General features: G+C 49.6%; 1 protein-coding gene and 1 long non-coding RNA gene across 5 annotated transcripts; one reads left to right on the forward strand and one right to left on the reverse strand.

Moving 5' to 3' along the window:
* Positions 1–29,061: 29,061 nt before the first annotated feature.
* Positions 29,062–44,025, reverse strand: KCTD15 (potassium channel tetramerization domain containing 15). Of its 4 annotated transcripts, none has more exons than XM_032613562.1 (7): positions 43,887–44,025; positions 42,152–42,247; positions 40,489–40,581; positions 39,664–39,839; positions 34,649–34,793; positions 31,697–32,002; positions 29,062–30,583 (listed from the first exon to the last, which is right to left on the reverse strand). In XM_032613562.1, exons 3-7 carry the CDS (start codon positions 40,552–40,554, stop codon positions 30,425–30,427), a joined length of 852 nt encoding a protein of 283 aa, XP_032469453.1. In that variant the 5' UTR covers positions 40,555–40,581; positions 42,152–42,247; positions 43,887–44,025; the 3' UTR covers positions 29,062–30,424. The 4 variants fall into 4 exon arrangements, with proteins under 4 accessions (XP_032469453.1, XP_032469454.1, XP_032469455.1 ...); XM_032613563.1 differs by lacking the exon at positions 43,887–44,025 and adding an exon at positions 42,546–42,638; XM_032613565.1 differs by lacking the exon at positions 29,062–30,583 and adding an exon at positions 30,591–31,051.
* Positions 44,026–44,222: 197 nt separating this feature from the next.
* LOC116744180 lies at positions 44,223–51,203 on the forward strand. Its single transcript, XR_004346981.1, has 4 exons — positions 44,223–47,570; positions 48,110–48,340; positions 49,057–49,217; positions 49,654–51,203. It is a non-coding gene; the product is annotated as an uncharacterized LOC116744180 (long non-coding RNA).
* Positions 51,204–64,061: the final 12,858 nt, after the last annotated feature.

Below are 64,061 nucleotides of genomic sequence, written 5' to 3' on the forward strand. Positions count from 1 at the left end.
GGGGTGCCTGTGGGCTGGGTTTTCTCCCTGGAGCCTGTGTGGAGTGGCTGGTTTCCGGTACTGGCACTGATGTTCCATCTGGGGGCCTCCTTGCCTTCACCTCCTATGAGATGAGCTCAAGGATGCGAGTCCTAGGCCTTCACTTTGGATCCATACATCAGCGCAGGGCTGAACCTGTGCCGATCTGGGTCTCTACTCTCTGCCTGCTCACGGCCCTGGGTTCTTGCAAGTGTCTCCCGCTGTGGTAGCCCCCTAGCTTCTTTGTGTGGAGATCATCAGAGGATTGCCGGGAACTGGGCTGAGCTGCCCCCCCCGCAGGGCCACAGGGCTCAAGCCTGCCCTGGACACCAGTCCTTGAGAAATCCAGAATGGCATCCCTAACCTTGCCTGGGAAGGGCACTCGGGGGTTGAGGGGGTCCCACCGTGACTCAGGAGGGTCTCCCAGGCCCTTCTAGCCTGAAGGAAGCTCCTGATAGCCGCCTCCCAGCTGGACCCCTGCCTTGAGATTGAGGGGCGTAGTTAGTAGCCTGGGAGATTCCAAAGCTTTCAATCTAAGACCCCAGGGAGCCCTGCCCTGTGTTTGGCCAACCCTGACGAGATAGCCTGGCCACAGACGTGACCAGGGACTGTTCTACAATCTGGAGACAGTAAATGGAAACCCATTCCAGACTGATGTTCTCAGATACTGTTTTCATTTCCTTTGTTGCTTCTGAAGGAAACGCATTTTAGTATAATTCAAAAACCACATTATCTGCCCAAATCCCATCTTTCCAGCAGCATCCTCTGAGTTGCCGCCCACATGGGTTCTGAGGCCTGCTCCTGCCCCTTGCCAGCCGGAGGGTCTGTGGGCTCACCTCTTGGAAACCACAAGGGTGAGAGGGGTCCCTGAGGGTCCCAGGCGTAAGCTTGTGTGAACACAGCAGTGCTGCCTCAGACGTCAGTTTCTTTTCACGCAGGCATTTAAATGTGTCTTTGCTTGGAAGCCAAGGCCAGACCAAGTAGATGGCGAGTTTTGGGGTAGAGGGAGCAAGTCCAGAGGTGGCCAGCTTGGGGAAGGAGGAGCGGCATTTCTGCGTGGATTTATTCATTCCCTAAGACCCTGACACGGAAGGTCCTAGACCTTGAATCAAAGTCGGACGTTTCGGCTCTGTCCTTCCGTGCTGTGTCTCCAATCCCAATCGGGAATAAGCATCTATGTGAGAGAGGTCCTGTTTCCTAATTTGTGGCGACCGGTTCCTCCAAGTAATATAATTATATTCAAAGTAAGTTATGTGATGGGAGCAGAATTTGAAGAGAGTATTGAAATGAGTGCTTTGGCTTTGTTTCCTGCTGGCTTTCTGCCAGGGAGGGGGCGCTGCGAAATGAGTTTCCGAAACCCTGCCCCACGATGCACAGCCAGATGCTGGGACAGATCTCATGTGGTCTTTTTTTTTTTTAATTGAAATATAGTTGATTTACAATGAGTTAGTTTTACCGTGTACAGCAAAGTGATTCAGTTATTCATATACCATACACACACACACACACACACACACATATATATATTCTTTTTTAGATTCCTTTCCATTATAGGTTATTACAAGATATTGAGTATAGTTCCCTGTGCTATACAGTAGGTCCTTGTTGGTTATCAATTTAATATATAGTATTGTGTATATTTTCATCCAAAACTCCTAATTTATTCCTCCCCCTTCCCCAACTTTCCCCTTTGGTAACCGTAAGTTTGTTTTCCATGTCTGTGAGTCTATTTCTGTTTTGTAAATACTTTCATTTGTATCATGTTTTGAGATTCCACATATATCTCATGTGGTCTTGTGCCACATCGCAGAACCTTGGCCCTGGCTTATCCCTGGTCCATCCTGCAGACAGCATCTCCCCTGCGTGATTGGATAAACTGCCTCGTGTCACCCCTGCTTGCTTCGCTCGAGTTTTAAGAACTTGATCCTGGGAAAGGGAAGAGAAGGAGCTGATTAGGAGTCAAACCCCTCATGCCCGGACCTTGTGCCCATGCTGCGTGATAAGGTGCAGGCCATAGAAGCTTCCTTGCAGGTCTCCTTTCCCAAGATGCTCCTCTCCTGCTCGCCCAGGACACAGGTGGGGTGTGGACTCGCTTCAGGAGGGGCCCTGAAAAGTGCATCCGGGTTAGTCCTGAGGCCAGGACCCTTCTCTGCCACATCCACAGGGCTGAGGCTTTGGGCCTGAGACTCAGGACCTGAAGTTTCCTGTTAGACTCTGTCCTGGGGATGCACATGTGGATTAAATTAGAGCAATATGTTTTTCTAACAGCATCTCGGCTGAAAAGCCAAGCAGATAAATGGAGACAAACCCAGCTTTATGTGAATGAAAAGCGGCTGATGGGGGAGCCACTTCTGCCTGAAGCACCACAGCTGGCAGGGCTGCCCTCCTGGGCTTGCACACCCTCCCACCTCCCCCTCCAGCCCTGACCCTGGAAGCACTCACCGTAGGGCTCCTTCTGCCTCTGAACACCCCTCACCGGGCCTCTGCTCTGGCCAAACCGGCTTGCTGCCCATCTCCAAACCTGCTGTGTGCTGCCCACCCCTTGGCCATGGCCGTCACCCATGCTGTGCTCTCTCCCTCAAGATCATCTGGCACCGTGGTGAAGAGTACACAGTCCACCAGAGTCACTGTGGGCAGGTCGCTTACCTGCTCCGTCTTCAGTTTCCTCACCTGTCAGTGGGGATGATGATGTCTGCCCCGCAGAGCTCAGGGAGGACTGAGGGAATGATTCACATGAAGCCCTTAGCGCAGCACCTGGGACACAGCTAACATTTGTTGATCATCATCATCATCATTATTATTGTTACTACCACCTCTCCAAACACCACCTGGCCTCAGGGCATGGTTCTGTCTCTGCCCCACTGATCAGCTTCCTCCGAGGGATCATTTCCTCCTTATGGAGGTTCCTTCTGCACCTCTGATGGATGGTTTCGTGCTGGCTGAAGGTAGGGAACCCTCAGCGCAGGGGCCTTGTCAGGGTAGCAGCAGAGGTGGAGATGGCAGGTATTTGGGTAACAGTTGTTGGTAGCTTGGTTTGTGATTATGGGTTTCGATGCTGGTTTTAATGAGAAGGAAGAGTGGGCCAAGCTCTCCCACAAAGGCAGCCTGTATCCGTCACTCCTGGGCTCGCTCACAGGTCTTTCTTATGGAGCTGGTCCCGAGGCCCCCGGGGGAAACAGGTGGTAACTTCCTAGCACTTGAACACTAGTCAGGAACTGATCAGTCCCTGGATGACTCAAGAGTTTAGGAGTAGTGTTTCGTATTAGTTGAAGCTGCTCTGTTTTGCAAACACTTTCATGGACTTTCACTAAAGGAGCCCCTTCCTAGTATGACAACAGCATAAGTGGAATCCCTCCTTCTCCCCCGCCAGTGTCCACTGGCTGCTTCCGCACCATAAATCCTTCCTCATCAGACAGCCCCACTCAGCTGACATCCCCTAGTAGCCCGTAATCTTCAAGAGGGAAGGGAAGGGGTTGTTCTCCGATTCGTACACCTGCCCCCAATGCCGAGGCGCTTATACAAGTTACGGGTGAGGCAAGTGCTCCGTAGATCTCGAGTGCCTGTTAGTACTACTTAGGAATGCCAAACCCTCCTCTCCTCTTGGCGCTCGCAGCTCTGTATCTGCACTCCTCTTCCGGACGCACAACTTCTCCGGGAAGGCAGGGACTGCATCCAGCTCCTTACTGGCCTCCTCCCAATTCTGAGAACATGGCAGGTGTTGTATAAATAGTTGCTGTGAATGAATGAGTAGAAGGAGAGAGAGTGTGAGATAATAGAAAATACATACTGGTCTCTGCCTTCGGTTCCTGGCACGGGGCTCCTGAAACCCTGGTAATTTCCTGGGTGGTAAGAGTGTCTTTTTTTCTAGTGAGGTGACTCTGTGGGGCTCCTGGATGACGGCTGGTCCCCAGAAACACCAAGCCATGATTAGAAGCTTGGAGTTTTCGGCCCCATCCGCGATTCTCTTGAAAAGGAAGAAGGGCTGAAAATGGAGTTAATGATAGATCATGCCTACGTGGTGAGGCCTCCACAAAAATCCCAAAAGTACAGGGTTCAGAAACCTTCAGGGTGGTGAATACATTCACGTACCGGGAGGGTGAACCACCCTGACTCCACGGGCACAGAAGCTCCTGTGCTTGGGACCCTCCCAGACCTCGCCCTATGTATCTCTACATCTGGCTGCGCATCTGTATTCTTTATCGTATCCTTTTATAACCTGGTAAATGTAAGTAACTGTTTTCCTGACTTCTGTGAGCTGCTCTAGCAAATTAATCAAACCCAAGGAGAGGGTCGTGGGAGCTTTTGATTTATAGCTGATCCGTCAGAAGCACAGGTGACAACCTGGACTTGTAACTGGCATCTGAAGGTGGGGGGCAGCAGCCTTGTGAGGCTGAGCCCTTAACCTATGGGATCTGACGAGATCTTCAGGGAGATAGTGGCAGAATTGAGTTAAATTGTAGGACATCCAGCTGGTGTTGCAGAATTGCTTGCTGTGGGAACCCTCCCACACACATATGGTGACCAGAAGCGTTAGAAGTGAACTGTTCCATGTGAAAAGTAAAGGAGAGGAAGAAGGAGGAAGGACTGAGTTTTCTTCCTAATACATAGAGAGGGATTGCTAAGAAAATGGCAATGCAGGTTATTGTCACAAGAAGACGGCTGTGAGTGTGAAAGAAAACAAGGGCCTTGTGAGACCCCTCTGGACAATGACCTTCACCGAAGGTGGCCCTGTAGGGAATAAATGCCCTCTCTTACTCTCCTCTCTCATTCCAATCTTGAGCTGGAGAAGCCTGGGGGCTTGACCCCCACTAGAAGCCAGAGGCAAAGAGCCCATTAATGTGGACCCCCTGGGCCAGCCCTGAGGGCGGAGAGGGATCTGGAAGTGCAAAAGGAGCATGCTTGGCTCTCCTGGGAAGCAGGGAAGTGGATCCCATTTCTCAGCACTGTTCTCTGACAGGTACAAAAATGGCCTTCGTCAGCTTTGCCGATTCCATCCAGCTCAGCTTCTGATGCATTTTAAATTCCCCACAGAAGACAGACAAAGATGGACTCAGGTAGGGTCCTGCTCAGAGACAAACCTCTGACATCCCCATCTCCAACCGACTACACCCCAGCCTCAGACAGGGGACCAGGAGTCAGGAGTTTAAAATCACAGCCAGGCTCCATCCCCAAGCTGGTTTGGGATTATCCAGGTCAGAGAGCATGGGAAGGAAAAAAGCAGATTTCTTTTTTCTCTTCGAGTTAAAAGTCTGCAGCATACAAGCTACTCTTATATGCACGTCTTTTTTGGAGACAAAGGGCAGTTGGAAAATTAGGAAGCAGGTTTTTTTTCTTTTCCTTTTCTGATTTGATGCTGGTGTCTTAAGAATCTGAGTTTATATGAAAAACGTGAGAGTGCCAAACCTCAAAGCAAGTCCTCGGAGCCAAAGTGAGTGGAGTGCTAGCGGAGAAGAAAAACGAAGGCGAGGTCGTGATGCGGTATGGCGCAGGAGGCCCCGTGGGCCTGCTCGTCTGGAATTCTGCAGCGCTCGGGTTGTGTGGGATCACAACGCTTCCCAGCGCTTGTTCCTATCTTACTGCCACGGGTGAGATGCGCGGGCAGCAGCATCCCACACATTCAAAAGACCTGTGTTACTGGTGGAGGGCTTGGATTGGGTCTCTGTTGGGAAGTCCGAATCTGGGAGACGCCTTATCACCCAGCAGGTCCCCCTTCTTTCTCCATAAAGTGGGGACCCCCTCTCAGGGTCCCACTAAGCACCTCCCCTTCTGGGTGGTATGTATCTTTCTGTAGCTTGCTTTTACACTCCCTCTCTCCCTCTCTCTCTATAAACATATGTCATGATGATGTGTATAGATCTAGGTTATTCATTTTAATTACTGAATATATTTCATTATATGACTTACTACATTTTATTTATCCACTGCTCAATTAATGGAAATTTAGGATGGCCCCACTTTGGGGCTCATAAGCAATGCTGCACTTAACACATATTAATGTCTCTGTGTGCACCTGGACTTGAGGACTCTGGGGTATGTCGTTAAATGAGGAACTCTCAGGTGATGAATAAGTGCATCTTCAGCTTTTCTAGCTCTTGCCAGATTCATCTCGAAATTGTGTCGTGAAAGTACACTCCCACTGGGAACACATAACTGGTCCCATTTCCCACATCCTTGCCAACAGTTGATGTTATCAGATGATTACATTTTGCCATTCTTATTCCTATTTCCCTATTTAATAGTGAGCTTGAATATCTTTTCACCTGTTTATGGACTATCTCATTTTTCTCACCTATGATTGCCTGATAATATCTCGACATTTTTCTACTAGATTATTCATATTTTTCTTATTTATTTATGACAGTTTGTGAAACACTCTGGATATGATTTTTATTTTATTTTCAGTTATATGGGCTGTAAATATCTCCTCCCAGTCTGTGGACTGTTTTTTTGTTTTGTTTTGTTTTAACATTGCTGATGGTATCTTCCGATGTGCAGAATTTTTGAATTTTAATGTAGTAGAAGTCTCCTTTTCTTTTGTGGTTTATACGTTTTCTATCTTATTCAAAAAATTCTTCTCTAACCTCAGTGACATAAAAATATTTTCCTATATTTTTTTCTTAATTCAAATTGATTGAAGTATAATTTACACACAATAAAATGCATCCATTTTAAGTGTAGAGCCTGACACATTTTGACAAATGTGTACAACCGAGTAACCCCGCCTCCCAAAGAAAATATAGAATGTTCCCTCACACCTGCCCGGACAAGCTGCCTTCCTACCCTCAGGACCCAGGCAGTGACTCATCTGCTTTTTGTCACTATAAATGAGCTTTAACTTTTCTAAATTTCATTTAAATAAAATACACGGCACATAGATAGACTTCTGGCTTCTTTTGTCCAGCATATGGTTTTGAGTTTCATCCATGTTGTCACATACCATTTATTTTTTTATTGCTAAATAGCATTCCATTGTATGGATATAACACAATTTGTTTTTCCCGTTAATCTGTTACACATTTGAGTTATTTCCAGTGGGGCTATTATGAATAAAGCTGCTATGAACATTTGTGTACAGGTGTTGATTATGTATATATATTTTGCTGTTTCTTGGATGAATATCTAGGTATGGAATCTCTGGTTCACACAGTCAGTAGATGTTTAACATTATAAGAACTGCTGAGCTGTTTGCAAAGAAATTGAACTATTTTACACTTCTGAAATGTAAGAGAGTTCTAGTTGCTCCACCAAAACTTGGTATTGTCAGTCTTTTTAATTTTAGCCCATTTTAGTGGGTGTTTAGTGGTATCTTATTGTGGTTTTAATTTATATTTCCCTAATGACTAATAATGTTGAGCATCTGTTCATGTGCTTCTTAGCTTGTGAAATGTCTGTTCAAATCTTTTTCCGATTTTAAAATTGGGCTGTTGGGACTTCCCTGGCAGTCCAGGGGCTAAGACTCTGCCCTTCCACTGCAAGGGGCGTGGGTTTGATCCCTGGTCCGGGCAATAAGATCCCGCATGCTGTGCAGCATGGCAAAAATAAATAAATAAATAAAATAAAATTGGATTGTTTGTTTTAGTGAGTCCTTTGTAGAGACTATGCAAATCCTTCATAAGATATGTGTTAAGAGTATTTTCTCTCCGTTTATGCCTTGAACTTTTAATTTCTTGATAGTGTCTTTCAGAAAGCAGTTTTTCCTTTCATTTTGATAAAGTCCAGTTTATCAAAACTTTCTTTTATGAAAAGAAAATAAGTGTCTTGTCCAACGCATCTTTGCCTACCCCAAGTTCACAAAGATTTTCTCCTATATTTAATACTAGAAATTGTATAATTTTATATTTTACATTTATGTCTATTAATCTATTTCAAGTTAATTTTTGTGTAAGTTGTGAGATAAGAGTTGAGCTGATTTTTTCCGTACAGATGTCCAGTCGTTCTGGCACCATTTGCTCTAAGGACGATCATTTTCCCGATCAAATAACCTTAGCACCTGTGTCAAAAATCAAGTAACCCTTTAAGTGTGGGTCTATTTCTGGACCTCTATTCTGATCTGTATTTCAGAATCTATATCCTCTGATCTATATATGTATCCTGACACCAGTACCACATTGTCTTGATTACTATAGTCTTACCAAAAGTCTTGATATCAGTTAGTATACGTCCTCCAACTTTTCTTTCTTTCAAAATTGTTTTGGATGTTCTAGGCCTTTACATTTCCATATAAATTTTAGAGTAAGCTTGTCAGTTTCAACCCAAACATAAAATCCCACTGACATTTTTGATTGGGATCGCTTTGAAGCTGTGGGTCCACTTGGAAAGAATTGATATTTTAGCAATACTGAGTCTTCAGTCAATGAACATGGACAGTTTCTCCACTTATTTAGGTCTTCTTTAATTTGTATCAACAATGTTTTGTAGTTTTAAGTATAAATGTCTTGAAAATTTATTGTTAAATTTAGTCCTATATAATTTCATGGTTTTAGATGCCATTGTAAATTTTTTAAAATTTCACTTTTCAATTGTTTGTTGTTATTATGCAGAGAGAAAGCTGGGTTTTTTTATATTGAGCTTGAACTCTGAGGCTTTACTAAATTCACTTATAATTTCTAGTAGGCTTTTGGACATTCCTTAAGATTTTTATGTATGATATCATGTCATCTTTGAAGAAAAAAATTTCTTCTTCCTATACAAGCTGTATATTTTTAAAATTTCATTTACTTGCCTTATGGCATTGACTAGGATATTCAGTACAATGTTGAATAGAAGTGGTGAGAGTAGGGCTTCCTTGGTGGCGCAGTGGTTGAGAGTCCGCCGGCCGATGCAGGGGATACGGATTCGTGCCCCGGTCCGGGAAGATCCCACATGCCGCGGAGCGGCTGGGCCCGTGAGCCATGGCCGCTGAGCCTGCGCGTCCGGAGTCTGTGCTCCGCAATGGGAGAGGCCACAGCAATGAGAGGCCGGCGTACCGCAAAAAAAAAAAAAAAAAGTGGTGAGAGTAGAAATCTTGTTATTCCTGATCTCAGGATGAAAACATTCAATCTTTCATGATTAAGTATGATGTTAGGTGTAGCCTCTTCAGAGATGCCCTTTAGTGGGTTGAAGAAGTTCCTTTCAGTCCTTGTTTGCTGAGCTTTTTCTTTTTCATGAATGAATGATGAATTTTGTCAAAAGCTTCTTTTTGCATCTATTCAGATGATCATATGGATTTTTCCCCTTTATTCTGTTAATATAGTGAATTACATTGATTGACTTTGAAATGTTAAACCAACCTTACATTCTTCAGTTAAACCTCATTTGGTCATCTATTGTTGGAATTAATTTGCACATATTTTGTTGAAAACTTACACACTGATGTTAATGAAGTATATCAGCCTGGAGTATTCTTTTCTTGTAATGTCTTTGTTTGGTTTCATTATCAGGTTAATATTGGCTTCATAAAATGAGTTGGGAAGTGGTTCCCTCCTTCTGTATTTTCTGAAAGAATTTATGTATGCTTCTAAATGATTTCTTCCTTAAGTGTTTCACAGTAATTCTCAGTCAAGCCACCTAGGCCCCATAATTTTCTTTGTCAGAGGTTTTCAAAGTTAGTAATTAACCAAAATTTAAAAACAGATGGAAGACTATTTAGACTTTCCATTTCTTACTGAGTCAGTTTTGATACTTTGTATCTTTCAAGGAGCTTTTCCAGTTCATCTGCATTGTCAGATTTATTGACATAAAGTTGTTTATAATATTTCCTTATTATTCTTTCAATGTTTGTAGGATCTTTAATGATGACTCCTCTTTCATACCTGATGTTGGTAATTGTCTTCACTTCTTTTGTGTGATCAGTTGAACTAGCAGTTTTAAAGGTTTCTTTGATGTTTTCAAGGTTTTGATTTCATTGATTTTTCTCTGTTATTTGTCCATTTTCAATTTTATTGATTTCCACTCTTATTTATATTATTTCTTCACTCTACTTTCTTTTGGTTTGATTTGCTCTTCTTTTTCTAGTTTCTTAATATAGTATCATAGATCATTGACTTTAGACTTTGCTTCTTTTCTAAATATATGTGTTGAAAGATCTTAGTTTTCCTCTAAGCACTATTCAACTGCACTCAACTCCACATTAGCTGTGTACCAGTAATTCAGTGTGTTGCATTATTGTTATTCAATCAAGATATTTTCTAATTATCTGTGATTTCTTCTTTACTCATTGATTATTTAAAACTGTATTGCTTAATTTCCAAATATTTGGGTATTTAATAGATATCTTATTGATTTTTAATTTAACATTATGTGGTCAGAAAACTTCTATGATTTCAATCCTTTTAAATTTATTGAGGCTTGTGTTATATAACAGCAAATAGTCTATTTTGGTGACTGATTCATGTGCACTTGAAAGGAATGTGTATTCTTCCATTATTAAGTATAGTGTTCTATAAATGTCAGTTATGGCCAGATGGTTGATAATGTTCAAGTTTTCTATATCCTTATTCCATTTATTTTATCAGTTATTGAGGGAGGAATGTAGAAATCTCCAACTATGGTTGTAATTTTATCAATTTCTCCTTTTAGGTATGTTAGTTTTTGCTTTATGTATTTTGAAACTTTGTTAGTGCAAAAAATTTTAGATTTTTTTATGTCTCCTTGATGAATTGATCTTTTCATCATTATGTAATGTTCTTGTTTATCTCTAATAATACTCTGTCCTGATGTCCACATTGTATGTTACTAATATAGCTACTTCAGGTTTCTTATGAGTATTTAAATGGTATATCTTTTTCTTTCTCTTTTAAAAAAATTTTGACCTATCTGTGTTTTTATATTTAAAGTGTTTCTTAAACAGCATATAATTTCATCTTGCTTTTTTATCCAATCTGACAATCTCTGCCTTATAGTGTTTAGACCATTTATAGTTAAAGTAATTATTGATATGATTAGGTTTAAGTCTACCATCTTGCTGTTTTTCTTATTGTACCATCTGTATCGTTCTTTTGTTCCTCATTCCTGCCTTCTTTTGGATTAAATATTTTTATTATTCCACTTCTATGTTGGCTCATTAGCTATACGTCTTTATTTTCAGTCACGCTCTAGGGTTTATTTTGTGCATCTTTAACTTATTACAGTCTGCCTCCAACTAATGTTATACTACTTCATGTATAATGTAAGAACTATACAGTTTTACATTTTACTGTCTCATGTGCTTTGTACAATTGTTATTATATGGTTTACTTCTATATATGTTATAAACCTCAAATATATCTTTAGTTTTGCTTTAAAAAATCAAGTATCTTTAAAGAATTTTTTTAAGAAGCAAGAAAAGAGAGGGCTTATATTTATCAACCTATATCCTATTTCCACGTGTCTTCCCTCCTTTGTGTTGATTCACATTTCCATTTTGTATTGTATTCCTTCAGCCTGAAGAACGTCCTTTACCATTTCTTGAGGTGAGGGTCTGCTAGTGACATATTCTCTGAAATGCTGAAAAAAAGGTCAACCTGTAATTCTATATCTGGCAAAGGTAACCTGCAAGTTTAAAGCAATATAAAGACATTTTTCAGACAAATATTTTTGAAGATTACCTTTGCTAAATGTAGAATTACAAATTGACATTTTTTTCTTTCAGCACTTAAAGCTGTTATTCCATTTTCTTCTTGATTGCAGTGTTTCTGACAAGAAGTCAGCATGAATTATCTTTGTAATTCCTGTATGTAATGTTGTAATCTGCCTTTAAAAGATATGTATAGTTGCTTCATCACCTGTTTTCAACCATTTAAGTATGATTTCTTTGTGCTTATCCTATGTGGGGTTTCTGAGATTCTTCTGTCTGTGGGTGGACATTTTTCACCAAAATTGGGAGTTTGGGATCATTATTTCTTGAAAAAAATCCCACCCCCACTTCCTTCTTTGTTTACTTTTGTAGTTGTGTTATACTGCTTGATAGTTTTCCACAGACCACTGAGACTGTTCATTTTGTAAAGCCTTTTTTTCTTTCTGCTTCAGTTTATTTCTATTCTATGTCTTCAAATCCAATGTCTTCATGTTTGCTGATTTTTATCTTCTTCAGTGTCTACTCTGATATTAATCCCATCCAGTGAGATTTTCATTTCAAATGTGAATTCTTCATCTCTAGAGGTTCAATCTGGCTCTTCTCTTTATGCATTCCATTAGTCTCATTATGTTCCCTTTAAATCTTTGAATTAAAAAAATTGCTGATTAAATTTTTGATGTTTTTCTGTAAATTCCTCAGGATATTACTCATCCATCAACAACATGTCATTTGCAAATAGAGAATGTTTTATTTCTTCCATCCCGATTTGTATGCTTTTAATTTTTTTTCTAGGTTCTTGAGATGGGAGCATAGTTGATTCATCTGAGACATTTCCTTTTTCTAATGTTAAGCATTTAGTGCTACAAATTTTCCTCTCATCACTTCTTTAGCTGCATCTCACAAATTTTGACATGCTGTGTTTTCATTTTCACTCAGTGATATATATATATATTTTTTTTCCTTTTGTGGTACGCGGGCCTCTCACTGTTGTGACCTCTCCCGTTGCAGAGCACAGGTTCCAGATGCGCAGGCTCAGTGGCCATGGCCCACGGGCCCAGCTGCTCCGCTGCATATGGAATCTTCCCGGACCGAGGCACGAACCCGTGTCCCCTGCATCAGCAGGCGGACTCTAAACCACTGTGCCACCAGGAAAACCCAGTGATATATTTTTTAAATTTCTTTTCAGGATTCTTCTTTGATCTATGGACTATTTAGAAGTAGGCTGTTTCATTTCAAAGTGTTCAGAGATTTTCTTGTTGTCTTTCTGTTATTGATTTCTACTTTGATTCCCTATGGTCAAAGAACACACTCTATATGATTTCAGTTCTTTTAAATTTGCTAAGATTTGTTTTATAACCCAGGATATGGTCTATCTTGGTTAATGTTTCATGGGTACTTGAAAGTACTGTGTTCTGCTGTTATTGGGTGAAATACTCTGTAAATGTCAATTCGATCCTGCTGGTTCATAGTGTTGTTCAGTTCTATGTCTTCCCTAATTTTCTATTTAGTATGTCAATCAGTTGCTGAGAGTGGGCTGTTAAAGTCCCCAATTAGAATTGTGAATTTGCCTATCTCCTTGCAGCTCTATCAGTTTTTCCTTCATATATTTTGAAGCTCTGTTTTTTGGTACACACACATTAAGGATAACTAGATTTTTTGGTGGATCAATCCCATTATCATTAAATAACGTCCCTCTTTGTGCCTAGTCATTTTCTTTGTTCTGAAGTCTACTTTATATGATATTAATATAGTGACTCCTGTTTTTTAAAATTATTTATTTTTATTTTTATTTTTTTGCGATATGTGGGCCTCTCACTGTTGTGGCCTCTCCTGTTGTGGAGCACAGGCTCCGGACATGCAGGCTCAGCGGCCATGGCTCACGGGCCCAGCCGCTCCGTGGCATGTGGGATCTTCCCAGACCAGGGCACGAACCCATGTCCCCTGCATCGGCAGGTGGACTCTCAACCACTGTGCCACCAGGGAAGCCCTAAAATTAATTTTTGCATGATATATTTCTTCCATCCTTTTATTTCTATTGAGATATAATTGACATTTAACATTATATTAGTTTCAGGTGTACAACGTAATGATTCAATATTTATATATATTGCAAAATGATCACCACAGTAAGTCTAGTTAACATTTATCACCACACATATTTACAATTTTTTTCCTGTGATGAGAACTTTCAAGATCTACTCTATTAGCAATTTTCAAATATATAATACAGTATTATTAATTATAGTCACCATACTGTACGTTACATCTCCCAAGACTTATTTTATAACTAGAAGGTTGTACTTTTTGACTACCTTCACCCATTTCCTCCACCCCCCTCTTCCTGCCTCTGACGACCACCAATCTATTCTCTGTATCTATGAATTTGGTGTACTTTTCTTTGTTTATTTCAGTTTTGTTTTGTTTTTTAGATTCCACATATAAGTGAGATGGTATTTGTCTTTCTCTGTCTTATTTCACCTAGCATAGTGCCCTCAAGTTTCATCCATATTGTTGCAAATTTCATTCTTTTTATGGCAGAACAATATTCCATTGTATAAATATACCACATATTCTGTATCCATTCATCCATCAATGAACACTTATGTTGTTTCCATGTCTTGGCTAGTATATGAACATGGCTGCAATGAACATTGGAGCATATTTGAGTTAGTGTTTTCATTTTATGCAGATAAATAACCAGAGGTAGAATTGTTAGATCATATGGTAGTTCTATTTTTAACTTTTTGAGGTGCCTCCATACTGTTTTCCATAGTGGCTGTACCACTTTACATTCTATCAACCGTGCACAATGGTTCCCTTTCTCCATGTCCTCATCAACATTTATTATCTCTTGTCTTTTTGACAATAGTCATTCTAACAGGTATGAGGTGATATCTCATTGTGCTTTTGATCTGCATTTCCCTGATGATTAGTGATATTGAGTAGCTTTTCATGTACCTGTTGGCCATCTGTATGTCTTCTTTGGAAAAATGTCTGTTTAGATCCTCTGCCCATTTTTAACTTAGACTGATTGGTTTTTTACTATTGAGTTGTATGAGTTCTTTATATGTTTTGAATATTAACCCTTTATCAAATATATGACTTGCAAGTATTTTGTCCCATTCTGTAGGTTGACTTTTCATTTTGTTGGTATTTTCTTTTGCTGTGTGGAAGCTTTTTAGTTTGATGTGGTCCCACTTGTTTATTTTTGCTTTTGTTGCCTTTGCTCGTGGTGTCAAACCTAGAAAATCATTGCCAATTAAAAAAAAATAATGTTTGCATGATATATGTTTTCCATCCTTTTATTTTTAACCTCCTATGTTGTTATGTTTGAAGTGAGTTTCTTGTAGGCAGCATATCCTTGAGTTGTGCTGTTTTACACACTCAGTCAATCTCTGTCTTTTAATTTGTGAATTTAGAACATTCATTTTTAAAGTACTTATTGATATGGCAGAATTTAAGTCTGCCATTTTATTATTTGTTTTCTGTTTGTTGCCTCTGATTCTCATTGCTCTGTTTCTCTTTTTCTTGCCTTCCCATGGGCTATTTGAGCATTTTTAGAGTTTCATTTTGAACTCTTCATGATGTTTGTGAGTATATTGCTTTGTATAGCTTTCTTAGTGATTCTCTAGGTATTACCATATACATACATAACATCGCAGTCTATTGGTGTCAGCGTTTGACCACTTCAAGTGAAGGATAGAAATGATACTTCCATTTAGATCCTTTTACCATCCCCACACTTTAAACATAATGGACTTCAGAGTTTCCCCTATATACATCGGGTGGTATTATAACTTTTGCTTCAACCCCAAAATACGATTAAAGAAATTCATGAGGTGAAGGATAGTCTATTGAATTTGCTTCTATTTTTACCCATTCCATCGTTTTTCTTTCTTTCCTGAATGACTCAGTCTTCTACTTTTATCATTTTCTTTCTGTTTGAAGAGCTTCCTCTAAGGATAGATCTGCAAGCAACAAATGCTCTTAGTTTTCCTTTATTTGAGAATGGCTTTATTTTCTTTATTTTCCTGAAAACATAGTTTCACTGGATAGAGGATTTGTAGTTAACGGTTCTCTTCTTCAGCACTTGAAAAATGTTGTGCCACTTCCTTCTGACCTCCATGGTTTCAGATGAGAAATTCATTGTCATTTAAATTGATCTTCCTCTACAGGTAATGTATTGATTCTCTCGACTGTTTTTAAGACTTTTTTTTTCATTGTTCTTAGTTTTCAGAGATTTGATTACGATAATATCTTGGTGTAGATTTCTTTTAGTGTTTCTTCTCATACTTTTCAGTCCCACACTCTTTTCTCCTCTCCTTCTGGGACTCTGATTATATGAATGTTACATCTTTTTTATTGTCTCACAGAATTCTGAAGCTCTGTAATTTTTTTAGTCTGTTTTCTGTCTGTTGTTTAGATTGAGTAAATTCTATTAATCTGTCTTCAGATTCATCACTTCTATCCTCTGTCATCTCCATTCTACTACTGAGTCCATCTAGCAAGTTTTTTTTCTTCCAGCTGCTGTATTTTTTAGTTTTGTAATTTCCATTTGGTTGTCTTTTATTACTGCTATTTTTTGCTAAGCTTTTTAATTTTTAAATTTGTTTCTAGAGAATTTGTGTCTGTTGAAGCATTTTTATGGCACTGCTTTAAAATTGTTGTCAGGTGGTTCTGACATCTGATTCATCCAGTTATGGGAGTCAATTTTCTTTTCTCATTCAAATTGTGGTTCTTTGGAATGATGAGTGATTTTCAGTTGTATCCCAGATACTTTTGTTTTTATGTTATGATACTCTTGACCTATTTAAATCTATTTTAGCATGTAGGTTCTGGTATATATTCATCATATGTAGATATATATGTATACCAGAATCTATATGTATTAGTTCCAGTGGTGGTTTGCCTATCAGAATCCTTTCAATGTGATTCTAGTCTTCTAGCTTCATTCTTCTAGCACTGCTGGGGCTACTGCTCAATCTCCGTTGATGTCATTTGTTGATGTCATTCCTGAGGCCACCTGGTATTGCTGGGACAACTTCTTCAGCTGGAGGGTTGGGGATGGGGGACAGAAGTTGCTGGGCCTTTTTTTTTTTTTTTTTTTTTTTTTTGCGGTACACGGGCCTCTCACTGCTGTGGCCTCTCCCGTTGCAGAGCACAGGCTCCGGATGCGCAGGCCCAGCGGCCACGGCTCACAGGCCCAGCCGCTCCGCAGCATGTGGGATCCTCCCGGACCGGGGCACGAACCCGCATCCCCTGCATCGGCAGGTGGACTCTCAACCACTGCACCACCAGGGAAGCCTGGGGCCTGGATCTTTTTATGCCACTAGCTGATGCTGCCCCTGCAGGTGGACCGGCTCACCAACCTCACCGGCTCAGACTGCCTGCCAGTGCCTCTGTCATGGAGCAGGCATTGGGGATCCCCACTAGGTCTAGTCTCTTTGGGGCTCTTCTTTACTTGTCCTTTGTCCAGAAAGAGTGGACTTTCCTTGTCTTTTTGGTTGTTTTTTGTTTTTTTTTAATGCCCGTTGGTGGTTCTGAATTGTAGGAATCTTTGGTACCTAGTCCTCGGTATATGAGAGATAAAAAAGAAAACTGGAGAAATTCACTACGTTATAGTTCCTCAAGTCCTGAATCCCCTAGCTAGTCCACCTTTACCTTTCTGGCTTTAAGAGTCTTTTAATCATTGTCTATTAAATAATATCCAAGATATTTAGTTAGAATTAGAGGGCAGTGTTTTAACACCTCTTCTTTACTCCATTGGTGGAGGAGGACTTCCTGCCCTAGGTTTGTGGGGATGGTTGAATACACAACTGCTGACACTGGGCAAATGAGATCAACAGCGTTTTAATAGTCACATATAGTCATAGCCTGAGGGAGGACACCACATGCCATGCAGGGTCACATGGGGGTTTCACTTGGGAACAGAGTGAGCAAAGAGGGGCTGTAGGAGGCAGGCTACATAGTATCAAGAGGGTGAGGTGCCCCCTGGTTCCCACAGGAGAATGTGATTAGCTTATTTGAATAGTTCCATGGGCTGGTATGGCACTGAAACCCGATACTCAGGAATAAACTGGAGCTGTGCCTGGTCCCTTTGATAAGGAGGTTGTTTGGCTAGGGGCCCTCATCTGTGGGAGCAGAGTGAGGAGGGAACCTACAGTTATGCCGTTTGAGGGCCTCCTGATTTTACCAGATGTCAAGGCAGCACACAATAGTGAGTCTTACAGCACAGGGAGAAGCAGGGAAAAGTACCATCTTTCTCCAGAACTGGAACTCGTTTTATTTTAAAATTTATGAGAACTTTGTATTCTGATCCAGGTTTGTTTTGATATAGAACTGCGTTTCCCCAGATCTTCTATTAAAATTGTGGGTATATTCCTGGACCATCAGCATGAATGCTGAGCACACGGTATGCAGTTGGGGGGATTTAGAAAGTGCTGTTTAAGTTAGGTTTTTCTTGAAGTATTTTAATTGAAAAGTAATACAACCATATTACAGATAATTTGGGAAGTATGGAAAAGGAAAAGAACCTTCATCATTTTAACCTACAATCATATCAATTATAATTTTAGTATAATTTCTACGGTCTTTTTTCCACCCAAAATTTAAAACTGTAAGTATAGAATGTATATAGTTTGTTCATCTGGTTTTTATGCTTGATGGTTTATCAGAGTTCTTCTATCCCTCTTTCTTTCCTTAACAATTCAGGCCAACATTTATTCGGTGGGGCTGAGCAAGGGAGGAAGCTGTGGAGGTCCAAAGTAGAGCTTGTACCCTGAGGGGTGAGCAGGACATCTGCAGAGGAGGGTAGCTCAGTGCAAGGTTGGGGGGGTGTCTGAACCCACGCCGGATGAGGAGAACATCTGCTCGGTGGTGTGGCCTAGCACATGTGTCAGAGCCCAAGGAGGATGAAGAAGGCATCTGAGGATTTGGGGGGAAGGCAGTGACTGGATACTTTAAGCCTAGGGTAGCCGTGTTTCTCACTGTTGGAAAAGGGAGAACACTAGACTGGAATGTGGGGTGTTTGTTAGACTGGAATTAGAATTATTGGTAAGAACTCATGATTTTCTATATATATACAGAAATATATACATAATATGCATAGAAGCATAAGTATATACGTGTACACACACACTTAACCTTCCCTGGCATTGTCCACTAAGACGGTTTGGGAGAAGTGATACCCCAATAGCAATGAGTACGCATAGCCCTATATCTTGGTTTCTAAATGGTATTCTCCATTAAAAGGAACCAGTGTTCCTTGCAGGAAGGGCTGACTCCAGGACTGGAGCAGGAAAAATACAAGATGACTTTGTTATGCAGGGAAGCAAGGAGGTACTAAAAATGATGAGCATATGTGAAAGGCATATGAAAGCCAGCATAGAGAAGCTCCCACTGGCCAAGTCTGGGGTAAGTGGAACACCAAAATAAATAAGATAACAGATTATGACCCAATGAATAGAATAGAAATGGATGAATAAACCGATAAACAAATAGGTAGAAAATTCCATGAAGAACGGAGTATTACCTAGTTTCAAAGTACTATTAATTACAAAGAGGAAAGGAGTAACTTTAAGGAGGAGAAACCTGGTAGATACCACCTTAATCTAATGATCAAAGTGAACATCGTCAGTAATGGGACAAATAGAAATCACGTGCCACCTGATAGGGTGCAATGAGAAAAACCAGGAATACCCTTCTGGGATATTCTGGCCAAAGATGCATAACCTGAATCTTTATTTTTTAATTAAGGTGAAATTCACATAACATAAGCATCATCTTTTTAAAGTGAATTCAGTGCCATTTAGTACCCTCACAATGTTGTAGGACTACCACCTCTATCTAGTTAAATATGTTCATTACTCCAGAAAAAGCCCCTACTCATTAAGCAGTTACTCCCTGTTACCCACTCCTCCCAGCCCCTGGAAACCAATAATCTGCTTTCTGTCTCTATGGCTTTACCTGTTCTGGATATTTCATATAAATGGAATCTCATACAATATGTGATCTTCTGTGTCTGCCTTCTTTCATCTTACATAATGCTTTTGAAGTTCATCCATGTTGCAGCATATATCAGTATCTCATTCCTTTTCATGGCTGAATAATATTCCACTGTATGGATATACCACCTTTTGTTTATCTGTTCATCCACTGGTGGACGTTTGGGTTGTTTCCACCTATCGGCTATTGTGAATAGTGCTATACAAGTATTTGTTTGGTCATCTGTTTACAATTCTTTTGAATATATAAGTGGAATTGCTGAATCACATATCCTGCTCGTATCACGAGACAATATCGGCAAGCCAAAACTGAGGGACATTCTCTAAAATAACTGGCTTGTAATCACCAAAAACGTTAAGGATATGAAAGTTAGGGAAAGATGGGGGAAATTTCCCAGATGCAGGAACTAAAGAGACAGGACTGCTAAATGCAACACATGATCCTGGACTGGTTGCCTTACTATTAAGGAAGCTACCAGAACAGTTGGTGAAACCGAATGGGTCAGAGGAGTAGACGTTGGTAACGTATCGGTGTACTTTCCTGATGTTGGAGACCGTTTGGTGGTTATATAGGAAAATGTCCCTGTTTGTGAAAAACACGCACCAGTATTTGGGGGTGATGGAGCATTATGCCAACAAGTTACTGTAAAATGGCTCATAAAAAATTCGTTTTGCCTGGTGCTTACAGATTTTCTGTGGGTTTGGGATTGTTTCAAAATGAAACAAAATTAATTGAAAATATTTGATATATTTTCCCTCAAGGGCTCTCCATATTTGTTTCCCATTTCCTCCTCTTCTCTCTTGAATATTCTCCATTTAGAGTCTTGTCTCCTCATTCCCACTTGACAGGGCGAGTGTTAAAGTCCCCGATGAGCTCTGTGCTCCCGAATCCAGTAGTCAAGCCCCAGGCTGCACCTTACTCTTGCCTCATCAGTGGCACCTGGCAGGTGGATATCGTCTTCCTCACTCAGCCTCCTGACCTTCCTCCCACCTTGCTGGCTGCTCCTTCTCGGACATCTCTCTGCTAATCCCTTCTTATCTCTCCTAAATTCTAGATGTTGGGTGCCCAAGGCTCAGTTCCAGGGCCTCTTCCCTCTGCTTTCTACCCTCACTCCCTTGGAGACCTCATCCAGCCTTTACCTACTACCTATCTACAGATGACCCTCTAACTTCTACCTGCAGCCTGGACTCCTCCTGAGTTTCCCACTTGTGTACCTGACCATCTGCCTGCTCACCATCTCCGCTCCTATGCCTAACAGACATCTCAACTCAACATGTCCAAACCTGAGCTCCCAGCCTTCCGTATTTTGCTCTCCCCCCAGTAGTCTTCCTCATCCCAGTAAAAGGCAACTCCATCCTTCCTTTGCTCAAGGGAAAAACCTTGAAATCACCCTAGACACCTTACTGTCTCTCACATCCCATATCTGAACAGACAGCTAATCACAAGGATTCTTCCTTCAAAGCGTATCTAGAATCTAACCATCTCTGACCACCTCCACTCCTTCTACCCTGCTCCTTCACCACTCCTCGGAACTATTACAGTAGCATCTAACTGGTCTCTCTGCCTCTCCCTTTGCCCCCTCAGTCCATGTCACTCCTCTAATGACCGCTCTTCAGTGGATGCGCATCTCACCCTCTTCAAAGCCTAAGTCCTAATAATGGCCCACAGTCTATCTTAGATTGGGATGCTCCAGAGGCTGACGCCGAGACAAGAGCTTGAGTACAAGTGGTTCATTGGGGAGGTGATTCCCAGGAGCAGGGGGAGATAAACAGGGAAGTGAGACAGGAAAGGAAGGAAGCCAATACAAGGTGTGTTAATAAGTGGGTTACCACTGTAAGCACCAGAGCTCCACGCTTCTGGGGACCTCTGGGAGGCTGCCTAGGGCATGCCTCATAATTGTCAAATGCAAGCAGCAAGGTACCTGGGTATTTATTCACCAACTCCACATTGGTTGAGGGCTACTCCCAGGGAACTAACTCCCTGGCCTGCCCTGCTGCACTCCTGTGGCCAGAAGAGGCCCCCAGACAGAGAGCTGCAGGGGCAGTAGGAAGCCAGAGGGTTTGCGTGCCTCCAATGGACAATGCTGAAGGGATATAGGTGGGGCACTGGCAACACTTTCTTCAAAGGCCCTACATGCTCCGACTTCTGTCTTATACCAGGTACCCCTGTGACCTCACCTCCTCTCACTTCTCACTCCTTTACTTACTCCAACCACACAAGCTTCCTTCCTGCTGTTTCTCAAACACGTCATGCATGGTTCTACCACAGGACCTTTGCACTTGCAGCCACCTTGCCCAAAGTGCTCTTCTACCAGGTATCTGCCTGTCTCTCACCTTACCTTCTTTAGGGGCTTTATCTAAATGTTACCAGCCCAGCAAGGCCTTCCTGAGAAAACAGGTGGCACCCTCCAGTTAGGACAATCTGAGGAGAGTTTAATAAAGTACTATTTACAAAGGGTAGACAGGGTATAGGGAAACTGGAAGGGGTGGTAATTTGCCCTGCGGCTAATAAAGGCAGCCATAGCTAGGCCTGAAATGGCAAGGAAAGGATGTGTTCTTGGAGCTGGGTGGGCTGTATGAGAAGACTCCTAATAGGGGGTGAGGCTTTTGGAGGAGGGATGAGGGAGGCTGACCTCAGTTGCCTTCTGCCCTCCGGTCTCCTGAAGGTGTTTCCCATCAGCCATGACCAAAAGGAAGCCAGAGGGTAAGGGAACCCCTTCATGCTGTTCACAGATGTCAGCCCACAAGGAACAAGGCAGAAAAAGAGGGACAAATGATAGATGTCCAGCACACCAGCCAAAATAGCAATACACACATACTGCCTATCCCCTTCTCTGCTTAATTTTTCCCCTTAACTTAGTACCATCTAACCTATGATATATTTTGCTTATTTATTTTATTTGTTGTCCATCTCCCTCTACAGGAGCATAAACTCCACAAGGTTAGGGATTTTTGCCTTCTTCATTCACTACTGTATGCTGGCAGCACCTAAACTAATGCTAGGCATATAGTCGGTGTTCAATGAATAGTTTTTGATTGGATAAGGTGGCTGCCTAGCTGTGGCAGACAGAGTAATGCCCCCAAATATGTCCACATCCTAAACCTAGGAATCTGTAGATATGTTAGGTTATGTGGCAAAGGGGAAGTAAGGTTGCAAATGGAATTAAGGTTAATCAGTTGACCTTGAAACAGTCAGATTACCCTGCATAAGCTGGGTGAGCCCCATGTAATCGTGAGTCCAGAAGAGTCAGAGTCAGAGATATTTAAAGATGCTACACTGCTGGCTTTGAAGATGGAGGAAGAGGCCACAAGCCAAAGAATGTGGGCAGCCTCTAGAAGCTGGAAAAGTCAAGGAAACAGATTCTCCCCTAGAGTCACCAGAAAAGAACGTGGGTTCTGCTGACACCTTGAATTTAGCCTGGTAAACCCATTTCAGACTTCTGATCTCTAGAATTGCATGATGATAAATCTGTGTTGTTTTAAGCCACTCCGTTTGTGGTAATATGTCACAGCAGCAATACGAAACGAATACACTAGCTGTTGTTTTTAAGGGCTGGAGCATGGGTTCTGGAGCCGGTTATCTGGAGAATCTTGCACCTTTCCTTTTCTCTGTAGATAAGACTATTGATTCCTCCTTCATCCCAGCTGTGGTTTAAGGATTTGGTGAGCTCATGCATGACATGCACATGGCTTAGAGCCTGGCCTCCAGTAGCCCTTCTACTTGACCACAGGCCCTACAAGTGCCTGGTAGACTGTGGACAGTACACATGTATGGAAGGGTGAATACATTTCATCAAATGATGTTCCATAATAGACTTCATCTTTCCTTTGCTTTTAGAACACTGGGTTTTCTCCCTATTTTCATTTTTACCCTTGTTAATAAAACTGAGAATCTTGGGACTTCCCTGGTGGTCCAGTGGGTAAGACTCTGCACTCCCAGTGCAGGGGACCCAGGTTCAATCCCTGGTTGGGGACCTAGATCCTGCATTCCACAACTAAGAAGACCGCATGCTGCAACTAAGAAGTCCGCATGCTGCAACTAGAAGATCCCATGTGCCGCAACTAAGACCTGGTGCAGCCAAAATAAATTAATTAATTAAATATTTTTAAAAATTGAGAATCTTTGTGCACAGTTTTTTTGTTTTTGTTTTTTTGAAATTAGTCTTCTACTTCTTCAAAACAAGGGTCCCTGTTGGCTGCAAGGCTGGTGCTCACCACACACAAGCAGATGGCTGCCTTCAGCGCAGGGTAGCTCAGCTCACCGGGCAGCTAAGCACCTCCCAGGACAGTGAGGCCCACGTGGTCAGCCCAGCTGGAGATGGAAGGTGGGAGGAGAGAGAAGGCAGACTAGAGGCTGTGTCTGAAGTCACTCTGATGAATTCCATTCCTGGGCTGGGCTTCCACTGGGCCCCTCCACCAGGGCATAGGAAAGTAGGGGAGGCAAGGGGATGGAGAACCAAGAGAATGATGGTGCTGCAGTCATCTGAGCCAAGGAAGCCTCTCTGTGAGGCAAGAGAAGTGTCAGGGGCCAGTTCAGCAGCTCCGGGCGGTGCCGGCTAGGGTGAGCGCATCCAAACTGCCCTCCCTTCTGGTACTCTTCCATGATCGGCGCTCCTGAGGCTGCACACCCACTACCTGGGCAGGGAGGTGGGGGCTTCCCCAGATGTCTGGGACAGTGAGAGAGGCTGAGCTCTGAGCGAGCAGGGGACAGAGGAAGCAGGGAAGCAAGCTCCAGCCCTCTGCAGTGCCAGACCACTTTCCATTTGTCTATCTCTGTGCTGCTACAGCTGGTGCCCCTATAACCCACAGAACCTAAGTTTGTAACTCGGGAGGAAAGGGTTGTGAAGTGAAGCCAGCAGGAGAACAAAGGAGGCTTTTCTTGAGAGGGAGGCACCTTCAAGTGAGGCCCCCAGGGAAGTGACTCACAGGGCCCCGGGGATGGGCCCACCCATGAGGGCTCTGTGGGACTGAGAATGCAGCCCAGCTGCCTACGGGGTGGGGAAAGGGTTGTCAGTCTCCTGCTTTAGTTGGGTAGACCTCACCCAGTGCGCCCCCTACTGCCCTCCCTCAGGATCTGGTGTGCATCCAGACTGGGGGTTTGGGGGCGGCCCTGTGCTCACTGGGCACTGCCAGGCCGGGCTGTTGCCACTGCTTCGGCTTCTGCCGCCTTGGCTGCAGGCACGGTCCCCTTCACTCCCATTGGCCCAGCAGGGACCTGGGCTCCCCAGGTCTCAGCAGAGCCATACTGCTGCCCTGCCGGAGCGAGGCCATCAGTGCCACCAAAGGTGGCACTGTTATTAGCGTTTGGCTCCGTCCCAGGATCCCTGGATGCCTGTGATGAGAACTTGGAGAGCCCTGGCAGCGCCCCTCGGGCAGTTGCATAACCTCCCCCAGTTATGCTCCTTATACTGTGTGGCAACCGGGCGAGAATTCCAGGACCTTGTACATACTCGTACAAATCTGCCTTCACGCTGTTTGGCTGCAGGGAGAGGCGTGTCTCTGTGGGCCCCGGGAAATGGGGGTGTGTTCGCGTCCAAGAGGGCGTGGCCCGCGTCCGGAGTGGGAGCAGCCGCCTCGCCCAGTTGGTGCAGGCTGTTTGCCCCAAACCGCAGCTTCCGCGGGAGCCCTGGACCGGGTCCAGGACACAGAGGAGGAAGCTCTGGTGACAGTCCAGACATGGGCTTTGAACAGCAGCCTTGGCCCGCACCCCTCGCCCCCCACCACTACCCCGAGCAGCTCAAGCCCGTGGCAGGTGGCGCACCTCCCGCGCCGTCCAGCCAGGGATGTAGGGACCCCTGTTTTCCTAGGGGCAGGGCCGGCATCCTCCCAGGGGCTTGGCTTGGGCGTCCCAGCGCTTCCCTGGCTCCGACCCTACTCTTTTAAGGCTGTATCGCAGTTTGTGATGTCTGTGTGAGGAGGTCCTGGGAGTCAAGGCCTGGATGACCCAGCTGTTGTCATCGTAGAGCCATGACTCAGTCTTGTAAGAGTGCTGTCCAGCTCGGCAGCGAGGCCCAGAGATGGCTGTCAGGATTGGCTGTTCTGTGTAATGGAAACAAAGAGGAGAATCCAAATGCAACTGACCTCCAGCCATCTCCTTTGTATTCCCCCTTGGGAGTGTGCCTGCCTCTGTCCCTGCATCTCTCATTAGAATTTCAGAGAAGCCTTGTTCACTATGGAGGTGCCAGTCATTGAGGCCGGAGAGGTTGCTGGCTCTACTTGCGAGTCAAGGGATTTGCGGGTCATCTATATTCGATGTTACGACAAACTTGAAAACTGTACTATGGAAAGTTCTTTTCCAGATAACTTTACAGGACCTCAAGTAAACAATTCTTGTGGATAAACAGACGTCTTCTCTTAGCCCTGTGGGCTGCCTTGTCCTCCAGGTGCCTGCAGTGGCTGGTACATGCTGGCTGTTAAACAATCAATGGCACAGGTGGCCAGGAAGATAAAGATCTTTGCAGTAAGCAGGACCCTCTTGCTGACCGAGGTCCAAAGCCTCTGCAGCCACGTTAGCCCCCTGTTCAAGTCAAAGTTACATGACCCCAAAATAGCACAAATACTGTCCAAGACATCCTTCCACTGGGGGTAAGAGGGTGAGATTGGAAACACAGGGGGCCTCCTCCCTGTGAATAAACAACTACCTACAGGCAGCAACGCCTGGATACATATCCCAGGATTGGCCCCCACTCTGCCTGAGGCTCTGAGGTTTGAAGAGCTCCCCTCGGGTCAAGCAGGTGTCTTGTTTTTCCAGCTCTGGGGCTTGGGAGAAGAGAGCTGCCATCTGGTGTTCCCAAACAAGATCAACCAGGGGCAGGGGGTGAGGTTGGGGGGCTTCCCAGGGGCTGGGCTCTCCTTCCACTAACAGCTCTCAGAGCCATGCCCCTGGACTTACCGAGCACTTGAGGGCAGGGACTGAGGCAGGGGCTGTGAGATCCTTTTCTGACCCTCAACCCTCCCTGGGGTTGCGTTCCATTTGGGTCACTCTGATTCTTCTGAGAGAATGTCACTGCTAGTCTGGCTCCTGGCAGGAAGCTACCCTTAGCTGCCACCCATACTCTTTTCTTTCTCTTGGTCCACAAAGGGCTACCTCATGAGCCTCAATCTTCAGGTAGGGCAAGGCTTCTCTCTACATGGAGCCGCCTCCTTTGGGTGGCACGGGGGTGAGCAGAAAGACGGTCAGCCATGTCTCATCACATCTGAGCCAAGGCCAGCGTTGTGTGGCTGTCTTTGTGCTAAACACATCTGCCCACCCACCTTAAAGTCAACAGAAGTCGAGACCATCAAACTGTGACATCACAGTTCTTACAACATCCCTCATCAGCCCAGATACCAGGCTCAAGGGCAGCATCTGTGCTCTCTAGCCAAGAGCTGGCCCTCCAGCTCTGTCTAGAACTCCCCATTGGCTTGAACCAAGTGCCCTGCCTCGAAATGAAAATCCTCTGGCAGCCCCTGCATTTGAATGTTCCGTCTTGTCATCCACTTAGGAGGAACTCCAGTCTTGTGGGTGCTGCAGGGCCACTGCAGCTGTCGTCCTGTCTCTGGGGAGTCAGGAGGGTGGACAGGGCCTGATGGGATGGGGCCATCTTGGCAGGTAGCATTCTCCAGAGAACACAGGTCCGCCTCCTGGATGGGAAAAAGGGTCATCTCCAACCCCGTGCTCTAATTAGGCTCTGCTGGACTCAACCAAATTGGTCTTCCCTTGGTCAGGGGCTCAGTGGAGCCATTTCTCACATCCATGCTTCTCTGCCCCTTTGTCAAATGTGTTAGTGGTTTGGTTTACATATACACGGTGTACAAAATGAATATAGCGCAAAAGGGCCCAACCCTCCACGGCAACTCCTCACCTAGATCAGGAAGGTTCAGTATCTGGGACTAGGGCTACTCAAGGTGCTTATTCAGTGGTCAAGCCAAGTCCCAAGTGTGGGGAGCAGTGGCTTAAGAGTCACTCAAGCCAGAGCGCCTTCTTGTGGCTGCCTCGGTAGATTAGAAACGAAGTGCTGGAGCTGGGTGTATAATTCATAAAATATCCTTTATTTATTCTATGGAACACAGTCAAGTGGTAGCTTTAAATTTTAAAAAAAAAAAGCTTTTTAAAAGATATTAGTGTCGTGACCTGACTTTGAGCTCCGTGTCATTAGGACAGTGGCCAAAGCCACCTGCTGTAGCTTTGCAGAGTTCCTGCACGGGCAGAGGTCTGGTGGGGAACAGGGAAGTGTTGGCACAGCTATCTGTCCAGTTGCTTATAATCAAGAATAATTTATGAAGAGCAGAAGTGACACTTATATCGCTGGCAACTGATCAAGAGATTACTTACAATATAGTATATTCATTCCAGGAAGCATAAAAATGTTTGTACTTATTGTTTATAGGGACTACCTTAGAATTTTTGCATCACTTTGGGAACATGGTACTTTCTCTACAAATTTAGAAATTCCCTAAATCATACTTCCTGGTTTGTCTTAATTAGTAAGGAGATAAGAGTAACATTCAGTAAGGTAGTTACTCTTTTTTTTAGCACAATGGTTTAATCAAAATGATAGTTTGCTTGAAAATGTTAGGGAATCTCCACCGATAGTTTGCTTGAAAATGTTAGGGAATCTCCACCGACCGGCAACCATGCTGGTTATCATACTCTAAAAATCCATAAACACACGCGGCACTGAGCTGTTTCCACAAGACTTCCTTTCTAATAAACACAACACTTTCTCCTCCTCTCAGATGTGAACCTCAGATGCCCAAATGCCCGTGTGCCAACTGTAGGCACGTTGCTGCACAAAGGAGAAGGTTGGCAAGTCTGTCCAGCAAATTCGATCGCACAGTGGGATGGCGACTGCTTTGCGGCCTCAGACAGCACATGGCTGTGGCCCGTCCCCCAGGCAGGGAGAGGCTGGTGGCCCTTACTGGCATGGGAAAGGGTCCTGGTCAGTTAGAACATAAGGACTTTGAGGAGAAATACAAAAAGGCTCATTAAAATTGGAGGCCTGCGTAAGTACATTCAAACTCCTCGGAAAGAGACGCCTCGAGGTCCTGTGCAGAGCTAGGGTGACCTGTCCTCATGCGAAGGGCTGCGTGTCCCCTGGCTGGCCTGAGCCACGCATGGACCGCCTGCCACCTTCTCCTACTGCTCTGCGGCGCTCTAAAGAGGACGTCAACCTCAACCAAAACCCAGAGGGAGGGAAAAATCACAAACATTGAAGACTGGGTTCAAAAGCTCCTGGACACTTTGGGTCTGCCTTTCCCCAGCCTGCATCTGGTTAGGGGATGTGAATCAGAATTCCGAATCTGCGCTGCCCAGGGGGGACAGGCACAGCAGTGAGGAAACACCCACATGCAATCAACAACAGCAAGCTCAGGACCCTTGTCCCTGCCCCTCCCCCAGTTACCGCTGCTGGCTCTTCCTCATCTGAACTGAAGGAACCCAGGCAGGAATCCCATCCCCAAACCTCCCTGCACAGCACGGAATGCTGGAATCTGGCTGCCGCTTCTGCACAGGATGGAGCCTCAGTCTTTCGCTTTATAGCATCATTTATGGCATGAACTAGGAACATAATGTGTTTACACAAACACGCGACAATTGTACATCAGCATCTTTACAATATTAAAGGAGTCATATACAAGTCTACAGGCATCGTACAAGGGGCAGTGCTGGCCAGGACGCCCCGCCCACCCAGCAGTTCTCTGCGGTTTCTCCAACCTGGGAAAGAGCCATCTCGGGAGGGGAGGGGAACTGTGTGTGACAAGGCAGGCGGTATCCATCTTTGGGCCTGTCATCTGAGAGGCAGCAGGTCTGTGAGGACCCCTCAGAGGCAGTCCTCGTTGGAATCCGGGGCCAAGAACCCAAGGTATGACTCTGTCCGGGTCTTACTGGCAAGCTAGTGTAACAGTCTAATTAAAATTCAGTGTGCACACGAGTGTGGGAAAATCAGAGTGGGGGACGGCTTCCTGAGCTGGGGACCCAGAGGATGCTGCTGACAGATGGGCCCCTTCACCGTGGGGCCCATTCCTGAGGTAAGGATGTGGTGTGGCCCCGTGGCTGGTCCTGATGGGGAGGTGACTTCTCTGGGAGCCCAGGTGTGCGCACGCACAGACAGGAATCGAAGGCCCTGGGCATTAGTTGGTCAGGTGGCTCTCAAGTGTGGCCTGTGCCCCAGGTGGCTCCAAAGCTATCCATCCCCCACGCCTGTACCACCCTCCTCCCAGCAGCCCCACCCCGTGGGAGCCCAGTTTCAGCCCCTGTGGCACTGCCATCCCTGCATCTGCTCCTAGAGCAGGAACCAGAAGTTTCCAAGCCTTGCTCTGCGGGCACCTGGGCCCGAGTGTCCGGCAGCTCTTCCACCCCCCATGCAGACATGCTGCATGTCCGACTGAGCTGAGCACCAGATAAAGAAGCATTGGTCCTTGTCGGCCTCTCTGACTGGTGCACTTACAGTTACTTCCGTCTTAAATACTGTAGAAAAATAAGCCATCTCTGACGCAAGGAGACCCACTGGAGTCTGCCGTGTGGTGAAGGATGGACAGCTCCTCGGCGTGCACCGGGGAGGCCTCTGCTGACCCTGCCTTGGCACATGTGGAGCCTCGAGGACCGGACTGGGAACTGAGGGGCCCAGACAACTGGTGGCCGAGTTCTCCCACCTCGGCATCTTTGGGTCACGTCAACAGTCCTTCAGTGGACATGCCTCCAGCATCCCACATTCTGTTGCCATGACACACGGGGCCTTGGGGCTCTCTGGGCAGGCTCTGGACCCTCCAGCCCCACCCTCAGTCTCATGGCCACCGCTAAGCAGGCATAGGCAGAACTCCCCAGCACTGTTTCCTGGGCCCTGGGGCGTCCCCAGGGCCCAAAGGCCTCAGGTGGGCACTGAGGCAGGGCCTAGTCCAGGGGCTCCTGCTTTATTCGGACAGCAGTGGGCGTGGGCTGCGGTCGCCGCTCCTCCCGGCAAAGCACATATTCACTGAACTGGGACGAGTCCACGCCACCCCCGCAGGACGCAGCCATGCTGAAACCCCTCTGGAACAGCCTCTCCAGGACCTGCCGGGGAAGAAACAGGGGTCAGTCCCGCCCAGCTGTAAGAGTCTGCCTGCCCTGCCTGGTGGGCAAATGGGCACTAGCCCAGGGCAAGCTACCTTCTCCTGTGAAGACATGTCTTGCTTGCTGACAGAAGTCCCTGCAGAACATCCAGCGGGGCAGCCACAGAAGGGACAGGGGCGGCCAGGCCCCAGGGCCCCTCAAACAGCCAAACCTGGATGGGCGACCACCCTGCTGCCCTCAGGGGTCCACAACCTTGATTGGGCCCCTCTCTCTCCAGACACATGGTCCCAGGTCCCCCCCCTCACTGAGGCCCCAGTAATAGAGACCCTGCTTCCCTGAGCTGCGAGTCCCAGATGGTTTGACGCCCGGGGGCCCATCAGCTCAAGGGAGCTTGGGGTGGAGAGCAGGCGTCCTCCTGATGTTTGCGTCTCTGCAGGTCTCCGTGTCCACGTGGGCGGGCTTGCGCCTCTGTGGGGGCAGGGCCTGGTCACTGTGTCTGACACCCGGGTCCTGCACCTAGCAAGTTCTGACGGACAGCTTGTGGAATTTTCCCCACAAAGTCCACTCTGCCCCAAGCCTGAAATAGGAGTCTGCTCTTGGGTCTGGAAGAGCTGATGGAAAATAGGCCTCCACTCCATGTGGGGCTTCCCAGCTCTTAGACCTATCTGGGGAAAGCCAGTCCAAACACGCACTGGGCGGTTGTTTGGGTGCTGGTGGCCCCGGGCAGCATGATGAGTAGGGGGGCTCCAGGCCGCCCCACTCTCAGCCTCTGACCTGCTGCTCCCACTGCCTGGGTTTAATTTGAATCCAAAGTCAGACTCTGGGTGTCAAATGAAGCACACTTTGTTGAAAATACTCTAGGCCATTTTTATAGAACATCCTTTCGGGAAAGAAAAAAAAAAAAAGCATAGATCAATTTTTTTAAGTCCATCCCCCAGGCGCCATCATTTAATTATGAGCGGGACATAAATTATGCATCGACACATTGTTTCCTTTTCTGTAAGATGGCACGGAAGGCCTCGCCATTGCCGGGACCGAGCCTCCCTCCATCTCCCTCTGCCGCCGGAGGGCGTCGGCGAGGCACGGGGGAGGCGGCGGCCGGCCGGCCCTCACCTGCACCGAGTTGAGCCGGCAGTAGCCGTTGAGCGGGAAGCGGATGACGTGCGTGGGGTCCTGGTTCCAGCCGGCGTTGACCGAGTTGCACATGACGTCCCCGGTCTCGGGGAAGACCTCCTCGATGAGCGCTTTCTCGCCGCTGAGCGCGATCCGCTCACCCAAGTCCGGCGTGACCCGCACCACCAGGCAGTCGCAGGCCCGGCTGCGGCGCCGCTGCGCCTGTTCCTGCTGCCAGCGCTCCAGCTCGCGCACCATGGGCTGCAGCTGGTAGTAGCGCGCCTCCTCGTACAGCAGGCTGAAGTCCTGTGGGCACGCGCACACGGCTGGGGGTGATGGGGATCTGCCGGGCCGGCTCCAGGGGGCCCCCCTCTCACACCCCGCACCCCCAGGGCACAGTGTGGTCTGGGATGGTTTGTCCCCATTGTAGGGATGGGGAAAACGAGTCTCGTCTGAATGTGTGCCCCCCCCAAAAAAGGTGTTGCCTCCATCCAGGCAGCGGCTGGTGTGCACCTGTCCCAAGACCCCATGAGCTCTTCCGTCTGGCCCCAAGCACTGGGGGTGGCTTCATCCCCCTGAAGCAGAGAGAAGCCTCTGGATAGACCCGGAGGCTAGGTTAGAGGAGCCAGAGGCTGTGCGGATGCCTGGAAACCTACTGATTTGTCAGCAAGGCACGGGGCAGCCCCGTCCTCACCTGCCCTGGAGGAGCTCACTGCGGGGCAGGGAGGCGAAACAGACCTGTCTGGGTTGGATTTTCGGCATCATTATCTACCAGACCTTCTCTGAGCCTCAGTTTCCTCATCTATAAAATGGATGTAAACACCCAGCTCAAAGACGGGGTGAAGCTTAAAGGACAAGATCGGCCCCTGCCCTTGCAGGCAGTGTGAGGAGGTGTCTGGGGGACACCCACCTCTCACGAGCAGCCCACTCCCGGGCTGGCGGGCTCGCCCCAACCACCCCTCAGGCCCTGATGATCAGACCACTGCCCCGGTCAAACACATGTCCGCCCACACCCACCCCAGCCCTGAGTAGCTGAGGACCCATGACCACACCACTCAGCTCAAGTCCGGCTGGTGAGCCTGAGGACCCCTGGGGGGAGTCAAGGAAGCCCAACCCCCAAAGCCGGGCCCACCCCACTGTCCCTAAGTCCGTTCCTCCTGCTGACTGACCCCAGCTTTCGGAGTCACCCCAGGGGAAGCCTCCCCAGGCCTGCTATCAGTCAAGAACCCATCCTGTGGACCTAGAGACTGTCTTACAGAGTGAAGTAAGTCAGAGAGAGAAAAACAAATATCGTATATTAACACATGTATGTGGAACCTAGAAAAATGGTACAGATGAGCCGGTCTGCAGGGTAGAAATAGAGACCCCAGATGTAGAGAACAAACGTATGGACACCGAGGGGGTAAAGTGGCGGGGGGGGGGGGGTAGGATGGTGGTGGGATGAATTGGGGGATTGGGATTGACATGTGTACACTAATATGTATAAAATAGGTAACTAATAAGAACGGCTGTATAAAAAATAAATAAAATGCAAACATTTAAAAGAACCCATCCTGTCCCTCCACAGGGGTTCCTCAGGGCACCATGCCGGGCCTCTGCTCTCATCCATGCAAGGTTCGAAATGATGTCTGCAAACCAACAACCCCACTTCCTTCCTCATAGCCCAGAACATCTCCCCCGGATGCCCCACCAGCTCTTCCACACAGGAGTGCGGTGCCACTCCCCCACAGCCTGTTCTACCCTGGGCCTCCGCACAGCCACTCAGGACTCAAGCTGCAGGCCAGAGGCACCCTCGAGAGCCCCCGACCCTCACCATCCACACCCGTGGCTCCTGCATCTTTTTCCTAAGCGTGAATCTAATCTACCAACTCTGTTCCACCTTCACTGCCTCTACCCCCCTGCTCCCCTGCGTATCCTTTTCCACACAACATATCTGACGGTCATGCCCCTACTCACAACCCCTCCACTGCATTCCGGGTAAAAAGCCAAACGCTGAGCCGGCCACCAAGGTCCTGACACCAAGCAGCAGCCTTCCTTCCTGCTCTTTCCTTCCCAGTTCATACGGTCCCAGGCTGCCACCCATCCAGCTCCCTGCCCTCCCCACCAAGGCCCTCACACCTGTCTGCCCCCGTTCCTCCGCCATCGCCCAGAGAAACAGCCCTGCCCCCAAACCCACCCGGGCCCGCTTTCCGCGTGGTTCACTCTCACAATGCTCTCTGCTTCTCTGTAGTGTTTGCCCCCGTGGAATTCAAGTGTTTTTTGGTTCATCGTCTGTCTTCCCACTAGACCGTAACCACTATGGGGACAGGACCCACGTCTGCCTTGTCTTTCACTGCATTTTCAGCCGGAGTTCGGCTGTTGGCACCCAGGAATTGAACTGAATGAGGGATGAAACAGCCCCAGGGCCACTGGGTCCTCTGGGTGCCGGCAGGAAGAAAGAAAGGAAGGACATTTGCTGGTTGGAGCTGGGGTAGCCCAGGCATGGGCTTCCTGCCTCCGGGATCCCCGTGCCGTGAGGGGCCCAGCACTGGAGGCAGGACTCTCAGAACCAGGTCGGCTGCCGCAGACAGGCTCGCCCGGAGACCTGGGGGCAACCTTTTGTTTAAGGGTGTTTGGACTGGATCAGTTTTCCCCCTGCCAAGTGCCTACGGGGAACAGATCTGGGAACCACTAACTCCTGTAACTCCGGCACACGACAGTCGTTCAACAAGACAAACATGAAACCGGGGTAAGCGCCACTGCCGCTGCTTAATTGTTGTTACACCCTGATAAATAAGCTAAAAATGTGAGAAAACAAAATTAGTTTAGGAAAACCGATTTAGCCCTCGGCTTCATCGTTTAAGTTTTTATGGTTGCCGTGACAACTGTGGGTCCATTTATGAAGTCACAGCCTACCCTGTGGAATGCCACCGCACAGGCAGTGTGCCGTGTAGCTGCCGTTTGCGGACTTACCTTGAAGTCATCTGGGAGCAGCAGTTTCGACGTCCGCAGGAAGCTCAGGACATAGCGGAAAATCTCCCCATCCCGGTCGATGAAATAATGTTGCTTCAAACTGTCCAGGACGATGGGCTCGGTGCCATTGAAGAGGCGGCTTATTCTGGGAGAGATGGGGGCGGAGATGTGGGAGGAAAGGGCGGGTCCACCTGCCCCACCCCGACTCCTTAGAGCTCGCCCTGCTGGAGGGGCGAGGGGCCTTACATGGTGACTCTGGGCTGCGCCAGGACTGAAAAGGATGTCTGCACACGCCAGCGGCAGCCGGGACACCAGCGCGGCAACCAGCACACGCACACGCCCCGCCTACACTCACAAGCCACAGCCAGGGAGAGGCACACCCAGCTCTGTACACCCGCCTGCCCGCTGACACAGGTCACAGGCCTGGAAAACTACAGCGAGACACAGACACAGCCACCCCGTCCCACGCACACAAACCCTTGCCGGACAGAACTGCCCAGAAAACCCCCACTGACCACCAGACACGCCAGCTCACGGCCGCCCGTCCAGTGAACACATGGAAACCAGCTGCCACGCTCCCGGGTCACACACATCCACCTCGCCCAACCTGCGTGAACGAGCAGTGGACAGGATACACCCGGGCGGCAGGCACGGCGTCACGTGGTCCCCTCGCTCACAACACACAAATCACAGGCAGACCCAGACACATCCCGGTGAGGGACACACCAGGCGGCACGGGTCCACCAGAGACACAGCTACGTACGCTCAACAGACGAACCACCCACAGCCCTGCGCTCAGGGAACGCCAGGGGAGAACAGAAGCAGGCACCGGGGACAGCACGTGTGTGTGCAGCTACAGTGCACGCACGTACACACACACGCACACACGCATACCCCAGTGTGGATGCTCCAATGCGTGCACGTGTGCTACAGCGTGTGCGCACTGGGGAGGGGACCGCGAGGGGAGGCCAGGTCCCAGCACTCCACCTTCTGAAGGGCAGTGGCTCTGACAGAAGCACAGGACCTGCAAGAGGCTCTCGGGGCGCCCTGATGCCTGGCCCTCTCCACTCCAGGGAGGAGGAACCAGGCCTCCCCACTTCCCAGGGCGGCAGGCTCTGGTTTGGCTAACTTCCCCTGCAGACCCCAGGCCCCGGTGGGGAGAGTTAGGATACCCCGAAGAGGGGTGGGGACAGCCAAGAGCTTGACTCGGGAACCGCAGGGAGGTCGGCGGCGTCTCCCCAGGGGCAGCATCTCCAGACATCCTTCGGCAGACAGGCAGGGCCACATACACGTCCCCAGCTGGACCCTGCACAGCCCGGGAGAAGGGTGGCCCCGACCTGGGCCCCAGGCCTTCCAGCCCAACCTGTACAAGCCGAGGCTTAGCACCCTCACTCTCTACCTGCACCGGCAAGACCTCCCGGGAAGGCTCCCCTCTCCCTCAGCAGCCCCCTCCGCAGGCCCTGCCCCACTCCTGCCACTGTGTGCCAGGGCAATGAGCTGGGGGGTCACGGCACCCAAAGCTCTCTCGGGGCCTCCCATCGACACCAGCCACTCTGGTGGCCTGGTACACTTCAGGCATTGGCCAGGAGGGTCTGCCCAGGGGTAGAGTGACTAGCCTGTTCTCACTCTGGGGACATGGCCCAGCGGGGCCATATAAAGGGCAAGGCTGCCTCGTAGAAGGGCATGAACAGGCCAGAGCCCATGGGGAGGTGCGGAGAGGCCCGAGCCTGTGGAGCCAGTGCTGCGGTCACCCAGACACAACTCACCTCAGAGCTCCAAAGGCCAAGGAGCCCTATCAACCCCCAGGCCTGATGACAATGATACTGGAGAACATAGCCCCGCTGCAAAGCTCTGTGGGCTCCAAGGCCTATTCCAGGCCTCAAACTCCCCAGGACCTAACCTCAGCAGAGCTTGGGCATCCAGATATCAGAATAAGGGCCACCCAGCAGCCCTGGAGACAGGCAGGACTGAGCGAGGCGCCAGGTGCCACGGGCAATCATCCGCAGACTGCTGAGGGACCCCACGTGGCACCAGCAGGAAGAAGTGAGAGCCATTTCCATAGGTGAGCCAGCAAGTGTGAAGCCTCAGCCTCCCTGCAGAATTTTCTCCACCCTCCCTGGCTGAGCTCAAGCTCTGTGTGCAGCAAGCAATGTTCCACGGCTGTTTGTGTTGCAAACCCTCCTGACATCAGGCTGTGAAGCTCCAGACCTGTTGGTCTAGAGGACTCCCAATCCACCACATTCCAGGGCTTCCTGGGTTCTAGGTTGTCTTCTGGGCCCAAGGCTAGAAGGCTCTCAATCTGCCTTATTTCAGGACTGGCTGGTTCTAGGTCTTTCCAGGTTCGGTGTCTCTTCACAGACTAAGGCCTTTCATGCCCTCAGGGTCTGAAGCTATCAAGGACGGGAGCAGCTTGAGGGAAGGTTAGTCACTTCAAAGGGAGCTTCCGACACGTGTGTGTGTGGGGGGGGGGGGGAGGGGGGGGGGTCTTAAGAGTCCATTGCCACCGCAGGCCACTCTCTGAGGGAGGCTGCAGGTTCGGGGTACCAACTTCAGAAGTCTTCCACAGAATAAGCTGGCCAGTTCTGACCCCAGCTGATAGGGGTTGTTTTCTTTTTCTTCTCTTTCTTCCCTTTTTTTTTTTTTTTTTTTTTTAAGCCTCAGCTCCAATTTCCTGCATGTTTCAGTGGCAGGTTTTATTAGTTCTAAAGTTCCTGGACATCTTAATTTGTTGCTTCCCACAGCGAGGATGAACGCAAGCGTGGGGCTACCATGGCAGGAGCTAAACGATGTTCCAGCAAGTGCGCTGGCAGACACAGGAGTCCACTCCCAGCCCCGGGCAGCTGGGCGGGGCCGGCTCTGGGCGAGGACCCGTTGGCGCTCCCTGCCTTGCCAAGAACCAGAAGCCCAGGCACAGCTCTGTGGGCACTGGGACCTGAGGGGCTGGGGGGGGCTCCCGGCATTGCCTAGGGTGGGACTTTGCTGACATCCAGAACCCCCTCCACCCGTGGTGACCTTAACACAATTCTCCATCTCCAGGTGACTTATACATCGGTGACCCTGGATGAGGGATTGATCTTTGTTTCCAGAATTAGTGAAAAACAGTTTTTTAATTTTAATAATTTACTCAAAGAAGGATGAGAGAGATCTGGGGGGCTCTGGCCAGCAGAGCTGCCCAACCCACTTCGCAGGCCTGGCCTGACCCACTGTCCTGACTGTCCTACAGGTCACACCGCCCTCCCCTGGCCTCTAGGCCAAAGCTTCAGGCCTGAGAAGCAGCTCTCCTGGGAGCCGGAAGCCAGCCCAGGAAAGAACGCAGACCGCCACCCCCTCTGGGCACACCCTGCTGGCCCGAGGGTCCCACAGGTCACGGGCCAGCAAGATGGCCCACCCCATGTCAGAGCAGGACAATGGCTGAGGATGGGCTGTGGGTCTGGGAGGGGAGGACCACCCCCTGCCCGCCCCGTTCCAGGCAGCAGCCTGGAGACAGAATGAGGAGGCCGTTCCCCGCAGGCCTGGGCCATGATTACTCCAGAAAGGCAAGTGTCTGATTTCAGGGAACACTCTTCAGAGACGTTGTGGGCAAGGGTTTTATGAATTTCACTCGCAAACGTCGTCAACCGATTAAGGGATGATCTATCTCAAACAAGGCGCGAATGCCGCGGAAGGCTAAATTGAAATTAAATAAGTAGAATCCATCTCCCATCCTCGACAGGGCTCTGCCAGAGAGTGCCAGGCCGACACGGCTGACGTGGCCTCCTGGATGCTGCCCCCTCCGAGACCCCCAGGTCACAAGTGCCCCAGGCCTAGCCTCCGTCTGCTGAGGGAGTGAAGCTCCCACCGTCACCTGCACCCAATTCCCCAAATTCTGAACCACACACTGCATCCACCTCTAGCACTCCGCCCTGGAGGGCACCACCCTGGCCTCCAACGAGCTCCCAAAGCCGTCACTTCCACACGCTATGAATCCTCCGCGCTCTGAGCAGCCACACCGGCGACGAGGCAGCCTGATCAGAAAGCTTCCCGGAGCCGATCCCCCTCGGTGTCTGGGGGATTAATTAACTCCGCTTTTTATTCTAAATGTCTAAAACAGAGGTGATGCCCTGCGGCCGTGGCCCTCCCGCCGCCAGCCCTCAGTGCACCAGGAGCAAGCAGTCCCAGGTTCAGCAAATAGCATACGGCATCATCTCCAGGAGATGCTCAGAGACCCGTCCCACCTCTGGCCAGCCCTGCTGTTATAGGCGGAAACCAAGTCTGCCCCCAGGAGAGAAATGCCTGAGAGGCAAGAGCAGGAGAGTCAGCAGTGTCCGGCGCCTCCCACAGATGAGTCCAGGAGTCAGGAGCACCGGGGAGCTGGGCAGAGTGTAAAGTTCCCTGTAGGGAGGGTCCTGGTCAGAGACGCTTTGCCCGCTGATGGCGGTATGTGGTTCATGCTCACCCACAGCTGTGGATATTCCCGGACATCATGGAATTCCTAGCCAGTCGCTGCAACCCCCCCAAATCCAAGGGAGCCTGCTTAGGGTCCAGCAGTGGCCACCCAAACAGGCAAAGATGACAAATTGCAGCTGCCCCTCACCCTTCCCCTTACGCTCTATCCCAAGGGTTAGACTCGGAAATAGGATGAACTATTTCTCCCCAGCATGACGCCAAGAAGTACGCAGCATTGCTCACGAATGGTCCCCTGCAAAGGCCAGGCTTGAGTCTCACTCAAGAGTAACCTGAAGGAACATGAGATTCCCCAGCCAGCTGCTGGCCAGCTGCAGGTGGGGCTGGCTCTGAAAAGTGGCCTCTGCCAGTGAGTCAGGAACTCCCCCTAACACTACCAATGCCACCAGCTCAGGGTCACAAGTCCCTGTGCAAAGCAGCCATTGACAGGGGCACTCAGCTTCCTGAACCCTAGTTCCCCAGGTCTAGGAGCAGGGGGGCCTTGGAGAGCCCTGCGTGTTGGCTGGTAGCAGGCTACAGATGCTGCCTGTCACCACTGCACGCCCCGGTGCCATGAGGGGCTCGGCTCTTACCTGGAGTCAGGGTACTTGGTGAGCGTGGCCAGGCTGCTGGTGTACATGTGGCCGCCCACGTCGATGTGCACAGGCGCGTTGGACTTAGTGAGCTGGGCTGGCAGTGGGATCCCCTGGGCGGCCAGGGGAGACACAGGCGACCGGGTGAGAGACAACCGAGACATGCTTCCTCCCTCCTAGAGATGGAAACAAGGCACAAAACAAGGGTTTCTCCACGACGGAGCTATGCACTCCTTTTATTGCCAATGTGATCACAGATCTAATCAGATCACTTCTGCCTTTGCCTGATCACATATTCAGCTGACAAATTGTGGCCACCACTGTAATTAAGTGTATTGCATCATTTTCTTCAAAGTACCAGAGGGAAAAAAGAAAGATGCTTATTAGCAATAAGAAATCAAGAAAAAAAAATTTTTTTCAAGGTGTCAGCCTCCAGGGGCATAAAACAAACTGCAAAATTCTAATTAAAGGTCGTGGGCTTATGTGTTAGATGTGAAATATCCCCTGACAAACGAATCACCAATTTGTGAATTGGGATTCAGGGGTTTTTGCAAGTTTGTCTCAGTAACGAGACACCTCTAAATTAGGGACTTCCTCAGCACCTAAGGCATTGAGTTTTATACATGTAGTAATTTTCACATCAAATTAAGAGCATTTTTGTTTCAAAAAAAAATACATATTCGTACGGCCAGTCAACAGCCATCTCTTGAATGCCACAGCTGTGGCTGCCAGCTGCGAGGAAGGGCAGCCAGTGAGCCGGCGCTTGGGAAGACGGCAAAGAGGAGGACACCAGCCCTTGACCCAGCCCACCCTGCTGGCTCTCACCGCGGGGCCAGTGCTGCCGTGGGCGTGAAGCGAGGACCCGCTCGGCCGCTCCTTGCGGTGAGGCATCTAGGCTTCCATCGCTGCCCAGAGTATCTGTGGGAAGCACCAACACAACCAGACAGGACTTACTCCTTAGTGGTCCTGGGCGCCGTGTCTCCCAGTCAAAGATGCTTACAATCGTCCTTTATGAACATGCGTCCCAGGACCCCATGCCCTACCACACTGCCCGCGACTATCCTGTCCCCACACCCCAAAGCAAGCCTCCGGGCCATAGGAGATTACTTACACACACACACACACACACACACACACACACACACAAACACACACACACACTCACACATGTGTTTTCAGGGCAGCTCCATGTCTGCTAATTCAGCTAATGACAGTACTGAAACATATGCTCACCATTATTGCCCCCAAAATGTTTCAGAACAAATCTGATTTTCTTGGTATTTTGGTTTTGAGACACGTTACCAAGCATGTCTCCTCTTACTTCAGAGAGAACCCTGAGAACCACAGCTCAGAGAGGATCCCCCCCACCCTCCATGGGCTGCGGAGCCCCAGGACTTCTTTGAACACCATCCCTGCAGTGTTAAGATGCAGTTTGCAACTGGCTGGACACAGAGAAGCCAGGGAAGAGCGAAAGTCACTTAGGAAGCCACCGCTCCCCCTGTGGCTCCTGAGAGAAGAAAACTTCTCTTTGTTTGCCCAGCCTGTACCTCTGCAGTTTCTCCCCAGACCCCGGGAATGGTCTTGTCTGTGCCTAACATATTCCAGGTCCCTTTGGGATCACAGCCCCAAGGCATTGGAGAAAGCTGGCCAGAAGGAGACAGCAGCTCAGCTAATGAACTCTCTCCTGCCTCTCCTCTCAGCCGCAACCACCTGAAATAAGCCTGTCCCACAGTCTCTAGAAGCTGTCTGAGAACACTTGCAGGTCCTATGCAGGAGAGCTGGAGGAGAGCAGGTTTAAGCAGACCCCTTCCACTGACCCGGGGCTGGGGGAGACGTGCACAGTGACTATCAACACCCCCCCGCCCCCACTGGCTTCCATATACCTAAACCTGGACTTATCCGTTGCAGGTTTAACCCGAACCTCTCTCAAGGATTGACTTTGTGCCTTGAAATTCAACATCCAGTTTTAATACATGAACCAAGGTCCAATGAGAATCAAATCCTGCAAGTTTAAGCCGGGCCACTCTCCCAGGATTTGTCCTGCCCTCGGTGTCCTGGCAAGTCCTCTGACAGGAAACCGGTGGGGGGTGGCTATTAGCAGACAGTCATGTTTAACTTCTAGCTGTCCAGGGTCTGCTGCTTTGGGCATTCCTAAGTTCCCGCAAGCTTCAAAAAGAAAACCAGGTCATTTATCTCAAGGAAGTTCTGAGAAACCAAAACATATCTCAGGAATGGGCTATCCTGCCCTGGGAGGCTCTGCTAGGGAGGAGTCAGAAGGAAAGCCACACTGAGGATAAACTGTGCTGGAAGGAATTCCGATGGAACGTCTATCAAAGCAGACTGCACAATGCCGGCCCTACTGCCAGGACACTACTCAGAAGTGACATTTAACACCAAGTACCCATCACAAAAGCTGCTCCATCCTGTTCTCACCCAGACTTTTCCATCGCAAGCACCACCTGATGTTCATGGCACACCAGAAACTCACCATTGGAAGCCCCAGGCTGTACGCCTTGCCGCCAGCCTCCACTGCTCCCTCCGACAAACGCATCTGTGCTGGACAACGACCCTTTCCCCGAGACCACTGCCAAGGTCAGAAGCATAAAGTGGGTGCAGGAAGAGACAAGTTCATTCCGCCAGCACCGGCATCAAACCCACGACCAGCCCCAGCTCGCCACGCCCCTCCCGAGGCTCAGCCAAACCGCCTGTTGCAGGGGCCTCGGCGGTAGTGTGCTGCACGGCCCGCGGGTTTCCAAACTGGCTGGGTACTGACCCGCTTCTCCAAGCTGCGGCGGGAGCCCGGGGTCCCGCGCCCGCCCGCCACCGAGCCCCGCCCGCCCGAGCAGAGGGAAGCGAGCAGAATGCCCCGCTCATTTACACACAAAATGATTTTGTGTCCCATTGTGCTCGCAGTTGTTCAGCTCTCCGGGGGTGATTAAACTGGCTGAGCTGCGGCAGCTTGAGACGATTTCACTAAATCGCTTCTTCATGAAGTCGCTTCTTTGCTAAGCTGTTATTTTAACCATAAAAGGTAAACAGAAGGCGGCTCGAGAACTCCCTTCAGGTCTGCGCCCAGGGCGCCAGCCCCGGGCAAGAGGGCCAGGGGCCTGCAGAATTGTCCAGGGGGCGGGCCGGAAGGGAGGCAGGCGGGCCACCTGGCGCGCGCCAGCCCGGCCGCGGAGCCCGCCGGCCGGTGTGAACTTCGTTCGGGGCGGCCGGAGCCGGCTGGGTGCAGGCCGGCGGCGCCGCGGGCGGCGGTGGCCGCGGCACCCAAAGCGCCTGGCAGGACCGCGAGGGTGTGCGGCACGGGCGGGGCGGAAGACAAAGTTAAATCAAGAGGCAGATACTTAGAGACCACAGATGGGAAGCTCGCCTAATTAAGGACGTAAAAGCGCTTTTGTTCTCAAAGTTTATTGTTGCCGGGATTTAAAAAAAAATTAATTGAAACTAATGCTGTTATTCACTCGTGCACTTAAATTCCTTCATGCACATTTGAGACGCAGAGTGAAAACTTGAAGCTGATCTTTCTGCAGCCGGAGGTGGGGGGCGCGGGAGGACTGAAACGCGCTCCAGCTACGGGGGAGGGGGGCTGTTTGAGAGTGTGCCGGTGCGCGCGTCCAGGTCAGGGGGTACCGGCGGGAATCGGGGATCCGGAGGCGGCGATCGCATCTCCGCGCGGCCCGCCTGGGGCTCCAGATCCCGCGCGCTTGGGACGACCACCAGACCGCCAGCCCCTCCCGCTCCGTTTCGGACTCGCGGGTGGGCGTCAGAGGACACACATCTGTCCCGTTGGAGACTTTTTCTCTCTCTGATTTGGACACCAAGCCGGGCCCAGTCAGCCGAAGCCCCGGCTGCGTGAGCTGGGTTCTGACCCCGGAAACACGCCGGCCCTGCAGGGCGCTCGGCCCGGCACTGAGGCCCGAGTGCCGGGACGTGAACACCCCCTCACCCCCACCTCCCCGTGCGGTAGGAAGCTCGGTGCCCGCCCGCGTGGGGAGGGTCCACCCGGGGCCAGGGCCGGCCCACGTGGGCAGTCCCCCCCCTACCGCACCAGGCCTTTGTGCTGGGTGCCCCCGTGCCGCCAGCCCCCGCCGCCCTGCACCGGGACAAAGCAGCCGCCCCTCCCACGTCCGAATCACGGCCGGGAGACTTTCTGGGTATCGCAGCCACTTTAGGGACAGGGGTGCGCGTCGCTGAGCGGTGGCCGCCCGCGCGAGGCTTACCTCGGAGCCGGAGCGGCGGATCGGACTCGGGCGCAGCCCCCGCCCCGCGCAGCCGCTGGTCTCGGGCGCCGGGCGCAGCCTCGCCGCCTCTGCTTGCTGCGCGGGTCGCTCCGGTCTCGTCCTGGAGTTACTTTCTCTCTCGCCCCCAACCCTCCCCCCACCCACCCCTCCCGCCCCGGCCCCCGCTTCGCGCGGCCCCTCGCGGCGCGGCGCGCCGGGGCCTCCCCTCCCCGCCCTCCCCTCGCCTCCTCCCCTCCTCGCGGCCGCCGCCGCCGCCTCCTCTTCGCGCCGCTCTCCGGCTGCCCTCCCGCCGCTCCCACCTCCTCTCCTCCCTCCTCTCTCTCCAGCGGCCTTCCCCGATTGCTGGCGAGAAAGCCAGCCCCCCACCTTAGCCCGTAGCCCGTGTCCCGTCGCGGCCGAGCCCGGACGCAAAGGGCAGCGATCCGGCTCCAAATTACCCAGCGCTGCGAGCGCGAGCGGGAGCGCGCGGCGACTCCTGGCTCGGGGCTCGGCTGCGCCGCGGGGCAGAGGATTAGAGTCGCAATTAGCTCCGCGCGCCCGCGCCTGCCGCGCTCGGCGACAAAAACGCGCCGTTTCCCTTCCTTCAGCCGGGCGATCACCACCCGCCTCCCCCGGAGTCCGCGCCTTCCCGCCGGGGCCTCCGCCAGGACCCTCCCGGGAGTGGTGCGCCCAGGTCCCCGCGCCCTCCGCCGCCCAGCCCCCCGCCGGCCAGCCACGCGGCGCCCGGGCCTCCTCCGGGCTCGGGAGGGGGCGGGGGAGAAGCTGATTTTAATCATTGTCATTTCATCTGATGTAATATTTCCCCGGGCGCTTTCAGCTGGGCATAAATTTTCGGCTCCCAAATAAGTAACACAGGGCACGTTTCTCACATTTCTTGACTCCTCGGTTACAAAGAGGAGAGCAGCCGCCGCCGCGGCGCCCGAGGGTAGGGGCGGGACTTGGGAAGAAACTGGGCTGCGAGTCGGCCGGGGCTGCAGAGGAGCCGGGGGCCGGTGCCGCCCCTCCCCCTCCCCGGCCTTCCTCCCCGGGTCTCTGCCCCGGCTGCCCCTCTACCGGGGAGCAGCGCCGCCCGTGACGTCTGCGGACACGCGGTCGGCCACCACGGGGGAGGGGCGCACGGGGGGTGCCCGGCCGGCCCCCCGCCGCCAGACGCGCCATTTCCTTTACGCGCGCGGCGCGATGGAGACGTCTACCGCCAAGACTCCCCGCGGCGCTGAGGCCTGCGCCCGGGGCGTCCCTCCTGGTCCTCGAGTCGGCTGCCCCTTCCTCCTCCTCTTCTACCTCCTCCTCCCCTTCCTCTTTCTCCTGTTTCCCTTGCGCCCCGCCCGTCCCCCCTCCTCCTCCTGGACCATTTCCCGGCTCCTAGGAAACGGAGCGCGGAGCCTCCGGTGCACTGCGCCCGGCCTGCACTGCGCCCCCGTCCGGCTCCGGGGACGCCCGGGCCAGAGCCAGGCTCGAGCTGGAGGACCGGTGCGCTCCGGCCGGGAACGGCGCGGGGGCCCCCACCCCGAGCTCCAGCCGGACCTGGACGCCCTCTAGCGGCTTCACTCACGGGAGGGGCGCTGGTGAAAAGAGGACAAGGTGGGGGCCTGCCTCCCTTGACCAGGAGACCTCGCGCGTGGAAAGAGGGCCCGCACCGCCGTACTGTAACTTCTCCACGCGGGAATAAGGAGGAACTTTCCTCCTAAGGGAAGGTTTTATTTATTTATTTACTTTAGAGCTCGAACTACAGGAGAAGGGGGAAATTTTCTCATTAAAGTTACATCCCTGCAGTTAGTTCAATTACTTGATATATGCAGAAGATGTTGTTAATTTATAGATTTAAATAGCTTACAAAGATGCCGCAGGCCCCATCAGTTAATTTCCTTAATTTATGGATTCTTAGCAGCTCCTTGAAGAGAAAGGGGCCCTGGAAGTAGGTCAGGGATCTGTGCAGCGGCTCCCGCACGGCCCATGGGCTGCCCACTCAGCTCCCCACGCCCTGGCGCCCCCGGGCTTTTGGCTCCCAGCTCGAGCCTGACAGCACCACTGTCTGCTCTCCACATCTCGGCCAGGCCCAGCAGATCTGCTTTGCTCCTTGGTGACTGCCCCAGTCTCTCCAGGGCTACTCAAGGCCAAGGAGCAGCAAAGCTCCCATCTACACCCACCCCACCCGGCACAGCTGAAGGGTTGGGCCCAAATAAGAAGTGAAACAAGTATCCAAATACTTTGATCTCCTGTGTCCTCCCTTAAATGCTGGCTGGGATCACAAATGGAGAAAGGCGTGTGTGGATACCCCAAATTTCTTCAGGGAAAGAAACTTCCCCCTTCTCAAGCCTTGGAGTGCTTGGGGGTGGGGGCGGGGAAGAGGGAGGCATGAGGAAGAATGCTCCAGGCTCCCATTGAGCAGAGACCCACTGAAAACTTGCTTGTCATGGGGCCACCCCTGTGACCCCATCGCCCCTCACCCCTCTCCCCTCACCCGGTAGGTGCCTGCTAGAGCTTCTTTGTTTTGTGTTCAATATGGATGAATATATACATATAAATTAATACTTAGATCGGTATAAACTAAACTGTTTTAGGAAGCCACATGGCGATGTGATTAGTATTGGTATTCATGATTTAACATTTCTTTTCCCACTAGATGAAGTTTCTAAGATTTGCAAGGTACATGTCAAGGACGGGTGTATAAATGGATTTTTATTTATTCACAACTCCAAGACTAATTGCTTCTCTTTGCCTCAAGGCCATGAGATTGGTTTTAATATGACACTTCAAAAGTATTCATGGAACTACAGAGATACTAAGTGTCATTGTTTAAGAGACAAATCTCACTGTGGTACTGGTGACCCTGCAAAGAGGATGTTCCATTTCATTTTAAATTCCTCGATGTTTTTTTAAGAGTTTCACTTTATACCAACTATATTAAAAATGCACAATTTAATTGAAACAAGAACTGACCATTTTGAAAGACCTTTATTTCCTTAATACTGCTGGGAACTTTGTTTTCATATTCCTGACTCCTTTTATTAAAGAGCTGAACTTTATACGTGTCATTAGGAAGAGTAAGTTTGGGCCATAATTGATTCTCAAGTGTTTTCAAAGTTCCCGGCTAAATGTCAACCATCTTTTACATTGAGAGACTTGGACGTGGGCTGTGATAGGCATTTAACGATCTGTGGTATATAATGCAGTGGTGAGGTTTTGTTTTTTTTAATTGAAGATGTATAATTAGGACTGAAAACATACTGAAACATCTTGTGAGTTTCATTACTATAGTCCAAGAGATGAAATTGGATGTGAGTCTAATCAGAATGGAACTTGCTTTAGCAGTAGATTTGACTGGCACTTGATCCATTATGGTTCACATATTTTAAAAAGTGGGTTCAAACCTGAGCTTGCTTTGAGGCTGCTTTGCACGAGCTCACATGAAGCTGACGTGGGTCAGGCCCTGCATCAAGGTGTTGTGGACAAGACCTCAGTCTCTGGATGTTTCAAAGCGGCTTCCGGTGTGACTGTATTTTGTTGTTGCTGTGTGCAGACTATATTTTAAGATCAAGACCTTAATGAGAAGATGAGGTCCCAAAGTCTGCTGAACTCAACCTTCTCAGGAAGTCTGTGACCAGATAGCAGATGTACAGACTGCGACACAGCTGCTGCCCTCCGAGAGGGGAGAGTGTGAGGGTAGGGGGATGGGGAGAGGCTGGGGTGTTAGGGCTGTCTGCTCCGCCACCCCCAGGCTCGCTGGGGTGAAAGCCAGGCCCTCCCAGGTCTGCGCCCACCTCCAGACGCAGAGATGGCCCCTGACCAGGCTAGGACAGAGCCAGCCTGGCCCAGAGATCACAGTCTGACATCCGCTTGGCCTCTGCCTCCATTCCAGGAATCCCCCAGTCTTCCCTGTAGGACCCCAGTGAATCTGGAAACTAAAGGGAGTGATAAAATGTGGGACTGTTAGCACCGCGCCCTGCAAACAGGGCCTCCCGCCTGTCAGCCAGGTGACCGGCTCCCTGGAGAGCGGCGGTCCAAACCTGACTGAGGGATGGCAGGTGGGGGCCAACTGCCTGTCCTTGAAGTTAATAAAACAAGACCAGCCGGCTCTCACGGAGCTCTGCTCAGTCCCCAGCACTATGCTCAGTGGGATTTCTGGTTTCTGATGGGAGGGAAAGCAGGGCCTGTCTCCAGGGGCTACAGACCACCCCCTCCCTCTTGCCTTCTGCCTGCAGCCCAGGTATGCTGCTCAGAACCAAACCAACCTGCCCTCCCCGGGAGCCAGCATCAGGGTGACAGCAATGAGACAAGACTGAGATCTCCTGACCAGCACTCCTAACATGGTGGTGGCCTGTGGATGACCTCTGGGGGACCAGGGCCCCCTCCCCCAACTTGATCAATATTCTACATCTGAGCCTTCTTCCCAAGAGAAGTTTCAGCACGTCTACCAGATTTTCAGAGTCTGTGTGAGTTTGGGTGCAAGTAACAAAACCTACCTCACAATGGGCTTCATGATAAGGAAGGTGGATTCTTTTGCATAATGGCAAGTGGGAGGCAGAGTGGTCCTGGAGTCCGTTCAGAGACTCAGCGGAGGAGTCAAGGACCCAGGCTCTCTCCACTTTCCCCTGCCACCCTCTGCATGTTCTCCTGTCCTTACGCCAGGTCCTCTCTGGTCTCAAGATGTTGTGGCTCAAACCTTGCTAGCTCCCTGGACATGCCTGGAGACCAGGGAAGTGATCCGGTGGCCCTCACAGCCCTCTTTGGCACACCACTGGCCAACTTGCAAGCCAGTCCCGGGGAAAGCGTGGACCAATCAGGTCTAGCCCTGGCCTGTGAGGGGCTGGGGTTGCTGCCCTGGGCCGTGGGGTGGAAGGTAGACCCTGGGCACAGTCAGGATCTGACTTGGGGGAAGGAGGAGAGGATGGGCTTCGTGCTGGGGGCCCCAAAGGTGAAGAGCTGTTGACCAGAACCCTGAGCTGGAAGGAAGGTAGAAGCTCAACAGGAAAGAGAGTCCCCAAACCCCAAAGGGCACCTCCAGAGAGGCTGCAACAGAGGTGATGCTCCAGATCCTTCTAGGGTCCCGGGAGACCCCTGACCTGGCAGAGTATGGCTGCCCTCAGGCAACCAAGCCAGGCCACTGACCCCAGGCCCTCTGACCTCCTCACCTCTGGCTTCTTCTCAGGGCTCCTTGTCTCGAGCTGCGTCAGTGAAGTCCCAAGGTCCTCCCAGCAGCCCTTCAAGGTATGGAGACGAGGCTGCTCCCTGCAAATCACCTGGCGTTCATCAGGGCAATCAACACGTGCTGCTCTCCCCATGCAACACACAGAAAAGAATTCCAGAAAGGTGAGGCTATTGCAGTTGCTGGGGGCCGGTGAGGCCCTCTCTGGGGTCCTCCAGGTCTCTCAGTCAATGTCAGGCTGCCTCGGATCCCTGGGAGGACAGCCTTCAATACCAAGTCCTGTCCCTGAATGACTGTGTGGCTGCCACTCTGGCTGCAGGTGACCATCTTAGTGGCCCTGGGGTCACAGGACTAGGGGCCCTGCAGATGCATTTACATGGGCCTGAGGGAAAGCAGGAGTTGAGACAGTGTGGCAGCCTTTGATCAGTCATCAACCCTGCCCAGGGCTCCTTCCTCTGGCCAAAGGTCCGTACACTGCCCCTCTTCCGTGTCACAGGCAATTCATTTTGCCTTGGGCCTAGGCTTTAGGGAGACAGTCTACGCGTGGCATGAACTTGGAAGTCTGCGTACAACTGGGTGACCTTGGGTTTCATCTCGCAGAGTCCCAGTATCCTCCCGTGTGACGTGAGAATGGTAATGACGAGGAGCCGATGCCCTCGCTGGGGGGATTCACGGTGAGAGCAGATGCAGAGAACTCGGCCCAGGCCAGTGTGAGAGCTCTTGGAAGGGTGATGGTTGCTTCCTTCCAACTGACCTTCCTAGAATCTCTGGTGGGGCTGTAGTTACACCCCCGGATCCTACTCCAGGTGCTGCTGGCCCGACACCCACCTACCGGAGACACGCAGAAGCTGGGGAAGATGAGAGAGACGGAGGCCCCTTGACTCCAAGATTTGGGGGGTGAAACCTTGTGATTGTATAATTAAGACAAACATGTAGACGTTAAAGGGGAGAATGTAAAAGTTGCCTAACGTTTAAAGATAAAACACAAAACTTCAGAGAAATCTCATGCTTGCTTTGGGCCATGCCTCTGGGGTGGGGCTAGGAAGTGTCCTCAGGCTCCTCTGAGCTCAGGGCGCTTGGGGGTGGATGGAATCACAGGTTGGGACCCAGGGGGCAAAGAGGAGCCCCAGAGGCCAACAAGGGTCTGCTGATAAATTCTTCTCATTTTTCAAACTGTGAAACTCTTTACTGTCTTTTTAAAAGTAATTTTAAGTTTCAGTAAACACTGCATGATCATTGTAAAACACACACACACACACACACACACACACACACAGTGAAATGTACAAAGGAGAAACAAAAATTGGTTTCTCCTTCCCCGAGAGCATTGAGTCAGTAATTTGGTGTTTGTCCAGCCATTCGTCTTCCTGTTCATGTACACACACAGAGACACAATTACACAGACTAGCACAGATATGCACACACGTACACACACTCAAGGACACACAAACACAATCACAAACACACAGCCACAGATACACACACAGTTGCGCAGAGACACGCACACGGATATGCAGGTACACACACGATCACATGCTCGTGGCAAACACAACGGGACATGCAGCACGCACACACACGTAATGTTGCACAGGCACAGATACACATGGAGCCTCATGGAACCACAGACACGTCGTGTGCACACCGTCCAAGCAGGTATGCAAACATGCACATGTGCACGTGGTTTTTAAACGATGGCATCAAACTACCCATACTAATCCGAGTCTGTCTTCCCCCTTCTGTGTATTTCAAACTATAGAAAATAATCTAACAAATATCTATACACTCACCACCCAGGCATGGCAAATATTAACAGCTCAAATATTTGCTTCAGATTCCTATTTAAAAATCAGATGAAACGATACAGACCAGTCAAAACCCCTCCCTTCTTCCCCCACCCTGTAATTGCCACCCAGAAGTTGCCACATTCCTGCGTACCTTTTTATACGTTTTGTGACACACGAATGTATTCATAAACAATGATGACATTTGTGTCTGCTTTAAACTTTCGCATAACTGGTATCCAACGGGTGCCTCCTCTTGCATTGGGTCTTTTGATGCGTTTGCTGAAAACAGTGGTTTCTGGCCACTGTGGTGTCAGAGGTAAGGAACGGCCCCACCTCCAGCTCCCACCTCCCAGCAGGCTGCTTTTGGAAGAGGTGTTTGGATGTGGTGTTTGCTGTTTGGATCCTCCTCCCTTCCCCCTCCTCCCTTTCCCCATCCTCCTCCTCCCTCTCTCCTCTCCCCCTCCTCTTCTCCCCCTCCCTCCACCTCTCTCTCTCCCTCTCTTCCTCCATCTCCTTCCACCTCTAGGCGATGCAAGCCTCTGGCTGAAAAGCTGGAAGGTCACCCAAGGAAGTGCAAAAAGAAAAGGCATCTTGATATATCTCAAAATATTATCTCCAGGCTAATTTTGACAGTTCTGTTTCTGCATTCAGGTCTCTTACCCTTTTAGAATTAACTTTTGCTTGAGGTTTGAGGTCAGGATCTAAAAAAGAATTTGTTTTTCAAAATGTCTAGCCAGTCTTTCGGGTGAATCAACTAGTAAAAATTTTATATTAGACTTTTGACTGGGACTGGGGAGAATCGAGGTCTTATTTTTGCTTTCTAATAGAGGAATGTGGGATTACAGGTAAATTGTAAAAAATTAAAACATTTGTTATTTTCGTAATTAGAATTAGTTACAAATTAGCCCCCTCCCCTCCACACACACCCTGGCAATCTCATATTCCTCTTCCTAGGGAACCTGTTTGGTATGTGATAGATTAAATTATTGACACCAAGTTTTCCCTGCCCTGTAGTGGCTTTAGACATCTATACCCTTGCCGTGGCACCATGCTCGGCAGAACGTACTCCTCCACTCCCCATTCCTGGGCTTCACCAAAGGGAAGTTAGCAGATGCAGCACAAGGAGCAGAGGCTTGAAGTATACTCCTGAAGCTGAGCTTGCCTCTCGAGCTTCTGCCACTGCAGTAGGAAGAAAATGCCCCAGGCAACTGCTGACCCTCCAGGTTGAGCCGCAGAATGAGACACGTGGGGTGGGGCTGCACCAGCAACCATGACACATGAGAAATAAATGCGTATTGTTGTATGCCACTGATATTATGTGTTTCTTTGTCACACAGCAAGAGCTGACTGATACAAACTGTATCCTTTTGTGTGTGTGTGTGTGTGTGTGTGTGTGTGTGTGTGTGTGTGTACAATCCCAATCCAATTTGAGTGGGAATGTATATACTATACATATATATGATACATTTTATTCTATGATTTATAATTATATATTTATTATAGATTATATATAACATAGATAGTGTATAAAATTGTATATGTGTGTATATTATATATGTTTATACACCTTGGCCCACCCCTAACATTTGCAGGGACCAGAACAAGAGCATAAATGGAGATCCACCTTTTTTATTAATTTTTTATTAGAGAATAGTTGATTAAAAATGTTGTGTTAGTTTCTGCTGTACAGCAAAGTGAATCAGTTATACATATACACATATCCATTCTTTCTTAGATCTTTTTCCCATATGAGTCATTACAGAGTTTTGAGTAGAGTTCCCTGTGCTATACAGTAGGTTCTTATTAGTTACCTATTTTATATATAGTAGTGTGTATATATCAATCCCAATCTCTCAGTTTATCGCCCCCCTCTTACCCCCTGGTAATCATAAATTTGTTTTCTACATCTGTGATTCTATTTCTGTTTTGTAAATAAGTTCATTTGTACCATATTTTTAGATTCCACATACAAGCGATAACATATGATATTTGTCTTTCTCTGTCTGACTTACGTCAGTTAGTATGATAATCTCTAGGTCCATCCATGTTGCTGCAAACGGCCTTATTTCATTCCTTTTTTATGGCTGAGTAATATTCCATTGTATGTATGTACCACATCTTCTTTACCCATTCATCCATCTATGGACATTTAGGTTGCTTCCATGTCCTGGCTATTGTAAACAGCGCTGCGATGAACATTGGGATGCATGTATCTTTTCGGATTATGGTTTTCTCCAGATATATGCCCAGGAGTGGGATGCTTCTGGCCTTTAATCCCTTAAAGCCACCACAGAGCTCTTTCTCGGGTCACCAAGGACCTACATCACCTCCATTTCTCAGCCCTCACGTCTCTCCACCTCTCAGCAGCCTTTCGCTCAGCCAGCCACTCCTCCCCTTCCTCAGCTTGATGGTGATCTGTGCCGCCCAAGAGCTCCCAGCTCTCTTCGTCTGTGAACTCCCTCCCTGCCCCCTCTGAGGTTAGGGGAGGCCCCCAAAACAAGCCCGAGGAGCTGTGTGCCACACCACATGCCTTCCCTGCCTGGGCAGTTGTGGAAGCTGGTTTTGAGATGGAGCCTCTATCAACCCAGTTCCCAAGTGACCATGATGAGCAGAGACCCTGCTAACCCACGTTGGCCCCATAGAGTGAGGGAGAAATAAACTTCAGTCTTTTGCAGCCTTTGAGATCTTAGGGATATTCGTTCATGTAGCATAACTGCCCCTGGACTGGCTGCTGCACCTGACATCTGCAGAGCAAACCACGCACGTGTCTCTTTCCCCTCTTACTCAGCCCACTGCTTTTCAGTTTTGTTTGCTGGCTCAGCCTCCCTATCTGGCCATTCCCAGGCCTCCTCCTCCTCTCCTCTCACAGGTTATCCCTCCGTAATCTCCTCACAGCAGTTCTGCATGACAGTGACTCACAGCTTTACGCCTCCTCCCACCTGCAGGTCCCGCTGCCTGCCCACTTGATGCCTCCCGGGGGATGTCTCAGAGGTTCCTCAGACTCAACATATCCTGACTCAGACTCATGATCTTGCCCCCCCCCACTTCAAACCTGGCCTCCCCCTGGTTTCCCCATCTTCCCTGCCACTCACTTGTGCAAGCCAGAACCTGGGAGTCATCCACGAACCTCCTTCTCCTTGATCCTCTTCTCCATTTCCCATCCCCGTCCATCACCAGGGACTATCTAATTACCCATCCACGTTTCTCTATCACCACCTGCACCACCCTGGTCCAGCCGCCTTCTCATCTCATCTGGATGCTTGAAGGACTATCCTTCTGTCCTCATTGCTGTCAGTCTTGCCCTCACAATTTATTTTCCTCATGCCAGCCAGAAGGATCTTTTCAAAAGATCGTGTAACCGCTTGCTTAAACCTTGCCAAGTCTTCCCTTGCTCTAAGAGAAGATAACACCACCCTCAGTGGTGCATGTGGACTGGCCCACCTCAGGGTCCCACTTCCCTGCTCCCCCTCAGGGAGGGCTCCTCCCTGGAAGCAGGCTCTGAGGTGGAGATTATCAAAGGAGGTTTCTTACAGAGTGCTTTTGCATCAACATTTGTGAAAGGGAGGGCAAGGAAGGCGTGGGCAGAGGGAGAAGCTGAGCTCTTATCAGTCTCTACAGAGGTCTCAGCTGACCCCACAAGGAGCTCAGAGTTGTCCCCCACATGGGGCAAGTGTGCTGTGCTTCTGTGCCGCCATATTGGTGGCTGGATGTGTCTTTGGATGTGGGGTGTAACCTTGGGCAAGGCGTCTCTTTTCACCCGAGGCATTCTCTGAAGGGAGCTGATGGCTCAAAGGCTTTCTGCAGGCAACACTCCCAGAAGTTGGGGGAATAAGTTCTTTCCTACTGAACGGGGATTTGGTGGTGCAAGAAATGTCCGACACAGTCCATCCCTTGCATGACCAGGCTCTACTTTTTCATAAACATGCAGGGAGCAGCTCCTCCAGGATTCTGGTGTGCCTCTGCCTGGGGGAATTTAGAAGAGAGGGTTAGTGAGGGTTAACTACAGCCTCCACTGCTGCAGTTGGTCTTGAGGCTACAATCGATACTCATCTTCCCTTGCCTTCGTTATCAGTTCTGGATTCCCTCCACGACTGTTCTGGTCTCAGTGGCTTACCTGGTGGAGTAACCAGACCCTCATCCCTGAGGGGTCTGAGACCCTGGCAAACATGGCCTTCTCAGGCCAGAGTTGCTGCCCTTGCCCATTTACTGTCAAAACTGGGCTGGGAAATACCAACAAGCAAGTGGATTAGCCAGGCACCAAATCTATCTCTCCCTGCTCCCAACTGTATAAGAAAAATGCTACCTCTTTCTTATGATCAGGGTCCATTACCCCTGCCAAGATGGTGAATCTTCTTTCTTGCTGGTCCCTTGGCACGAGGAGCCTCAAGTGTCCTCAAGTGTCCAGGGAGCATCTATAGCCATAATTCACAGAACTCTTACTGTGGTCCTTGACAGAAGCATTCTTTATTAGAACCAGGCTCTCTAAACCCTTAGAGCCCAAGATTGTGGGAAGCACAAATTTCCCAAGTGGGTGGCTAGGAGTGATGGCAAGCAGGACACTCTTACTTCCACTCCTTGGTTCCCAGACCCATCTGACCTGCTACACAGTGTATTCATTTCCAATCGCTGTTGTAATAAATTACCCCAAACTTGGTGAGTTAGAACAAAATTAATTTATTATCTTACAGTTCAGGATGTCAGAGTCTGAAACGTATCTCATTGGGCTAAAAATCAAGCTGCATTCTTTCTGGAGATTCTAGGGGAAAAGCCATCTCCTTGCCTTTTCCAGCCCCTAGAGCCTGGCTCATTCCTAGTCTCATGGTTCTTTCCATTATCAAAGCCAGCTGTGGCTGGTTGAATCTTCCTCACACTGCATCGCTCTGATGCTCTCTTGCTTCCCTCTTTCACTTAGAAGGACATTGTCCCCACCCAGGTAATCCAGGATAATCTCCCCATCTCAAGATCCTTAATTTAATCACACCTGCAAAGTCCCTTTTGCCAAGTAAAGGGAACATATTCACAGGTTCTGGGAATTAAGACATGGACGTCTCTGGGGGAACGGGTTGTTATTCTACCGACCACACACAAGTAGACCCATGTCGACCTATTGTTGATTTAAAGTGTATGCTTTGCTCTGGAAAACGGCACCCCATCTTTGCAAAATATTAACTCCGAGCTGGTGCTTTAGCTGTGCTTGTAACAGGCCCTTCCATTGCTTTATCAGATTGGCAGATTCAGGGTGATATAGGAAGTGTTATGACCAGTGCAAATTACTGTCATTTGCCTCCCCTCATACATCCATTGCTGACACAGTGTTTTGTGGGACCCTGTGTGGGTGCATCAAATACTCTGTAAGCCCTTGTATAGTTGTCTGGCTTAGGCCCTGTGGGCAGGAAAAGCAAATCTGTACCCAGAATATATGTTTACTCCTAAGAAAATGAACCACTGCTCCTTTCAGGATGAAAGGGTTGCAGTGTGGTCAACTTGGATCTGTAGGTTGGTGTCCTCAAGGAATGGCACTGTGCGTAGGACTTAGCCTTGCTGGGTGAGATCCCATGCTGTTAGACTTCTTCATAGCCTCCACCCTGCCACTTGTGCCGGCAGTGAAGAGGTCGATGACAGGAGCTGGTTGATGTCACTTGGCCAAGGCATTCTGTTGACTTGGTTGTTTAGTGCCTCTTCTATGATGGATGCTCTCCAGTGAGAAAGAAAGCTTCACACTTTGTGCCATGTCCCACCCACATGATTGCCCCAGATAGCCTAGCTTCTAATCAATCTCCTTCTAGTCTCCCAACTAGAAACCCTATTAGGTTTCTATTGGGCTTCTATTTCCATCAAAGAGGATCGCAGGTGCTCTGCTCAAAGGTCTACAGCTCTACCCATTGGAAGAATTTCAGTCTACCATGCTCTCTCAGGGTCAATCCTGAGGGGGGCTGCAGTGCAGGCACGACTTATTTTCTTAACTTGCTTCCACATACCAAGCCAACACCTCTGTGAGCAAAGCTGGTCTTTCATCAGCTGGTCATACCCCTCACCATGTGGCCGTAGGTGTGAATCAATGGAGAGGCCTCGGTGCAACAGCGGTGGATAACAAGGTAGTCTAGGCTACCTGCTCGCACACCTTGCTTATGGCTTCTCATCCTGCTCATACTTGGTCTTAGATGTTCCACTTTTGTCTTATGATGGATGCTGCTGGGTCCACTTGACCTTCTGACTTGGTGGGTCTGACAGAACTCAGCTCATGATGGGCAGCGCTACAGTCTGAATGTTTATGTCCTGCCAAATTCATATGTTGAAACCTTGACCCCCAGACATGATGTCATTAGGAGGTGGGACCTCTGGGAGATTCTTAAGTCATAAGGGTGGGGCCCTCATGAATGAGATTAGTGCCTTATAAAAGAGGCTCCAGAAAGATCCCTGGCCCCTTCCACCACATAAGGACATGGTGAGAAAATGCTGGTTATGAACTAGAAAGAGTGTCTTCACCCAGGCATGCTGGTGCCATGATCTTGGACTTCCCAGCTTCTAGCACTGTGAGAAATAAATATTTGCTGTTTATAAACTATCCAGTTTATGGTATTTTATTATAGCAACCCGGACAGACTAAGACAGGCAGTTATGGCTGCATTTTCACTTGGTGTCCCATGGTCGGTCTATACCAGGGCCCATAGCATGCTAGGAACAGCTTTTCAAAGGATTTATAATTTTCCATATGGCATGGCCTTGTGACAGAACCTTAAGAGTCTGCATTGTAATCCTTCCCTTGGGGCTTGCCAAAAACTCTACATGGTATCTTTTCCCAGTGCTGATACCTCCAATACCATAGGATCCTCTGGGTCGTACAGCCTGAGGTGGCACCTCTTGCATCATAGCCTGGACATGCTGCAAAGTCCTTTCCATCTCTGAACTGAATCAAAGCCAGCAGCTTTTCATGTCTCCTGGTATGTGGTCTGGAGTAGTCCAGACCACATGTATGTGGACGGTGCCTTCAGAACCCAAGGAGGCCTACCAAGAATTATACTTCCTTCTTTGAGGTGGAAGGTGCAAGATACCATTATTTGTCCTATGCTTTGGTTGCCCTGGCATGCTCCAGACCATTGCAGCTCCTAAAAGTTTTATTGTTATGACAGGCTCCTCAAACCTCACTGGGTTCACCCTCCTAATCTTTGGAGTGCATGGGTCTTACTCAGGCCCACAATGTACTAGCCACTTCTTGTTCATTCATTCTGATGAGCACGAAGTTATTGATATGGCAGACCGATATATTTTGCAGGATGTGGGGCCAATCCAGATCTTTGGGGCCTATAATTGGACAGAGGCCTGGAGAGTTAATGTATTTCTGGGGCAAGACTGTGAATGTACACTGTTATCCATTCCAACTGTCTCATCTTTGCAGGGGCAAACTGGTCAGTTCAACAGAGCTATAATGAGGACCACTACCCTTAGATCCTTTAGCTTTTAAAAGGTAGCACCATGGGAATTCCCTGGCGGTCCAGTGGTTAGGACTCTGCGCTTTCACTGCCGAGGGCCTGGGTTCAATCCCTAGTCGGGGAACTCTTGTAAGCCCCACAGTGCGGCCAAAAAAAAGGTAGCTCCAATATCTGCCGCCACCCTCCCCCTCCCCCAATTGGGATGCGATATTGTTTTTTGCTTTTTTTTAACATCATTATTGGAGTATAATTGCTTTACAATGGTGTGTTAGTTTCTGCTGTATAACAAAGTGAATCAGCTATACATATACATATATCCCCATATCTCCTCCCTCTTGCATGCAATATTGTTTTTTATATACTGTCTTGGAAGCAGACAGAGGGCAGTCTCAGAGGCTTCCTCTTTGCCTGCCCCACTACAAAAGCTCTCACCCCACAGGCCAAGGAGTCAAAGTGGGGCTTGTGACAATTACTAAGTCTCTAATTACACTTTGGGGAGTGGGGAAATGACCACTGGGTGAATCTGTGGATCCAGTGGATCCACTGTAAGCCAGGCTTGGGCCAGCATTCCATCTGTTACCTGGCCTGTATGTCCCCACTCCAATGGAGGACCGCCATGACACATCAGAGCTCAGCATATCTATATCAAGGTGGACCCAGTCCAATGTCTTAGACTTACTTGGGTAGCCTCTTTCCCCACGGTATCTTTGGAGAAGGACTGGGGGGATGATTACTAGATATTCTTGCTTTATGTTACAGGCTCATCCTGGAGGCTTGATTTCTCCTTCAGTCATTGGGTTCCTGGTCTAAAAACTGACTTACCTCCAGAAACTGGGCAAGGAGTCATGACATTTTTTTCGGTTGGGAGGATTGCCCTTAGGCTGATTATCCATTCTTGATTTCTTTGATTGTACAGATTGAGTGTAACATTTGTTGGCTGCCCCTCTATTTTGCCTCCAGGGAACCCCTTGTTCTCGAGGACCTGCTGTAGGCCAGGTCACCTGGGGCCACTCTGACCGGACCACCCGTTATAACGAGTGCATCCACCTCTCTTCAGATGGGTAAATGTCACCACTAGACCTCTATTTCTTTTGGGTTCTCTTGCCCTCATTGCTGTCAGTGACCCTTGTGCTACAAGAGCTGATCCTACCAGCAGCCCAGCGCCCAGAGGGGAGCCTCACCCATCATCTCAGTGATGCTGGAGCTCCTCTCATGCACACATTCCCTGCTGCTTGGGTAAGTGGTGTGTCCGCCCCTTACCCAACATAGTCCTCCACCAGTTTTCCCTGCCTTGGGGCTTTAGCACGTTCACTCTAGCTCGCCCACTTTGCAGAGCCCTTTAAGTCCCCTTTCCACCATGACGTTTTCCATGCTTCTAGCAGAATTTTTGCACCATCTCTCGTGGTCCTTGCTAGGGAATCTTGCATCCCAGGAAAGTGCTCTCACATTGATAAGCTCTCCAATCATTCCAACCTCACGTGTCTCTCCCTGCTCCCCCGTGGACTTTGGATGACGCACCTTCAAAATCCAGTCCCACCTGTGCTCTCCTGGCTCCTGCCAGGACCCAAGGGCTATAGTTCCTTTCCTTCCTTATCAAGTCCAGCACTGCCTTGGCCCAGTCATGGTGTGACGACCCCTAATTAGTAGGTCTAGTGGTCAGAAGGGGAGGTGGGGGCAGATCCTGGAGGGGTTGTGTAATGTTTTGCAGAGCAGAGATCTCTGCATTTCTTCAAGTAATAGTGGAGCATTAGTTCTTAATAGGGAAGAATGGGTCACTTCTGCAGGCTCAGAGCGTTCAAGACAATCTAGGGATTTCAGATTCGGGGTGCATCAACTCAGATGTCCCATCTGAAACGTCAGGGTGCCATCCTCTCCCCATCAGAGTATGATCTTGACACAGAGCTACTTAGGTTGAGTTTAATCTTCTTTGCTGTAGCCTTGATCATTTCAAGGCTTTTTTTTTTTTGGTAGCGCCATGCGGCTTGCGGGATCCTAGTTCCCCGACCAGGGATCAACCGGGGATTGAACCCGGGCCCTTGGCAGTGAAAGCGCGGAGTCCTAACCACTGGATCGCCTGGGAATTCCCCAAGTTTAATCTTCTTTGGAACTTGGCTGCTCTGAGGTTCTCCACCTTGTCTGCCTTCCTGCTACAGGACTCAGGGACCTCCTTTCAGCACAACATTGTAAATCAACTATACTTCAATTATTTCACACTTAACTCTTTTTTTTTTTTTAAAGATGTTGGGGGTAGGAGTTTATTGATTAATTAATTTATTTTTGGCCGTGTTGGGTCTTCGTTTCTGTGCGAGGGCTTTCTCTAGCTGTGGCAAGCGGGGGCCACTCTTCATCACGGTGCGCGGGCCTCTCACTATCGCGGCCTCTCTTGTTGCGGAGCACAGGCTCCAGACGCGCAGGCTCAGTAGTTGTGGCTCACGGGCCCAGCCGCTCCACGGCATGTGGGATCCTCCCGGACCAGGGCTCGAACCCGCGTCCCCTGCATTAGCAGGCGGATTCTCAACCACTGCGCCACCAGGGAAGCCCCCACGCTTAACTCTTAATTGCTCTCAGCCTTTAGCTTTTTCAAAGTGTTAGTCAAGTTTGGCAACAGCCCCCTAATTCCACCGAATCTGCTTTCCCCTGATATTTCTCAGGTGTCTGAATAGTTGCCCTCAGCTGTTGCATTTCCTTCCACAGGTAAACGATCTCAGTTCATCAAAGGTGAAAGTGATAACAATTGCACTGTCCCCTTGTTGTAAGAGGAGCTACCCCCCTACCACTGTCACCAGGCAGGCAAGATGGGTGAATCTGCTCCCGAATCCCACCCCAGCATCTGCTTTCTCAGCCTCCTCAGCCCTCGCTGCTGTAGGTGGGGTTCTCCGGGAAGCAGAACTCATTAGCATGCAAGAGGTTTATAAGGGAGAGCTCCTGGGATCAGCACTTGTGGAACCGAGGGGAAGAAAGCAGGATTAGATGGAGGGAGAAGTTGGGCTCTCACGCTGTGTCAGCTTCCTGTTGCTGTTACGAGAAATTGCCACAAATATCGTGCCTTAAAGCAACACAAATGTATTATCTTGCAGTTCCAGAGTTCAGAAGTTGAAAATGGGTCAACAGGGCTGTATTCCTTCCGTAGGCTTTAGGAAGTATGTGTATCCTTGCCTTTCCCAGTTTCTGGAGGCTTCCTGCATTCCTTGGTTCGTGGTTTCTTCCTTCCATCACTCTGACCGCTGATTCCATCGTTTCCTCTCCTCCCTGACTCTGACCCTCTGCCTCACTTTATAAGGACACTTGTGACGACATTGTGCCCACCTGGATGAGCCAGGATCTTCTCCCCATCTCATGATCCTTAATCGTAGTGGAAAAAATCCCTTTTGCCCTGTAAGCTAACATATTCACAAGTTTTGGGGATTACCACGTGGACATCTTTGGGGGCTGTTATTCTGTCCAGGCATGTGGAGCTTTGAGTCTGGGTGACCCTTCGTAATTGTTGGGTGAGAACGCTGGGCTTTTCTATTTCCATGTTGCTTAGATATTGGGTGTGCTGTGACCTCAGGCAAGCAGCTCTCTTTAGCCTAGACAATCCCTTAAGAGGACTGCCTGCCAGCAGCACTGCTGACACTGGAGGGTCTTTACTCCTGAAGGGGATCTGGGGGGCTCATCATGGCATCCACCACAGCCCCTCTGCTCCAGCCCCAGCAACCGTCTTCCCTCCCTCACCTGGCCACACAATCTTTCACCCCAGGACATTTGCACATGCTCTTTCCTTGCTCTGCCACCTGTCTTGATCTTGGCTCCATCACCACTTCCTCCAGGAAGCCTTCCCTGACTTCTCTGTCTAGGTCATCTCCACCGTAGCCCTCCGAAGCTCACGATGCTACACCTGCAGCATTGCTCCTTCGTTAGCATCAGACTCCCCAGGTAGAGCGAGCTCTGCAAGGCAAGGATGGGGTTTGCTTTTGCTCACTATTGTGTCCCCTTCGCTGAGCGCAGTGGGCCTCATGTAACAAGTGCTCAGAAGGTATTTATTGAACAGGTGAATGAGAGGACCTACTGCTTTCTTCATTAGGTGGATCCATCATATTTGGCAACATGAGTGGATCGCATTTGGTCCTTCTACTTCCCTGCTGATGAATATTCAGGCTGCTTCCATCATGCTGCAATGAACATTTTTCACGCATGTTCTCATCTCCCTGCCTGGAGTTTCTGCAGGACAGATTTCTAGAGATGGAACTGCTGGGCCCATCAGAGTGTCCCTGAGGCTGGGACTGGGAGTCAAGGGGCCTGTCCCTCCCTGGGCAGCAGTCCCTCCCCTGGTGAGTCCCCTGCTTGAGTTTCTGCCATGGGCACAGAAAGAGCAGGGGAAGTGGGTTCACAATGGGACAGAGAAGCATGAAACAGCCCACCGAGGGAGTGGAGGTAAGCCCGACAGAGAGAGCCTTGGTGGCACTCAGGGTCCCAGGCCCTGGGCTTCTGCAGTCCTGCTGTTAAGCCCCCCATCTTACTGGACCCCTCATCAGTCCTCCTTCACCTGATATTGGTGCCAACAGATTTCTTATACTTGCTGCCAAAAGGTCCCAGCTGTTATAAGATCCAACTCTTGTCACTGTTGTCTAAATATGTGGCTTTTACATCTTACATTCCTTCCTTGGGAAATGAGGGGTGTGTGTGTGTGTGTGGTGTGTGTGTGTGTGTGTGTGTGTGTGTGTGTGTGTGTGTTGTGAGAGAGAGAGAGAGAGAGAGAGAGGAAGAGACGGAGGGATCTGTGATAAACTTTTGTATATATTCCAGAGATCTCTGAAAAGACGATGCATTCTCTGGGGGGTGCAAAGTTATATTTATACTAACTATGGGCATGTCAGCGTGAGCCCCTTGTTGGCCCTGGCAGGGGGCCGGGCTGAGTCTCTGGGCCTGGCTGTGGGTCAGGGGTGGAAGGAGGGTGACATGGCAAAAGCACACTCTGAGACCTGGTGCCAGACCCTGTGTGCAGGGCCTGCGGTGTCAGCGGCTACGGCGGGGTAGGGGCCTGGGGTGAGGGGCTGAGGGGGAGCTACATCAGAGTCTGAGCAGCTTCTGGGGTTTGTGGCAGGGGCTGGCAGCAGGCTGGTCCGGGAGATTCTTTTATGCCCCGTGGGCCGCCCCCCGCAGTGTTCCTGCAGGGGCAGTGGAAGCTCGAGTGACCCGTCTGAGTGGCTGAGGATCTATGTGGGGATCCCCACTCCCACTGTCATCCCACACGCTGGGCCCTGGTTCCGGGCGGGAGCACACGGGTGCCATCACCACGTGTCCCTAGCACGGCGCCTGGCACATGTGACCATTCAGGAAACGTGGAGTGGATAGGCGCCGACGGCCTTTGCCTTATCATGGATCTTTTTTATGACACAGAAAACCTGTCGCATTCTCCCTGTTCTCAAAGCCTGGCTCCCCGTTGTTTCCAGCACAAAATCCAATTTCCTTCTCGCGGCCAAGAGGTTCTGCCCTCCGCACCCCACACACGTGCTGAAGGTGTGCACCCTGCCCGGACTCAAGCGCTCTCTGCCTCGGGGGTGGCCCCAATTCCTGTCCTTTGGGGCAGCCCTGCGGGGTCACATGCCCTTTCAGCCCTCGAGCTCCAGAGGCCTGTGACTGCGCCCCGCAACCCTGCCGGGGCCTGGCCCTCAGCCCCACCCTGGCTCCTCCCACCTTAGTTCACTCCGCACAGACCCCCATCAGGCCCTCAACCCTGGCTGCAACCCCACGGAAAGCCCAAGCCCTGAAAAATGATGGCGAATTTGTCCCTGTGCCATTAATTCTCCTGTGA

The sequence above is a fragment of the Phocoena sinus genome, chromosome 19 (assembly GCF_008692025.1).
Source record: "Phocoena sinus isolate mPhoSin1 chromosome 19, mPhoSin1.pri, whole genome shotgun sequence".
Classification (NCBI taxonomy): domain Eukaryota; kingdom Metazoa; phylum Chordata; class Mammalia; order Artiodactyla; family Phocoenidae; genus Phocoena; species Phocoena sinus.

What these genes read in the sequence shown, in the direction of transcription:
- KCTD15 (XM_032613564.1), bottom strand. Translation starts at nt 40,554, where the DNA reads ATGCCTCACCGCAAGGAGCGGCCGAGCGGGTCCTCGCTTCACGCCCAC. An exon ending in ACGGCAGCACTGGCCCCGCG is followed by an intron (nt 39,840 to 40,488) that starts GTGAGAGCCAGC and finishes TTCCATCTCTAG; the next exon opens with GAGGGAGGAAGCATGTCTCG. An exon ending in TGCTCCCAGATGACTTCAAG is followed by an intron (nt 32,003 to 34,648) that starts GTAAGTCCGCAA and finishes GCGTGCCCACAG; the next exon opens with GACTTCAGCCTGCTGTACGA.